Raw genomic sequence first — 72,089 nt, forward strand, 5'->3', positions numbered from 1 at the left:
AAGTTTAGAAAAGGAACTCAAAAGTATTAAATTTAAAAGTAAAGACCTTTTTTATTGATTTAAGCCCTAATTCATGATTTTCTCAAATTTTTATCTTATCCGCTAGTCTGCTAACATCTCCCAAAAGCAACGAATATTTAATTTTTTTTACAAATACAAAGAGAACTACATTTTTCTTCATAGCAGCAAATTCAAAGTTCAAATTGCAGGTTAATCATCCTTTTTGTTCCTCCATATATAAAACTTTATTCTTTTAGACTCAAATTACTTGGGCTTGTAAGTAACGTATAATAGATTGTTTTGATTAGTTTTTTTGTGGGGATGGAGAACACACATATATATATATATATATATATATAGTTTTCTTCAATTTTAATGCAATTTTACCTGTTTATAAATATTAATTGTCATTATATTATTTTATAAAATATTAAAAATTAAATACTTATGGGGCTTACGCCCGGCTGAGGCATATGTAAAATGCCCCGCTTTACGCCCACGCCTTTTAAAACACTGCTCGTCACTTCTTTCAACCTAAGGTTAGGTTTGTTACTTATTGAGTACATGGGATCGTTTGTACTCATACTACACTTCTGCACCTTGCGTGTAAATGTTGGTTGTTGACGTTGCTGAGAGCTACGGGAGCTGGATTTGAACATGTACCCACGTTCCGGTTGTAGCTGCCTCTTGTTCATGGTAGCCTTAGATTTATAAAGATCTGTCTATATACATTTCGAACAGATATTGTATTTATTTCATACCAGCTTTGTATATTCTAATCTTAAAAGCTCATGATTTGTACTACTAGTCATTGGGGAATGTATAAGATTTAGATACTTGCTTTTACTTAATTGTCTTGTTAAATTTCATTGAAATTGGATAGTTGATAACTGGTTTACCTAGCGGGTTGGGTTAGGTGCCATCACGACTAGTTGGATTTTGGGTTGTGACAACCAATATGGCATATAACTATACCAACATGGTATATAACTTTACTGGTTAATTTTCGGCAACTGTATAACTATACTACTATTACATAACACACGTGCATAAAGAGAAAAATAAAAAATAGTGTATCACATATTAATATAATAAAGTATTTCAAGATATTGTACTATACTATTATTATTAAAAGAAAATCAATTAGTGTACCAATTAAATACAGCTAATACAATCAAAAACTGATTCAACTAGTATATGATACCAATATAGTATATAACTATACTAATGGGGTATATAGTTGTACGGGGTCGTTCCAACAACTGCATATAACTATAAAAAATATTACAGAATACACAAAATCTATGTCCATAAGTACAAGAAAATCTAACACAGCAAAACATGATCATATAAATCATTTCAGAATATAATTCACTTAAAAATGCAGCTAAAACAACCAAAAAGTATTCCAACTACCATATGATACTAATATGACATATAATTATACCAATAGGGTATAAGTTCTACTAATTAATTCCAAAAAACTATATATGACTATACTACTATTACATAATACACATGCATAAAGAGAAAATCAAAAAATAGTGTACCACATATTAATATAAGAATATACTTCAAGATATTGTATTATAATACTATTATATAAAACAAACGCATAAAGAAAAAATCAAAATGATTACATAATACACATGCATAAAGGAAAATTAAATAAATTCAAGATACTGTACTATTCAACTATTACTAAAGAAAAATAAAATAGTGTACCAATTAAATGTAGCTAATACAACCAAAAAATATTCCAACTAACTTATAATACCAGTATAGTATATAGTTATACCAACAGGGTATACAATTGTACAGAAAGAGTTTAATTTTTTTTAATTCAATTATTAAACTGAAATAATATCAGTTGTCACATAATCTAATTAACTCAATGAGAACTTATGCAATGAATAAAACCTCCATGGAATTCCATTAATGTTAATAAATATTATTGTTTATATATTGAAAATGTGGACAACAATTGGACAAAAATTTAGGACAATCCTTTTGAAATTGTGGTATGCACGGCAACCGGGAGTTTCTCCGATCAACTTATTCCTCGTGTCCATTTTTCTCATTGCGAATATCCTATTTTATTTTTATTTTTATTTTTCAAATAATTATTAATATATGTTTCTACGGTCATACATATTATAGACGGAAAGATAGTCAAAAGTAATGTGATTCAGTCACAAGGATCAGTGGAAAGCCAATATATGCTCTTAAGACACGGAAGGAACATTTTCCAGAGAATTGCTTAAGCTATATATTCAGCCTATTCTTTCTCATTATCATATTTTCTGCTAGTTTCAACTCTTATGCATCTAATGATTCGGCTTATCAACATACATTATCTTCGGTACATCCGTTTCTGTTTCCTCTTTTATACAGTGAGAGTTTTTTTGTCAAAAAATATACAAGTGATCATCCTCTCGCAGAGCAGCCAAATCCTCCACTTGAGAGCCATCCGCCATGACAATAGTGGTTCCTCTTTTCCCAAACTTTGTTTCTGCACCCACCAAATAACATGGTTAGACAGGATTCTGAATACTTGTCTTCAAAAAGGTCATAAGTTTCATATAAGAGGACGACGAAATTTTTGAAGAGATGAATTCTACAATCTTTCAAAATCAATTTAATCATCACCTGCTATACTTAGGAGATCTTCAACTGAATCAGGTAGATGGATTAGTTTTCCTGCATTTCCTCCTTCATTTGGTCTACGATTATCTGGATGATATCCGTGAATTATAACTCTCGTAGGAAGTGTCGTTGACAGGACAGGAGTTGTTGTAGGTATGACTGCATGCAAAATGAGGGTTTAGAATCCTTTAAAGTTAGTTGAATCACTGAGAATAAAAGTAGTAGTCACAGTCACACACATTCAGGGAAGAAATGAAACAGAAAGGAAGGAACATTAAGAGTATAACAGATTATAATCAACACTGGTAAATTTTGATATGAACTGCACACTCTAAGTGAAGTGCGAGCTTACTGTTTTCTTGTTGAGCTTGTTCTGTTTGATCTTGTGTCCCGGCTTCAATAACTGTGGCTTCCTGCAATTGAATGAGGCAACAGAAAAGGGACTTTAGAGGTTTTCATATGTCGGACAGTATAACATTAGTTTGCTCTGTATGTTAACTAAGAGGTCATTTCGGTGATTGCAAATCATGAAATCTTTTCTGGACAAAATTTTTTCCTGTTTCTGGACATTAAGAAAGAAAAAGCTCTTAGTTACCTCGCTATATAAGTCATCAAGAAATTCTGATATGAGCGGCATTTCTGCTAGCTCCTCCATTTTCAATCCCTTCAGATGCTGATAATATAATGCCACAAATTAAGATCAGCAATAAGGGTGACATAATTAAGTATAAATAGAGATATAACTAGTTACATGGAATTAAGAGCTGAATGCTGATTCCGTTAAACTGTCATATAATAGGAAAATGCCAGTGTTTTTTGATGACTGAGACTCAATCAAAAATAGAGTTAGGTACAGGGAAAATGGATAAATTAACGCTACCAAAGCATGCACCTGAACGAAATTGGCGAGAATTATCTTTCCATCTTCTTTAAGGGGCTGCACAAGTTGCTTGAAATGATGATGACTAATCCGAACAACCTGAGAAAGCCTCTTACTTCTCACTGTGAAAGGTTGAGGGATATTAAATATCACACCTATGTCTCCAAACATTTCTTGAGACCCCAACTTTGATAGAAACTGTCAGTAGCAAGATTTGAACTTCTTATCAGAAGAATTAATAGCCATATATATATCCCAATTACTTGTGCTTTGCATTAAGATTTTACTGATATGATAAATATCATCTCAATTATTTGATGGTTGGTATATAATGTAAATAGAGATAACAGAGATTCCTATGGTTAGCATCAGCTTTAATACACATTTGACCTGAAAGTTCCATGTTTCTGCTGAGTTGTCAGATTAATATACATCATGTGTTGCAGTTCAACTAGATTTTAGCATTGTTGGTTTTTTATTAATTAGCACCATTGAACAATGAGAAGATGAGATAGGTTACCTGTTCTGTTCCATTCTTGTATGTAATAACATCCTGCAGCGGTCAGTAAGTTAGTTACGTGCTCTCTGGTATACAACGAGCAAATTAAAACTTGACTGGAATGAATTGCACATACCACAGCCCCAGATACAACTATGTAGAAATCTGTCGGTATCTCATTTTGAATGACAATGTCCACTTTCGGTGGGAAATATTCTGCTTTTATCTCTGAGACCTGTATTATTAAAAGTGAAAGAACATAGCTTAATTAGTTCTATGGATTGCTGCAGTAGTTGAAGTTTAAAACAAGAACAACAACATGATTGCTCTTTGTTTCCTGGTAATTCTTCAACATTTCATTAGATTATGCAGGTATCAACAATTCAGTTTTACATATGCCTATAATATAATTAGCTGCAGGGAGGTTAGGGATGAAAACATTACCAACTGGATTATAAAATCTTCGGAGACTCCTTTGAAAAGGTAGGTATTTTCTAAAGTTGTACGAAAGAGATGCTTTGAAATGCTAGATCTTATAGCCTTGGGCAAGTCCTCTAATACTTGTTCTTGCTGTAGTTCTGCTGTCTTGAATTTCAGTGTCAAATGTGCCAGCATTTGCTCTTTTAGTCCTTCAGGAAGTCTATTCTTGCTTGAATAACTCAGGATCTTATTGATCGCATCCCTCTGCAGACAGTTCACAAGTAACTAGGCTAAATCTTGAAAAGAGGTGAGAAAATTAATGCAGGAAAATGGTAATTACCATGGCAAAAGTTCGAACAGCGGTATGGACAATAAGGTTAGTCATGTTGCCGATTAAGTAGGCAGTAAGTCCAATGTTGAAAAGCATGTAAAAGATGGTGAAGATCTTCTCTTCAGTATTCACAGCATAGAGATCGCCATAGCCAACTGTTGCGAGGGTGGTAATAGACCAATACATGGAGTAGGTGTATCCTTGCCAGATACTTTTTGTTTTGAAATCAGGAATATTTTTCCCAATCCAGGTATCCTCTGAATTATGATAACGTGTTGCCAGCCAGAAATAGAAACACCCTGCTGAATGCACTGCAAATAATGTTACCTGTCGTTGAATACAACCATAAGAAGATCAATGCCATTTCAAGATGACATATATTGATGCCTATATATTATGGTCAGGTAAAAAGTAATGTAATATATAGCTAAGATGACAAGTATTTACACAAATAAGTTTACAGTATCTTGTCCAGAAGTAGCTGAATCGAGTGTCCTTCTCCAGCCTGGAAGGAATTAAGGGGAAGCGTTTAGCTGATTATATAATGTCTAACTTTAAAGGAAGTGACGATATTTATGGAACATATATAGAATTGCATGAGAATTGATCCATGTTTAGGAATTATAAGTTATATACCTTGAGAAGAATTCACTAACACGACGCAGTCGCCAGAGTCTAAGCAAGTTGAGAAAGCCAAAGACTGGTCCTCGGTTCATTTTTCCAGTGACGATCCGGTTTATGGTTTGAAATGGTAGAGTTGAAGCTACATCCATTGGAAACCATAGATGTGATATGTACCTTTTCAAACAGAAGAGAAATCCAACAACATCAATTCCCTACTCAAGTAACTTCAGACTTTCACTACACCAATAGTAAGGGGCTTTTTCGCATTAATTGCTACTCTCTCCATCCCAATTTAATATCACTGTTCGACGAGTTTTTACTTGACTGTATTATTTTCATATCCCTTTTAAATATTTTGAATTGTTCATTATTGTAACTTATAGAAGTAGTACATATATATATATAGTTTGGAAACTATGTTAAATTTTATTTCAAAAATCTTAAAGATTTCATGTCAGAATTCACGGACAAAATTAAAATGTTTGACTCTCAAAATCGAAATGGTGCTATATAAATTGGGACAAGGGAATACCTATTAAGGGTCTTGTGTACACTAGTACGTACCAACATCTTCTGATTTATTAGTGAAGGCTCATCGTGTGCTACTAACTTGTGAACATGAAGGTAAAATAAAGCTTCCATTTCCCAAGCAGTTATTTATATTTTAACAGGAAGTACCATTAGAAATAAAATGTCAGCACTTGAAAACTCATTTTCATCTTGATCTCTTTTTCAAATATTGAACCAAATGAGCGTATAGGGTTACCTGAAAGCAATTTTGTTGTGTTCTTCGACAAGCAAGTAAGTAGATTTGTCCAAGTATGCAACGAAGAAAGTGAGAATAATGTCAATAGCAAAGAAGGCGTCAACCACTAAATCAACAGGCAAAAGTGCTCCAGTTGCTGCCTTGTTGAATGCCAGTTCAAAGGGAGATGACCATGCTGAGTACACCACCAGTACCACCAGAAATGTTTGCCATAATCTGCATTTGCCATTACGTTAAAAAAAAAAAAGAGTACTGAAAGTAAATGATCCTTGCGTATATTAATTTACTTTAATTTAACCTATTTTTCATTTAGTTGGTTCAAAAGAAAATGATATCTTCCTTAAATAAATTCAAGACGTACCAAGTCCAACAAGTCAAACTAGCATATAAAGGTCCAGATTTATAAGTAATATTTATAATTTGATGTAAGAGCTTTAGAATATTTATACACCTTCTAACCATTTCTTTTGTCCAGTTAAATAGTTCTATTTTGATTTAGCATTGAGGTTAAAATAGAAGTTGAAAACATAAGCTTAATTAGTGTTTGTTGCCTGCGTTGAAGGAACATATATGGTCATAATTTGACTTTTATATATATATTTGATAATGAGAATAAATAAAGAGAAAGTTGTACAGAAGTTGACAGTAAAAGTGAATGTTGTAAAAGTATTTTATACCTTATATAATAATCAAAAGAAAGAAATTAATTGAAGACATGTTAAAAAGAAAAGAAGACAATATTTAATTCAATAAGAGTATTTGTTCAACATATATTTAAACAAAAATATAATACAATATAATAGCTTGTCAAATTCTCCTTATTTTTCTTAAGCTCCCTATATATATAGCTTAACTTGGTCAACGTCAAAAGGAATGATAATTTAATCTGGAAGTAAAAGTAAATATTCTAAATTTCAATTTATGTAGCAGTATTTGATCTAAAACTTTTGAAATTTGTGATCTAAAACAAGCCATAAATATTTGTGTGGCTATAAATTATTTTATTACAAGTAAAAGAAAATTTTAAAATTAAATTATTTACAAGTATAGAAGTATGACAATTTTCTTGAACACACCAAAAAGGAAAATATAACATTTAAATTAAATCTAATTTATACGACCTTTTCCGGTTGTGCATATGGTCGGTAGAGATCTGACAAGTGTATTTACTCCCAAAAATAAGAAGGGCCTTTGAAATTGGAATTGTTTCATTTGATTATCTCTACTTGCGAAAATGGTACTACCTTCGCTTCACAATAAGTAATTTTTTTTGTTATTTTTTACACAAATTAAGAAATTTATCTTTAAACATTAATTAGAAATAAAATTGATCGTATTAACCTTTATTATCTCTTCACATAAATACTCCTAACACATACTCCAATAATATTTACTCCAAGGATAATATAGGAAAAAAATAATTAATTAATTTTTAAAATTTAAAAAAATTATTTATTTTGAACCACAAAAAAAAAGTCAACCGAAGAGAGTGACTTTAATATGAAGTAAGTTTTGTCTCTTCAACAGTAAGTGTCAAAAGTCTCCACGAGATCTAATTAATGAGAGTGGGTTTTAATCAACATAAAAGTGAAAGTACTCAGCCTTCATTAAAGGCCCTTAAATTTAGGCTACCCATATTATCACGAAAGTTAGATTGGTTCTAAAGCTAAAAGGTGTAATAGTATCACTCGATCTAATTCTCTAACTAACACATGCAGAACTCAACAATGGTGTCAACTGTCAACACCTCCCGGCCTGCGGATTTCGGATTTCAACCTTATGAATTCAATTATATTTTTAGTACAAATTTTGATTTAGAATTAGTTATATGTACGTATTTAATATATTTGTAATATATATATGTATAAGGTTTGTTTTGTTACCTTTTGTTATTTGGATTCCAACAAAATGAGCCAGTAGTTACATGCAAAGAAACTTAAATAAACAGCTAACTAGAAAAAGGAAATTAAAGAGAAGAAATGTTGAAGGAAATGGACATACCTGTATCTACGATCATAAGGAGCAATAACAAATCTTTTAAGCTTAACAGAGCCTTCACCCATCACAGTTCCAAAAGCTGGCAATATGCTGCTGGAAACTGAGGCTATGTTTCGTATTTCACCGCTGGAATGCCGCCGGAACAACAACGGCATCGGAGACCTCGTCTCCGATAACGGCACCGGCGACCTCGTCGTGTCCGAGTATGACATATTTTTATTTTTTTTGCTGAGATTGAAGGGAAAAATTGAGAGGTTTTTTAATAATTGGGTGGAGTTTTTCTGGAGACTTTGTTTGTTTTTCTTCTTTTCTGATTTCAAATTTGCATATATACTATGAACATTTAAGGGAAGGGAAGGTAGTGTTGAGCATTAACGTATAGAGTATTACTTTTAGTGGAGATAATAATTTAGTTTTTTATAGTAAGGGATAGAGACAAAGAGAGAGAAAAGTGTTGACTTATATATGTAACTAAATAAACCTTATCTTTGATCTATAATTGAAGTACTAAACCGGAAAAGTTGACAAGTCCAAAAAAAAGTAGAATTATATAAAAGAATTAGAATAGAGAAATCCTCATACTTACGCAAAATTTAACTTTATATAATGAATATTTTGAACATGAAGATCGCAGTGTACTATCTTATATCGCAAAAAACAAGGGATGAAGCATGGGCAGAGTTAGGGATCGGAATGAGTTTATTTGAATTCTTTTTGCTAAAATATTATACTGCAATATAGCCATATACAAGGTTAAAACTATTTTTTTTTTACGTAAACATATTGCATCCTCAATCATTAACGTTTTGGTGTGTTTATTTTTATATATTTTAAAATTTTCCTTAATGAAAATTTTGGGTGTATCTCTAGTATGTAGTGTCACTGGCAAAAGATGACACTTCGTGCATGCATCCGAACTCTTCATTATTAGGGTCTAGTCGTTGACTTCATGTGATCTGGCTTTCTAAAATCAGCACTGACTTATATATAGAATTAGTTGTTTGGAATCATGTGGAATGAAATTAATGCACCCCTTCAGAATTGTTTAATCGGATGTCACCGAAAGCCACCTTCAGACCATTTGACCTCACAGCAGTTGCAAACATCTCTATCCGTAACGTAAAGTGATGCAGGATCGGTTGTCAACTTTATCTTTTAAGGACCTGCAATGCCTTTTTAGCAAAATAGCCTAAAGATTATATGCTAGTGAGTTTGCACTAAGGGTAAAAGGTCAATTTTGCCCTCGAATATAAACTACTATTAGAAACGGGGCAATTTTGTCATTCGTTTCGCTTTTTGGAACAAAAATACCCGCACCGCAATCAAGTAGCTTAGAAATGATCTCATTAACCAAGTAGCTAAAAAAATGTCATCCCATTTACAAGTAGCTCAAAATTGCCCTCCTCGCTAACAATTGCTCCAATTAGACCGGCAAAAAATTAAAAGGAATAGTGAATTTCGAAGCAGGCTGGTTAAAATTCTAACTTTGGCTGTGAGATATGACATTAATTCTTTAATTCGTTTGGTACATGAGATAAGAATAATAATTTCGGGATAAATTTTGGGTTTAACTTTATTTTAAAATAGTGTGATTAGTTATCCTATATAGAAGGTGGGATAACTAATCCCATGAGATATCCCACCATTGTACCAAATGGAACGGCGGGGACACTACCTCCTTGACTTTTGAATGAAAGTGGTAACCTCCTTGAGTAGCATTTCCCAGTGAGCTTTTAAATATTTAAACAACTATCCTTTTTTCTGCTTATCATATAGAGGTTCAATAAACAAAGCATATGAACCACTACTTCAGAATGATAGATCATAGTCTACTTCAGAAGGCGAAGATTTTGTATAAGTGTTGACTATGGTTAAGCATAGCAAACTGATTCTATTAGTGTTAAGTTAAGAGTAGAGTTAGTTGTTATGAGTTAAAGAGTTAGTTTAAGTTAGTTAATGAGTCAGTTAACATTGTAGAGATATATAAATACTGTGTACAGTGCATTGACAATAATAAATCAATTTCTTTTTCTCAGTTTCACAGGTTCTGCTACTGCATTTCTCTTAGCCTCTCTCCTAAAACACCCAGCTATTCGTCTGTGACTGAGCTCTAACCGACATTGCCATGGCTGCTAACAATAAGTAACAAACAACAGAATTTCCTGCAATGGTTTAAAGAAAATATGTTCTGGATGCATCAATTTATTTACTAAACCAATTTCTTTAAACTCTAGTGGTAGTCTTAATGAAAAACTGATGCACAAGGAAAGCATTTAATTTTATGCAAAAAAGAAAGAAAGATGGAAACTGATTAATTTAATCTCATTCTAAATATTTGTTCTACACTTGTGAAGAAAAATGTTACTGTTTGTCAAGATCCAGGGAATTCATGAGTCAAAATTTGAGAAGTTTTAGGACTAAAATATCCTCATGGTTCGCAGTTTTGTAGAGAATCAAAAGCTTCCAAATGTTTAGGTAACCTCAATAAATAACATGCTATACACTTGTGAATAGAACTATTAATGTTTGTCAAGATTTAGGAGTTCACGAGTTTAGTAATGAGAATGATTTTAAGATTAAATAATCCTAGTGATTCGTGCTTTACCACTGCATCATTTAAAGAATCAAAAGCTTCCAAATGTTTATGTCACGTCTGTTTACCCTCAAAATCAGATAACAATAAAATTTATATGTGATTTTAAGGATACGTGATCTAACTTGATACAAAATGATAAATCAGATTGAAATTGAAATAAACAACGGGAAAGTAAATACAAACCACACAAGTTGAACAGTCTAAGCCTTAGAAGGTTAGCTACCCTCTAGCCAAAAGTACTTTTAGAGATATCAGAACAGAATGACAAGAGAATAATAAGAACTAAAATTAACAATATATTGCTTTGGAATGCGTGTTACCATGTGTTTCACAAGTAATCAGATCCCATTTATATAATAGAGGAGTCCTACTTTAGGTACAATTCTATAAAAGGTAAAAATCTCCTGGTTTGCTGATTTGCCGGTTCCTTATTGATACGTGTCGAGATTCCCGTCGTGATATCCGACCGGTTATGGATATTTCGGCCATTCGTTATTTTGGTCTTCTGTTGATTATACCGGCTATGTTTCCTCGAGCTTATTCGGGGTCAGGGTCGATTTAGGGATCATGGACTCAATGTTCTCGAGGATGAATATTCTGACCTCGTGTTCTGGTTCGATTAGACTCGGGGTTGATCTTCAACCCCTCACGTTTCGAGCCCGATTTGTCATGCAATGGTCGAGCTCGATTTTGACCGTATACAGATAGTCTCTTTTTTCGGAGAGTAAACGATGAGAAATGATATATGCTTCCGATTCTCACCTTGGTACTCCGCGTCAGAAACGACAAAATGAACGAAACGTCTCGTCAATCATGTCTTAATGGCATTAAATGCTCGTCAGTTGCTGGTCGTCCACTCCTGGATTTAAACTGTAATTTGAAAATTATAAATACCCTCTTCTTCATTTATTCAAACGTTGCATCCAAATCTTCTCTACTCTTGTTCCTTAGAAATCTCTACATTTTCTAGCATTTGTATCCTGATTTTTTGAGATCTTTGTAAGAACTTCCGCTTGTCTTCATTCCAGACCATCAAGTGTATCTTTTTAACTTCCTATTTTTCATCTATTTCCCTTCATTTTAAAAGAAAATAGCAAAAACTTTAAAAATAGTTCCCAAAAAAGAAACTACTTCTACATCGTGGTCGGACGGTGAGGAACCAGCGACGGAACATCCTCTTAGCACGTTCATTACTGGCGAGTGCTCGATGACCGCCGATTTTAAGATTGAGAAGCCTTCACCCATACCTGGCAGGTGCGAGAAGGTCTCAAGGTACATCTGCTCGATCACAGAAGAAATTCTCCCCTCGGTTAAAAAGGATTGCAACTGGGTCGTCGGAAAAGACGTGGTGGTTCCCGGGCCCGATGAATATATCACTACCCACGTCGAGGGATACTTAAGTGTTTACACTTATCCCTTTACGCTGAGTCCGTTGGATCCGGTAATCATCCAGTTATGCAAAAGGTACGTGGTGTGCCTCAGTCGGATCCACCCCTCATTCTGGATGATCGTCATTCTTCTCCGGTTCTTTGTGAGCAAGATTGACGGATGCTCATTCACCGTTGACTATCTTATGCGCCTATATAGTCCCCGATTCTTACAGGGGAACTGATTAAACTTCCGCGCCGGGATAGTAAAGCCCCGTTCCCGAGCATCGATGAAGATCGAGATCGAGGTTAGCTAGGCCGATTTGTCCGAGTGAGGACCTCAGACCTGATCCTAGTCGGGTACATGCCGTTTCTCGAGAAGTGGAACACAAAACGTAAGTAAAGCTTCGTTTTTCCCAAATTTTCATTTTTTACTCTTATTTCCTTCCTTCTTATCGGTGTTTGGTGGCGATGCAGCTGTTGCTTGAGTCTTGGATGTAGTCCCGCATCTCAATGAGTGGGTCAAGGGCATTGTATTGCTGAAACCGTATTTTGAGCACGTATGGCGTGAGCTTTCGAAGGGCCGGTGGGAGGCCCGTTCTCACTGTGAGATTCCTTTCTTGAGTGGACAACACTTAGGTTTCCTTCGTGTTGTTATGTTATAGTGCCCTTACTCATTTTTTTAGCAGGTCTTTCCAAGGATGTCGCAATGAGGCCTCTATCCAGTGACGAGGATTGCCCCGATGAGTCCCTTGCTCCGAGACAGGGTGGGTAGAAGAAGAGAAAAAGGGCTCTGAGTTCTTCGAACTCAGAGAAGAAAAAATCGAGGAAGAGGCTGGTGCGAAAATCCAAAGAAAGCACCAATGCCCGAGAGCTTCCATCGGACTCTCTCCATCGGCTGAGGGATGAATTCGAAGAAGAAGAAGCTTCTGAACTGGTGGCATGCATGCGAGGCGACACCGAACTGCCTTAAATCTGGGGGGACCGATGAAGAGGCAGTGGTCGAGGCCTTTGAACTAGGGAGGGGCGAGGCCATTTTGCCCCAAGTTAGGGAGCCCGACAAAGAAACCACGGCCGGTGCTTCTCGGGCAAAGGACAATGCCCTGAAGGACGTACCTGGAGTGATAGATCTCTCCAAGTTGCCTTCATTTACTGATTCCATGATCAACAAGGCCCAGACGCTGAGAGGGCGCCCCAACGAGGGGCCCCAAGGGGTGGCAGACCCTTTTCACAACTCTTTTGATGGTTTAGACTCTACCTCCTCGGAGGACATCATCGAGTCGAGTGACTTACCGGTGCCAAGGAAGAGTCTATCTTCGGGAACCAACGGGCCTTATTCAAGTCCGAAATTAGTCAACCGTTTCCCAGCTCCGGGTGTGAATCCTGACCGGAAGCGGTCGATTATCATGTCTATTCCGGAGGATGCACAGGTCCTCTCTATCATGTCTATTCAAAGATCTAAGAGAACTCTTGTGACCCAAGGGAACTAGACGTAGGTACCACACCGGTATTGAACCAGTATAAAACCTGATGTGCCTTCTTTACCTTTCTATTCATTCAGCTCATTCCTACTGAAATTATTCACTGTGCAAAGTCTAGTCGACTAAACTTACACTTAGTTAACCAAGATTTTTAAATAGGTTACAATTCACTTTCCCCTCTTGTACTTTTAATTGGTATCAGAACTAGGCTCATAATCTTTGCTTAACAGCTAGTGAGGAAAATATCATGGGATCAAATACAGTCATTGGAGTGCTATTTTAAGAAGCAACTTCTCAGGTATGACCCCCGTATTTCAATGGCCAACACTTTTCTCACTGGAAAGTACGTATGGAAACATACACTATGTCATATGACATTAAAGTTTGGCGCGTGATCAAAAAAAAAAATCTTCCAATTCCACCAAAGAAAGATGAAAATGGTCAAGTCATATTATCACTACTAGAAACATAGCGTTTTCCCATGGAAAAATTGTTAGTGGCAATTCCCACCGATATTCAATGGGAAAAGTGAAATATATTTCCACGAAAAAACAATAACGCTTCCCATTAACTATTCGTGGGAACGTTTTTGTGCAAAAATTCACGTAATTTAGTTCCCTCTGATTCGGTGGGAAAAGTCATTAAAAATAATTATATAAAACTAAAAAACTTTCCCAGGGAAAACAATAGGAAAAAAAAAACAAATATTCCCAATGATTCTGTGTGAACGAAAAATTTTGAATTTTTGTGATTTATGAAAAAAATTTCCCACGGAAGTAGTGGGAAAGTTTTATTCTTGTTCACATAACCTTTTAGTTTTCTCTTAGTCTATTTCGTTCTTTCTCCCTCTGTCTCTCCACTCCAACGACTAATTTTTCACCTCACTCCATTTTCAGGTAAGTCTTTCTCTGTCACCCACTCCTTTTTCGATTTTGATTTTTCGAAACTTGGGGATTTTTTGCTATTTCAAACCCTAGATTTGAAAAAATTGTTGTTGTTCTCTTGTGCATGTATAGTCTAATTAAACCTAAGTCTTTATTTGTTTCGTCTTAGAAACAATAAATTTGTTAAAAGACAATATTGAGTTGGTTTTTTCTTGTTAGTTTGGTATATTTTTCAGATCTGTTTTTTTTTTTGGAGAAATTCAAAAATAGCCAGATTTACAAGTGGTAATTGAAAAATAACCACAGTTTCAAAAGTAATTAAAATTTGGCCATTTTTTATGTATAGATAAATCTCAACGAAGACACTATTCAAAATCCAAAAAATATTTCAGCATAATATATTTGAGTTCCAGTATGATATACCGGTCCAACATAATATGTTAGAAGTCCATACACATGTGCTCCAATCTCCAGTATATTATGCTGAAACTTTTCGCGTGTTGGAGTTCCAGCATAATATGTTTGAAGTTCATACACATGTGCACCAATTTCGAGTATATTATATTAGACCACTCCGTGTTGCAGCAAAATAGTGGCTATTTTTTAATGACTTTGCAAACGCTGGCTATTTTTTAATTATCAGTCCGAAAACTAGCTAACCCGTGTTATTTTTACTTTTTTTTTATATGGATCGGTTCTATGTATTTATAGGATTTCTTCACAAACATGGAGAAATTAGAAAGATTTCTAAGTTGCCCATGTCAAAAGTAGCCGATTTGTCTCGCACCAGCCCAAACATTTTAGCCCAGACCATTAATTCCCTAACCCTAACCCTAACAGGCTCACTCTAAAAAAAGACGGAGGGGAGGAGATCCAAGGAGGACACACGCAGATTGAATCCCCATCTGGATATAGAGGCTAATCGACACACAATATAGATTCACCCTCCTTCATAATCTAAAAAGATCCCACTCATGCACGTTCATTGAGGGAAAACAAAGTTCCAAAATCAAAAACTCAACAAATGTGTCTGAGATCTAGAGCTACAAAAAAATCCTTTAGGTATTGAGTTTTAGAGCAATTTTCATAGAGAAAGAGGAAAGATACACTATGAATTGAAATTCTATTTGGTTCTACGCTCTCATCTTCAATTTATGGGTTCTCTAAGAGTTGTTTTGGAGCTAAACTTGAGGATAATCGAAGGCTATATCTGAACTCATACCCTGTTGTCTGAACTCATACCCTGTTGTTTCTTTCAGTTTTTATTTAGCTGTGTTGGCCTTGTTTCCTGCCGATCCAGGTATTGGTTCAAATTGTGCATTGTCATGAAATTGTTCTAGCATTATAAAATCTGCCTCAATTTCTTCATCTATATGAGGTGAATTCATAAGTAATTGTCTGTATTGTTTGGACATTGTTCAAGTTCCCTGGATTTTGAATTTGACATGAGAACACAAGGAATTCAGTATGTTCAAAAGCATGTAATTATCAATTAGTGAATGTAAAATATGCTTTAATCAAGATCTGTGTGCGTAGATTGTGGTTCCTGATTGTTTGAATCGAAACAAATGGTTATATGATAGCTGGGTGTAATTTCATCACCTGATTTGTGACTGTTAATGTTGCCTTGAGTATGTTCGCAATTTTGCCTCGTTTTCTTTAGCTAGATTTGACCACCAGTTAGTTAAATTTATTTGCCAAAGGGTAAATTGTTGAAGTATGTGATTCTGAGCAATTTATCAATATTAAGATTTCATAGAAGATACAGAATGCAATAGTCAATGGGAAAGTATTTACTGATGTAATGGACTAATTCTGCAAGTGTGAGATTCAATTGTGAGGTGATATGGCTACACATGTAATATACTAGTTCCCATGATGTAAGATTACTAAAGATTTCTGCTATGCAAGGTGACAGAAGTTTAAATTAATGTAATTGTTTTGTTGAAATGTTTACTTTGTAATAAATTTTTCATTTTCCTGTTTGCACTGTTAATCAGGAAGGTTACAATTACATTTATCACCATGTTAATGAGGACTTGACCCATATAATTTGAATAACTGAAAAGGAAAAGTTGAAATGAAATAACTAATGCACCACTGGTAATATACTTTGAAATCGGTTAGCAATTTTAGAATTATGTTAGCAACTTTAGATTATGATTCGAGTTGCTATATCCTCATACCTCTTCAAATTAATTCAACTAGAGTCTTAGCACTACAGTAGAGATGGTGTAGTAATTTTTTCCTATTAGAAGTACTGATACATTGTCTATATGCGAGCAAGTTTCATACATTATATATTTTTGAAACATATTAAAATGATTAAGTCCAGCCAGACTGCTAAGCTTTTTATTATTACGTGTGTTTCACTTTAAAGTTTGAGAAATAAAGATACTGGCATAAATTTTCTTTAATAAAGTTTACTTTTATAATATTTGTATTATTTTTACAGGATAATGTCAAACGAAGCTTGGAGGAGTTCATTCAAAATCACTCGATTGATGATAACTATGGATTACTTGTCACTAGTGATGTTAAAAGTCTCAAGTCTCAGATAAACTCCCTCTTAGCATCTGGTGCATTTCATGTGCCCCGTTCTCCAACATCTGATGATAACTAAGGATTAGTTTCTTTTATTAGTTTGTCTTGAATGGTAGTTGGATGTTGAATATTGAATGTTGGATTTTTTGAGTTTTTGTTCTACTTTCTGTTTAGTTGGATATTGTTTATGAAATGGATTGAATTTTAGGTGTTGTTTATTAAATGAATTGGATTGCATGTTAAATTTGGTATTTGAATGCTTTATTGTATTTAGTCTTGTATTATTGGTTGTACTTTTTGTTTGGCAGGTGGTGTAGTTTTAAAAACAAATTTAGCCATGAAAATATTTTTCAGATTTCCCACAGACTCCGTGGGAATTTTGTGCATATTGTTTCCAGATTTTTGATATTTCCCACTGATTTTCGTGGGAATGTTCATATGTTTATTTCCAGGTTAAGAATATTTCCCATTGCTTCCATGTGTAAAATAAAAAAATATCTAAATTATTTTTAATACATCCCACAGATTTGGTGGGAAACTTAAGAAAATTAAATTATTTTATTATCTTACTTTTCCCACGACGTTTGTGGGAAAATATACTATGTGACCCCACCAAGTTCTCGTGAAGCCCTCAATGGGAAACTCTCTAGGAATTACCCACGAATGTTCTGGGAAACTATTTTTCTACCAGTCATATTCCCACTGAGCGTCTCCCATGGAAATGTCGTGGGAATATTTAAATTTCACACAGATTTTCCATCGATTCTTTCGCGGGAAAGTCTGTATTTCTAGTAGTGTATCAACTGATCCACTTGACTTAGATGACTACACTGAAAAACAATCAGTCGTCATAACAGTGAATGCTAAAGCAAAAAATCTGTTGTACAATGCTATCAGTGGAGAAGAATATGAAAAGATATCAAGTTGTAAAATTGCAAAGAAAATGTGGGATAAATTAGATGTCACATATGAAGGAACCAACAAAGTGAATAAGGATCTATCTTCTAGTTCGAGACTATGAATTATTTCAAATGAATAATGGAGAATTAGTAGAGGAAATGTTCTCTAGGTTCAGAAATATTCTTGGAGATTTAAAGTCATTTGGTAGACCAATAAAAAGAGGAGAACGGGTCAGAAAAATTCTAAGAAGTCTTCCCACGATTTGGCAACCCAAAGTCATTGCTCTGGAATGTCAGGATCTTGACAAAATATCCTATGATGAACTTAGAGGTGATCTAATTACTTTTGAGAAAACTCACTTAGATAGGCAGATTCAAAAAGAAAAGAAGACGACAGTTGTATTTAAAGCAACTATGGTTGAACCAAAAAATGAAGAGGAAGAGGAAGGAGGAGAACAAAATGAAAACATAGCTATGCTCTCTCAAGTTGTAACAAGTATGATGAGGAAAAACAGAAATAACAGGAAAGGTAAATCAAACTTCAGAAAAGGAAGGATGAATAATAATAATGATAAAAATGATGAAAGATTCTATGAATGTGGAAAGCATGGACACATTCAAGATGAATGCCCTAGATTGAAGAAGAAACTCAGCAGAAACTTTCAAAGGAAGAAATCCTTTGGAGCTTGGAGTGATGAAGAAGAATCTGATCATGAAGAAATCGCCAACATGTGATTTATGGACATCGATGGAGATAGCGATGAAAATGCAGGAGAACTTGGTCTCATGGCAGAAGAAGGTACAAGTGAGGTACATCATCCTACATATCCTAACTATCATGAACTTCAAGAATTTATTGACATTGCTCTAGTAGATCTTGAGAAAGTTATGAATGAAATTCGAAAATTCCAAAGAGAAAAGAAAGATTGGGCATTGAAGTTAGAAGTATGTGAAATTGAAAGAGACATGCTTCAAGATGAACATAATGAACTTCAACTGAATAAATTACGAAAATCCACCAGTCATAGCTCTGTTAGATCAAATCAGTTTGTTTCTCATAATCCTCCACCTAGAACTAGAAATCCTTCTTCATGTACTCATTGTGGTAAAAATAGGCACATCTCTAACCATTGCAGTTTTAGAATCAGAGGAGAAAATGCCCCTGAAAACTCTAGTAATCCCTCATGTTTTTACTGTGGAAAACTTGGTCATACTTCTAACCATTGCAGGTTCAAGAACAACAGGAGATGGGTCTGGCGACCCAAGCCCTCCAGTCAAGATAATACTCAGAATACTAACCATTCAGGACCCAAGTAAACTTGGGTACCTAAAAATAAGTAATTTTATTTTTTTTGCAAGAACAATGCAAGAAGAATAGAAAAGGGAAATGGTATCTTGAAAGCACATGTTCCAGACATATGACTGGTGACAAATAATTGTTCAAGACGGTCACCAAATTAGATGGAGGAACTGTTACGTTCGGAGAAAAATCAAAAGAAAATGTAATTGGAGTTGGAAGAGCTTCTCTCAGCTTAACATATGATGTAGACGAAGCATACCTGGTTGATGAACTTGGTTACAATCTTCTCAGTATCATTCAACTATGTGACAATGACTATGAGGTTCGTTTTAAAAAACATGGTTGGTTTATTGAAGACGAATCAGGTAAAGTTATTCTTTCTGGTAATAGAGATAAGAATGTCTATACTATCAGTAATGTAGAAAGTCTTGGTAATCAAATTTGTCTAGTAGCATGCATACTATTCTAGCATGCATACTATTATTTCTAGTAGCATGCATACTATTATTTCTAATCAAAATCTTGGCCATTCTAGCATGCATACTATTCAAAAACTTTCTAAACGTGATCTTGTCATTAGTCTTCCAAAACTAAAATTTTCAAAATATCATATTTGTGATGCATGTCAATTAGGAAAACAAACTCGTTCATCTTTCAAAATCAATTATTTCTACTACTAAACCTCTTCAACTCTTGCATATGGATTTGTTTGGTCAAACTAGAACTGTTAGTATTTGTGGTAGAAAATATGCTTTTGTTATCGTAGATGATTTTCTCGTTTCACTTGGGTTATTTTTTCGAGTTATAAAGATGAAGCTCTAAGAAATTTTGAAGTCTTCTGTAAGAAGGTTCAACGTGAAAAGGGATACTACATTTCCACTATCAGAAGTGACCATGGACGAGAGTTTGAAAGCAGAGCATTTGAAAACTTCTGCAACGATCAAGGAATATCTCACAACTTCTCTTCGCCAAGATCACCTCAACAAAATGGAGTGGTAGAACGTAAAAATAGAACTTTGCAGGACATGGCAAGAACCATGATTGTGGAAAACTCTCTATCTCACCACTTCTGGGCAGAAGCTGTGAGCACAACATGTCATATTATTAACAAATGTCTGATTCGACCCATTCTTAAAAAGACTCCATATGAGCTATGGAATGGTAAGAAACCCAACATCAGTTACTTCCACCCATTTGGATACAAATGTTTCATCCAAAATAATGGAAAAGATAACTTGGGTAAGTTTGATCCAAAAAGCGACAAAGGTATATTTCTTGGATATTCTCCCTCAAGTAGAGCACATAGAGTTTACAATAAAAGAACTTTATGCATTGAAGAATTAATTCATGTTGCTTTTGTGGATACTAACCCTCGCTCAAGGAACGAAAAACTTCCTGAAGATGAGGAAATCTTTATTGTCCCAAAGTCTGTTGTTGCAGGAAAAGACAGTCACAATGAGTCGACCGGTCAGCAGAATCAGTCAACTGAGGAGCACATTGAAATCCAGGAATCTTCTTCTACTGAACAGTCAACCACTGTGGAAAAGGAGTCAATCACAAACGTTCCAAATGAATGGAAAAGTAAACCTGGATATCCCCACAAATTTATTATTGGAAATCCATAGGAGGGTATCAGTACCAGAAGATCTCAGAAGCTCAACTCTCAGATGGCCTTAATATCACAACTTGAGCCAAAGAATGTGAAAGAAGCCCATAAAGACAACTACTTGATCAAAGCTATGAAAGATGAACTTGATCAATTTGAAAGAAATAAAGTGTGGTATTTGGTTCCAAAACCATCAAATGTTTCCATTGTAGGAACTAAATGGGTCTTCAGAAATAAGTTGAATAAATCTGGTCAAGTGGTACGTAGCAAGCACGAATTGTTGCTCAAGGTTACTCTCAGCAAGTGGGAGTCGACTACGATAAAACATTTGCACTTGTAGCAAGATTAGAGTCTATTCGAATACTACTTACTTTTGCTGCTCATAAAGGATTCAAACTATTTCAAATGGATGTAAAAAGTGTCTTCCTGAACGGATACATCTCTAAAGAAGTATATGTGAAACAACCTCCTGGCTCTGTAAGTAACAACTTCCCAAATCATGTATTCAAGTTGTTTAAAGTTCTATACGGACTCAAGAAAGCCCCCCGAGCTTGGTATGAAAGATTAAGTTCTTTCCTTCTAAATCAAGGTTTCAAACGAGGTAATATCGACACAACCCTGTTCATTAAGCACTTAAATTCAGGTAATCTTATTACTCAAATTTATGTTGACGATATTATTTTTGAAAGCCTTAACTCTGTACTATGTGAAGAATTCACTCACATTATGAAAGGAGAATTCGAAATGAGCATGATGGGAGAGTTAACTTTCTTTCTTGAACTGTAAATCGAACAATCTCCCAAAGGGATTTATATCAACCAAACCAAGTACACCACGGAACTTATAAAAAAGTTTGGTATGGAGAATGCAAAGTCCATTGGAACTCCAATGAGTCCAACAACTACTCTTGAAGAAGAAAATAATGGAAAAGTATTGATAAAATAATCTATAGAGGAATGATTAGATCTTTATTATATCTCACTGCTAGTCGATTAGATATAATGTTCAGTGTTTGTAAATGTGCAAGGTTTTAGTCGGCTCCAAAAGAATCCCATCTTACTACAGTTAAACGCATTATTAGATATCCTATTGGGACTACTGAATTAGGACTATGGTATGCTCACTCTAACAATTTTTATTTTAAAAGGTTTTTCAGATGCAGATTTTGCACGTGATAGGATTGACAGGAAAAGTACTAGTGGAATATGCCAATTATTGGGAAATGCACTAATTTTCTAGCATAACAAGAAACAAAATTGTGTTCCCTTGTCAACTACTGAAGTAGAATATTTAGTTGTTGAAAGTTGTACACGAGTTCTTTGGATCATGCATCAACTTCTTGATTATGAATTATCTCTTACCTCTACTCCTATATTCTGTGATAATACTAGTCCTATATGTTTGTTAAAAAATTATGTGCATCATTCTAGGAAAAAGTATATAGAAATCAAGCATCATTTTATCCGTGATCATGTTGCAAATAATTTATTGATGGTATTTTCACAAAATCTCTTTTGGAAGAAAGATTTTGTCTACTGCATAAAAAGATTGCCATTATGCCTATTTTGTAAAAATTCTTTCGTATCTATATAAAATATTTTACTTCCTTACTTAAGTTTTTCTTAATTAATGAGTGTATTAATTTTGATGTGAGTGTCATTATTACACTTCCATTTATGCCGCCGAAGCAACTCCTCAGAAGTGTCACTTCCTTCTGAACCTGGCTTTTCCTTTCACCGATGCAACCCTTCAACCTTCCAAAAGTCTAGATAAGTACCTTATTATCCTTCTCATTCTTTATCTCTTCTCACAAGATTTCCTCTACCATGGAAAAAATAAACATCTCATCTTCCACTGCCACAAGACGAAGTAGACGATTTCAGAAAATCCATAACCCCGAAGAAACGGTAGACCTGGAATCATCCCTCGGCTCAGACTTCCTCAAAACCGATAATGAAAGCAGTGAATCATCATAGGATCTACCTATTAGCCGGAAAAAGGCAGGAAAAAGGCCTATGGAACAAACTTCCAAAAAGTATGCATGCAAGAAGGGGAAAGTGGAAAGCACAGATTTTGGGCCAGAGGACAAACTAAACTTCTATGGACCAAGTGAGAAATCAAGGTTTGAGTCCTATATGTCCAAATCTATGGCTTATGGATGCTATGTAAGTCTCTCTCTTATGAAAAAAATGCATTGTGATGTGATTGCTATTTTTGACTTTCAACGTCTTTCTCCTCAATTTGATACTATTGGAAATTTTATGTATGAAGAGCCTATGAGGATGTTTTATGCCAATCTGTTTGTTAATGACAAAGATGACTTGGAGTCCATGGTTTTAGACACTCGGATTGTTCTTGATTCCTATCAAGTTGAGAAGATATTTTCTGCTAAGTTTCATGGTTATGATATTTTTGTGTAAAACTCCTGGCCTAAAGACTTTGAAGTTTCTTTAGAAGAGGCAAAAGCTTTCCTATCGGATAACCTTCCTGACATTGGTCCTAAAAATTTCAAATTTGAACACCGAATTTTAGCCCACATGATAGTCACCACCTTACTTCCTAAAACTGGGTCCCTCGGCACTTTATCTACTAGAGACATTTTTGTTCTTTATTGTCTCGTGAACAATAAAAGGCTTGACTGGTTTGCGTGAATTTGTCAGTATATGCTTGAAAGTATTAGGGATATATCCTCTTCTGCTACTTGTTTACCCTATGGTTTGCTCATATCACATATTCTTGAAGTCATGAATATTGATTTGGCACCTTTCTCACCCAAACACATTACTAGTACCTATGATAAGACATCCTTTGCTATGATGGGTTACACCTTAAGTGACAATGGATGGATCAGGCATGCCAAAGTTGAAAGTGCTCCAGTACAGGTTGAAGCACCTACTGAACCAACAGAGACTCAGTCGACTACCACTAACAACCAACAACAGATTCAGCAAAATCTAGATGGGGAAAAAATCCTGCTCATTGCAATGAAAGAACAGGTGGACAAGATCAGGGAAGTCACCAAAGAAACAGGTACAGATGTGGCCAAGCTCAGGATGGACATGGGAGCTACGATGAGGCAAGGAATCAGGGCATTCAACTGCATGATAGAAAAGATTTTCAAAATCACCAAAGAAGTTGAAACCTCCTATGACTTTTTCTGCACCAAAGTGATTAATACCCTGAATTATTTTCTGGGGAGAAACTAAGGCACTGTATGTGTTAAAAATAATTTTTTTCTTGCTTTTATTTTATGACCTATTTTTTGAGTTGGTCTGTAAGAACCATCACTCTAAGCCTCTACTGAAGGCATAACCTCTGCTACTCTAACTACTCTGTCTATTATCTACTTTATTTTGTATTTTTTTTCCTTTTTAATTGATGTCAAAGGGGGAGAAACCTGATAAGTAAACCGGAGCAACAACTCAAGGGGAGCAGCGATGAGTAAATCAAAGTAACAACTCAGGGGGAGCACGCATCTTAAGCTATGCAAGGAAAGTATACTCTGTTTACTCTTTTTTGATTGACATTATCAAAAAGGGGGAGATTGTTACACCTAAGTTTCAATGATGACAATAGTGCAAAACTAATTGTATTCATTTGATTGCAAGAAATTAGGAAGTAACACTACTTCAAAGGAAGTCCTTTTGGTAAGGACACCGGAAAGGAAACGAGATCCAAGGCAATAAGAACGATGCTAAATCAAAGGAAGTGAAAGCAATCAAAAAGGAAACAAAATCAAGTCCAGGCGCTAAAGAAATTCAAGGCTAAATCAAAGGACATCGAGGCTTTCAAGAAGGAAACATATCAAGTGCAGCTGCTAAAGAATATCAGGCCATTTTTCAAGGACTAAATTAGAATCTGAAGATTGATCAACCAAATCAAAACCACAAATCACTCCGTGGAATATGGATATGAAAGGGGAAGGACGTAAACGAATACAGTCCATCTCATGTGCAGGATTCGGAGGCACCCCTTGGGTCAAATCTCTTAGAGGATTATGTGCCTCAATCAAAGATCAATCTGCAACGGCTATTCAAACTCTCCTATAAGAAGACTAGCAAACTCAAGAAGATGATTTACGCAACTACATAATCTGTTTCTAAACCTTTCTAGTTCTTAGTACAAACATTGTATTCTTGAGTCTACAAGTGTCACAAAAGATAGGAAGAGTTAGAATACAAAACAAGAGTTGTGTCAACAATGCAAAAATTACTGTTTCTATACATCGTTGATGGTGAACATACTAAAACCATCACTACTGTAAACATTTATCAAAGATCTAAGAGAACTCTTGTGACCGAAGGGAACTGGATGTAGGTATCACACCGGTACTGAACCAGTATAAAAACTGTTGTGCCTTCTTTACCTTTTTGTTCATTCAGTTTATTCCTACTGAAATTATTCACTGTGAAAAGTCTAGTCGACTAAATTTACACTTAGTCAACAAAGATTTTTAAATAGGTTACAATTCAAACCCACCCACCCACCCCCGTTCTTGTATTTTCGGATCACAAAGTGTCTGATCGGCGTACTAATCTAACATTTGAGGTTCACATAAAATTCAAGACAGAAAGGAAGCCGCAAAACTTTATCAGCTGAACTTTCCAGTAGCGAGTTGGAAAAAAAATTAAATGTCTACAAGTAGAGTTTTTTCAACTTCCTGCTTGCAAACATCACAGCTTAATACTACATGGTTTCGCACTCGGATCAAATCTTTCTCTTGTGAAGTATTCTCTATGTATTCTGCCAAGTAATAGTTCACATGCTTTGTTTATTGATCCTTTAAACAAAAAGAGAGGGAGAAAAAAGCGCCATAAATCACTCAAGGGGTTATCGGTCCCACAAAAGTTTACGGGGTATTGCTTCCCAATCATTAAAGATTAAGGGGGTTTAGTGAAATTTACTCTAAACTATTACTTTAATGAAAATACTATACAGAAGTGCCATAAATCACTCTTCTCTAAAAAAAAAAGTAGTAATCATAGAAAACTATTTGATCTCATCAAATAATTAATTATAGTGTCAAACAAGTAGGAACCTGGAATATAGTGAATAGAGGGCGTAATACATTTCCAACCAAGTCTGAAAGTACAATTACAATTACTCAAAGCTGAAAGCCTGCTTACATTATTAAAGGATAAAAGGATAAAAATGTACAAAGAGCAGAAGTCATAGTATTATTCACTCTATTTGTTCATTATGCGAGCATATGTTAGTATAATTCACTGTATGATTCACAATTATAATTCATAAGTCATGCCGACCCTTAGCAGCCTACTCTGAGGAATTGCCATAACTTTCTCCCCTTGCCTGAAGTTCTTGCGCAAGAAATTATAAGCATTGTTGACGAAAAATTTCTTCACAAATGAAGAATCTTGTTTAGCCATCACTTCTGCTTCTCCCAAGAGATAGAACACCCCTTGCTCCTTAGCTTGTGTCACAAACTGCATCTCTTCTTCTTCCGAACTAGGGGACACCATTTGTATTCGAATCGAATCTAATTGTTCGTGCAGATCGTCCTCCATGTGGATCCTGGACGTGTTTTTTGATTGTATTTGGTCAGATAATACTGTTTCAACTTCTCTGTCTGCACCTTGATGATCATGCACTCCAAGAATATAACGTTCTTGTTGTATGAACTGGTTTAATTGTTCCACCAATTGGTTTTCAAAGTCCTCTGTATTCCCAAGTTGATCTTTGTACCCTAACCTAACAACACATCGGAACACCTTGTATTCTCTAGGCTCAACTTGTCGAAACAAGAAACGTTCCTGTAATGCTACTTTACTGATAGGGATGGATTTTATTGACACCAGAACTATGATAGAATGGACTGATGGAATATTGGAGACGAAGTGAGGAAATATAGGGGGAATCCCCTGTACTAGTTCAGAGTAGAGTAATCCTATCCCGGGTACTCTTTTGATGTCTGGACTCTTGGCCAAGTCCCTAACGTAGTCACTGGACACCTTGTTATTGAGCTCGAATTGGTATCGAAGTTTTTGAACATAGTGCCAAGTTCCCATCATGAGCACGAGCACGACTGAAAAAGCCAAGGGTAGATAACCACCTTGCACGAATTTTGTCAGCTGGGCGGATAGGTATGTAGATTCAATGGACAAGTATACCAAGTAGAATAGTGTAATCCACCAGATGCTGATTTTCCATATAACAAGCATTATTAATGTCACCATATGTGTGGTAATGATCTCAGCAATAACCACAGCTATACCATAAGCATGTCCCAATTTTTCTGTGGTTTTGAAGCTGAGAGTAACAAGAACACAAGCAACCATGAGGAAGTAATTGAGTTCAGGGATATAAACCTGACCCTCATATTTGGCAGATGTGTGCATTACTTTCACCCTTGGGAAACAACCTAGACTTTGGGCCTGAGCCACAATAGAAAAGGCTCCTGATATCATTGCTTGACTTGCAATAATGGCCGCAGCAACTGCAACTACAAATGTTGGCCAGTATAGTGGATCTGTAAGAAGCAGCACCATCAAATCAATTATGTATGGTGTTTGATTTATATCCATTACTTCAAAACATATGTTGGGAACTTGCCTGGAACGGAGTCATAAAAAGTATTCTCAACATTTTCAGGGAATTTTGAGAGATAAGCAGCTTGTCCGCTGTAAGCAGAGAGCAAAGCTGGAAATACGAGGCAACTGAAGCTTATCTGCCATACATATATACACATGGTGAGTTCATTTTTATTGCTCATAAAATTATAAGAAGATGAAAAAAAAAAAATGAAGACTTGACTTACTTGAACAGACCGCACACTGAAGTGACCCAAATCAGCAAACATAGCTTCGGATCCTGTATGGTTTCATAAAACAATCTTTCATAAGAACACAGACGAGAAGTAGTGAAAGTGAGGAGATGATAGAGAGGGGAGACAAAAGGGTGATAATCTATCAAGTTTAACTTTTATAAACTGAGTGAATAAATAATATACACAATCAGGCTGTTAAAAAAGTGACTAATGGGTTCTATTTATAATAAATGTAGACTTGTAATACGAAAGTGTGATAAGTAACATGTTATAATCAATTAAACTATATATTGAAAAAGCGGGGAAGGCAAGAAGGAAGGAATTGAGCTTGAAAGCTTTCACATATTGATGCCGAGACTAGATTCATAACTAGACTTGGGTAAAGCTAGGTATTCAGTGCCCTTTGTATAGGGTTACAATGCTGCGCACCCCTAAACTACAAGCTATCTTTGAAGCTCCTGCAACATCGGAATGTGAAAAATCCCTCTACAAATCTTTCTATTACAATATAAGAGAAGCTCTTCGTTCTTTCTTCGCATGCTTGAGCGGATCCCCTTTTAAGGTTGTCAAATTTTCTTTAATTCCTGATGACTATAATATGAATAACAGGGGTCTAACGATCAAGAAAACAGATGCGTCTCAATAAAATTCTAACCTGTAATACAGAGGAAAACTCCACCAAGAGAGATCCATCCTTTTCTACCATTTCTTTTGAAGTAGTCGACAATGTATTTGGGATTAAAGGCACGTAAGACGCTCACATCATACTTGAACAGGTTGTAGAGACCGATGCCACTTATGAATAAAAACCAAACGCAAATGGCTGGAGCAAATGAATATCCCACCTTGTCTGTACCAAAACGTTGAACACAAAAGAGGGCTACCAGAATTGCAATGGAAATACCCACAACCGCATCTACAGGTATATCATTAAAAAGGATTAAGAGAAAACGAATTCATTATCATCCTTTTAATTTTTGTAGGACTATATATAATCACCTTCGCCTAAAGGCTTTATCCCACTTACGGCCGAGAGAACTGCATGCAAATAAACACCATATTAGACAAGAATTTAACTTATATATGTTGATATACTGTATTTGAAAATATATTCAAAAATAAAAAGATATAAAACCGGAAAAGTAGAAAGAACAGAATTATTCTGAGCCCACTGACTTCACAGTGTTTTCATAAGTAATTTAATCCCCTCCTAGTATAGTACCCGAGATTTAGAATTATTTTCTTCCAGGATAGAACGGATTACCCTCACTGGTGTAGCGGTACTTCAAACCCCAGTGACAACGAACGCAAAGAACAATAGTAAATCACACTTACTGCTTTTTTTTCTTTTAAAATAATGCAGAAAGAAGAAGGATAAATCAGAATTTCGTAAGGAAAATCTGAAGGAGAGTTCATGTATTTATAGCCAAAATACGTTGGGTTATACGGAAGAGTTATAACTCTTCATGTAAAAATGGTTGTTTCATAAAACGACCATTTATGCAAACCGCCAAATTCAAATTATAACGGGAAAATTAAAACGGAGGAAAATTGAATTACTAAAGTCGAGCGACGACAACGGCGCGAGGCTTGTCTTCTTCTTAACTCTTCAAGAGCTAGAAAAGAGCAATTGTATATATGCCCATCAAAAATCTTTTCATCGTCCAATATGACAATGTCCCTTTGTTAGGAAGGGAAAAATCAAAATTTTATTTTTCCCTCCATTTCTCATTCACCCTCAAAGTGCTAAGAAGCTTAAACCCAACAATATATATTGATAGTACTGTTAATAATTTTTATACATGCAATGTATCTAACATAGAATTTAGAAATTCTTACACTTTTAGATCATCCAAAACATATTCACTAATAACCTCCATAAAAAGGTGAAATCTGAAATCTTGAAAATAAGGCACTTTATTACCTGCTATAACAGGTAAATATGATTGATAGTGTAAAAATTATTTGCATTATCGGTGACTGTTAGTTAAACTCTTTAACATATCATAGCACTTACAGCTTATTATAGGCAGTTACTTATAGGTATCTCTTTAAATATTTACTGTCAGTGGACAACACCTGCCTATAAAAAAGTTTGAAATGATAATCTAGGAGTAAAAAGGAGAGTATAAATTTGATATTTAGAGACCTGAGATGCAAGGTGTGAGAACTCCATCTCCAATAACCATAGAAGTTCCGAGGATGGCGACGAAGACAAGTAAAAACTTTGCAAATTTACTGTTCTCCAACTTATGTCTGATTTTTTGAGCCCTTCTAAATTGATTGGATGGTATGTCCAAATTGTAATGGGAAAGCTCTCTGTCCTCTGGCTCCTGGTTTGGGATAAGACTCACTTTTGCATATCGACACATTAAGGAATACAGCGCAAATGCTCCCCCTGCATGCGAACAAAAGAAGCAAATAAAACACGTATACTTAAAACAAGAAATTAACTAATCTCTCTGTTTCATTTATAAAATCATATTTTCTCCCTTCAAATTTCAAGAGTTAAACTTCTTAATTTTAACCGTGAATTCGGATATAACCTCTTTTTTAAAACAGAATTTATATACTTAGAAAGTACTGCATAAAAAGTACTAGAAATCATAATGATTAATAAGTCAAAATATTTGAAAGGCGTATGAAAAAGTCATAGTCAAAGAATAACTCGCTTGACTCTAGAAATTCAAACTCTATCATTCTTTTTGGAAAAGATGGTGTATTTGATAAGACACAAAGTTATATTTAAAGTACATTAGGATTTGAGAAGTTAAACGTATCATAACGTTGCTATAATTATAGAGCATGTCATTGAGAGTAAATAAAAATCTTAAGAAAAAACATTCTAAGAAAAATATCATTCTTTATGAAGTAAATTAAAATTAAAAAAAAAAGTATTATGCAAAATGAAATAGATGAAGTTAGCTGTGTTCACGGTTCAATTTGGATTGGTTTTTACTTAAAAGAAAATCTAACCAACTATGTCTGTTTCTAATATACCAGAACCAAATCAAACTAATCAAGTAGTTTTTTCATTGATTCGGTTTTTATTAGTTTTTGTCTATTTTTTTAGTTTGATTGATTTGTTGGATAGTGGTGCGATCTCTTGGGAAGAGTTTGCTTCGGAGGTCAAGACGTTCCCAACGTATTAAGAGCTCCTTACCTTAGACAAGCTGGTCATCAAGATTAGAAGAATCAATTTATTGCAAAGATACTCTATTGATATAACTTTAAGAAGAAAATAGAAAGGGAACACAGATATAATTAAAATAGAAACTTTTAGGAAATTAACAACATATTTGAGGAATAAAGAATATTATTACTGACCATATAAAGAATTGGGGGATTAGCTAAAGAGTGAATGCTGGCAGCTGATGGAGGTGGGCGATTCTACAATGAGGCTTTTAATAAAGGGAATCTTACATAAATGTCTCAAATAAGTCTCAACTTATCAATTTCTAGTTATTAATAATAAATTTATCAAAATTAGTCAAACACATATAAATTTCTCTCCAAAAATCACATGCAAAGAGTTCCTTCCATATTTTAAAGCGTGATTAGCAAAATTAGATGCAAGACGGAAATAAAATTTTATGGATGAGGTAGCAAATAAGGTGATGAAATATATATATATATATATATATATATATATATATATATATATATATATAAAATTCCAAAAATCTAAGCAAAAAAAGATATTTTTCAATGGGTAGGTTGAAATTCATTGAAAACATATAGATGAGTCAATATACAAATTTTGAGGAAGATTGTCGATATATAAATTTTGAAGAAGATTGAAGGTGATTTGGACTAATTTGGTATAAAAATTCGTAGTTAAAATCGAGCTCATTTTTTTTTTCTGCGACACATGTATCACGTATGTATCTAACTACATGGATGTACATGTGATACACATTTGATACATATATGATATATATGTGATACACAAATGATACACAATATTGTTTTTCATGTTCATCTTCTACTTCGAATTTTTAATTCAAACCACCTCAAAACTCCACAAAATCATCCCAAAACTGAGATTCAAGCTCCTTAAGATGTACTTAATCTATTCTAATAACACTCACTCAAAAGAAAGCAAAAATTTGACCTTTTTTTTTTGTCACAAATAGTTAATTGGCTAATATTGGTACTATTTGACTAATATTAATAATATTTTATGAATTGACCAATTTTTATAATTAGCTACTTATAAATGGACATAACCGGTAGTTTTCCTTTAATAAAATGGAAAATGGGCTTCACTTGTCGAAGGTTTCTAATGTGAAAAGATTAAAATTTTCAAAAGTATACATATATATAACTTATAACAAGGTATCCATATATATCTCTAGATGAAGTAATGGAAAGTAGCAAGGGACATGTTATAACTTACCATCGCCATTGTCATTGGCCCACAAGACAATGAAAACATACTTAGTCATAGGTACGAGGATAATGGTATAAATGATGAGGGACAAGACCCCGAGAATGTCATCCTTGTGTCCAATATTATCAGTGAAAGTACTTGCATAAACGTAAAGAGGGGAAGTCCCTATATCTCCGTAGATAACTCCTACCGACTGAAATGCTAAACTCAATATTGTCTTCCAATCAGCCTGCAAATATGAATTACAGTCATTTCATGCATGCATTATCATCAATGACCATAACCAAGTTGTAATACAATCCTGGGATAAGAATTAACCTTACATACAGACAAAAAAATAAATTGACACATCCATTAATGTCATTTACAAGGTAACTTATTATTGGAAAACAAAATTCTAACTTGAATAGACTTACGGATTAATTAGAATAGCTTATGTTGAAGTCTTGAAGATACAATTAAATAAAAGAAAGTGTTCTCTCTGACAACTTAACTTTTTAAATTAAATGGTTACACAATTTAATATGGCATCAGAGCAGGCATAGGTACTTAGTTCAAGTCTTATGGTCACCTATTATCAAAAAGAATTTTTATGTGTTTGACCCATAAAAGAGAATAAGGTCTAAACATGAGGAGGCGTGTTGAAAATATAATATAGAAAAAATAAAATTATATTCTTTCTAACAACTTATACTTTTAGATGAGATGGTCATATAATTTTAACAACTTTGATACTATCCTTTGTAACAACTCCTTAGATCCAAAATCTTGTACAATATTTTTCAGGTTACTTATCCATGTTCAATGTAAAAGTTACTTGCAATTACTGTTTTAGTTACCTAATTATAATATTCTTATTATTTCTTTAACTTTTATACATTGGCAATCAAAATATTTTTTTATATTATTAGTTCGCCTAAAGGATAGATACTTCTCACAATAAGTAGAGTAAGTAACTTGAAAAAAAATAAGGTTACCAACTATAATATGTTAAATTATAGTATAAATATTTTGTACATTATCTATATATTATATAGCATATCCAAGACTTTAAGAAGATAAGTGCACTATTACGAAATGTTAGATCTAAGATTTTAATTTGACAAATACAACCTTTAGGTTTAGGTTATTACCATTAAATTTGAAGTGCTAAAATTTTAAACAATAAACCAGACAAAGAAAGAAAAACAGTACTACTTGATTAAAACACAATAAAGGTACACTAGATATTGGGGGAGGACCCGGTTTCTTTTAAGGTAAATACATATACAAGAATTCTATCGAAATTTATGAAGTTTAGTAACCCCTCAATATAACACATAAGTCCTTTATGCTAGTCTGCTAGATATGCTCATTTCCAATAGGTGGGCCGAAGTCTAGAAAAAGAAAGTAAAATAAAAATGTGGGATTTGAACCTCAGACCTCACCTATAGAGATACATTTAGTAACCATACTACTCACTCCGTCTCATATTATCTGTCATGATTCTCTTGTACACGTCCCTTAAGAAAAATTAATTAGGATGAGATTTTGACTACTTTACTCTTATTTGTGTCTTAATATTTAATCTTTCTTCATTGGTATTTGATCAAAGTTATTCATAATTGGGGTGTTTGATAATTATTATTAAGGGTAAAAAGGAGAAAAGATAATCAATTTTGTCTTGAATTTCTAAAGTAACAAATTATTTGAGACAACTATTTTTAATAACCAGATTGATAATATGAGATAGAGGGAGTACCATATAATTTATTATTGGGTACACACACACATGTTATATACAAGGTCAAAGGAAGAGATCATGAGTGCATGCGAACCCATGCCCTCAGAGGCGGATCTAGTATTTGAACTTTATGGGTTCAAATTAAATTCAGAATTCTATCACATCGCATCTAATATACTGGGTTCAAAATTTATTTTTGCACTTATTTAACTAAATTTTTAACACATATAAAGAGCCTAAGCTAAAGTTATTGGGTTCAGAACTTCTTTGGTCCGCCCTTGCATGCCCTCCACATAAATTTGCCACACTGTATATGAGTTAAATCTATTTCTTACACTAATTATGTATATAAGTTATTAAACTCCATACATAATATATTTACTATACTGAAAATATATATAACCTAAACTCTATACTACTATAATAAAATGTGAAGTATGTACCTTAGAGGCGTGTCTTGCCGGAGAGTCTGAAACTTTTCCAGCTTCCAAGTTGAGTGAGTCTACACGGTGTAACTTCGCCCATGAGACTTTCCGATCCTTGAACTGACCGTTTTCTGCAGCCTCTTCTCTATCTGAGCTTGCCATTTAGATTCACTCGGGCTTTCACTTCTCTTTCCTTTATATATAGTCCCTCAATACATTGAATATTAGCCCGATTCCCATCCTCTTTAATACAGTATTTTGTACTTGCAGCAATTATTATAATATATTTAATACAGCTCATAATTTGTTTATATAGCTCGTTTGGAGTAAATATAGGCTAGGTTTTGTTGTCACCATCCCAAGTCTTTGTAAAGACTTTTTCGATCATTCCTATGTATGTAGTACATACATGCAAATAAAGCTTCCACTGGAATTTCAAGGGATTCCACAAAAATGTAAGAATTGACACACTATGATTCAAATTTATGTCCTAGAATAATTCTTAAATCTTACTATGTCAAGACGACTCAAAAGCTTCCATTTTATTTAAAAAGAATTATTTAATTTATGCAATATATTTTTCAAACAAAAGTGATTCAATTGAGCTACTCCGCTAAACCTGGCTTCTAATATTTTCGACACAAAAACAAGTCTTATATATGCAGAACGTCGCGTATATACTGCATATGTATCTTGAAAATGGATTTATTGCTTTCATTATATCACTGTACAAAGAAAAACAATTTGTTGCATTCCTAACGTCACCATACAATGAAAAAATAAAATAAAAATTTATTAATTAAGAAGGTCGAACAAATAATAAAATAAAATATTAAAAATTTTAAAAATTAATACTTATTACAATTCTATTCGACGTGAAATGCACTTTTGAAGGATAAAATATCAAATTTTGAACTCATTATCTTAAAAATACTATTCTCCGTTTATTTTTAGTTGTCAAATATTTTAAAAATAAATTTTTATTTTTACTTGTTATTTTTTGCATATCAAGAGAAAAATTATTTATTTTTTCTATTTTATCCTCAGTATTAATAACTCATTCCAAATCATTTTTCAAATCTATTAAGACTATACACTAATTATTATGGCTATCATTATAAATTTTGGACTTTATTTTTTATTTCGGCGTGCAAAATCAATCGTGTACAAGTAAAAGTGAAACGAGAGAATATTAAAGTTTAGGGTAAGTGACCGTGAATCAGACAAGTTTAAATGGTTGATCAATCCTGCTCCCTTCTAACCTTCCCTTTCTTTATACGCATCTTTTTTAATCATTTCAGCATGTACCTTAAAGGCTTAACACATGTATGGGGTATCATTATTGTGGTTTTATATGTCTGACCATTGAATTCTTCAAGGAAATCGATTGTTATATGTGGTAGCAGTGAAATCAACTAATTTATTGTCTCTCTCGATCTTGCTGTTTTAAAATATTGCAATAACTAAACACCAGTGACTTCTTCGGTCAAACATTACACGAGTAAAATAAGTTATTTTATGATTAATTATTTCGAAATTATATATTCTGAGTTATTTATTCAATTTTTTATTGGGATAAAAAATATTATAATTTCAGAATAATTAATCCTAAAATTAGTTATATCACGATTTTATCTCAACCAAATATGAGACATCTTAAATTTAAATTCGGGATTAATTATCACATATCGCTCGTATACCAAACCAGCCCTTAGAAAACGAGATTGTTCAGTGTTCACGTTAGCTAGATAGAGATATTTTCGGGAAAAGTTATGTCAATTTACCACAGCAAAGAGGACATTATAATGAAAGAAAATAAATAAATCTAACAAGTGCTTTGCCAAGAAACCAAAAGGATACAACAGTAGTCATATACTCCTGTTTTAAAAAGAATATATCTATTATTATTTGAGAAGATAAATTAAATTTTCTTTGATCATGTTCTTCGTAAATAATTTTTAAATATTTTAAATTATTAAATATTTTGACTTATATTATTTTTATATAACTTTTAAGTATGTAAATTTTATTTTAAAAATACTTAAAAGAACCTATATTCAAATTCACACTAAAAATTAGTCAATTTAGCACCTCCTAAAAGATTTAAACAAATTGAGGGAGTATCTAGTTAGTACCTTTTTCGAAACAGACAAGCGACCCAATATCTTAAGTTCATAGTGATTATACATATAGAGCAGGTGTTTACTAGTCCACTGGTTATCTGGTGTAACACATTTAGGTTGAATTAACACTTTTAAATTCACAGTGACAGCATGTGCATATATTTAAGTAGGGGTGTACATAATTTTATATATACCACATTATCGAACCAAAAATTTTGATATTCGATATGATAATTGATTTTAAATTTTAATATTTTACGATATTCAATGTTTAAAGAAAAATATCAAATACTGTACTGAATACATATTTATGTTCACAATAAAATTGTTAGATTATAGCATAAATATTATGCTTAAATTTTGAGAAGCTTGCTAGTGTGAAGTAACTATATAAACATTGACTACATATTTTCTTTTTGGTCTTTCTAATTAATCAAGTTAAAAAATTTATAGCATGTTCTGGGTGCATTAATGATTTTGTTTCCCTTTTGGTGAAAGAAAAATAGCAATTGGGTCATAAGCTACAAGTACATTCTTGTGATATTTGATTTTCTATTTGTTTACCCACAAAATCGGATAACAATTAAATTTATAAGTGATTTTAAGGATATGCGGATTAACTTGATACAAAGCGATGAACTAAGTTACTATTGAACAAACAAAGATAAAATAAATTCAGACCACACGACATGGATAGTTTCAACCTTAGTGAAATAGTCACTCTCGAGTCAGGCTCACCACGGCCGACACCAATGAAAAAGAGCAAGAGCTAGTGACAGAGAAAATAATAATATATCGCTTTTGAGTGCGTGTTACCACGTCCTTCATGAATTATCAGACCCGCTTTATATAGTAATGGAGTCCTACTTTAAGTACAACTCTATAAAAAGTAAAAACTCTTCTGATTTACTGATTGTCAGTTCCTTATCGATACGTACCGAGATCCCAGCCGTGATATCCGGTCGGTCACGGATATTTTGGCCTTTTGTTGGCTATGCTTGATTGTCCGACAATGTTTTTCGAAGTCGTTCGAGGCTAGGATCGATTCTTGAACCATGACCTTGACATTCTCGAGGGCAGACGTCATACCCCCGGATTCTAGCTCGGTGGGACCTTTGGCTCGATTTCGATCTTTTGCCACCATGTATCGAGTCTGGCTTATCTTGTCGGAGGCAGGGATGCACCATGACCTCGATTTTACCCGTATACAGATATTCCTCTCGTTTCTCGGAGAGTAAACGATGAGAAACGACATGAGCTTCCGATTCTTACTTCGACACATCGCGATAGAAATGACAAAACATCTGAAACGTCTTGTCAGTCAAGTCATAATGGCATTAAATGCATGTCATCCGCCGGCCGGCCGGCCCTGGACGTGAAACGTTACTGAACTATTATAAATACCCCCTCTTTTATTCATTTTTACTTTACATCAAACCTTCTACCCTCATACCCTCAGGATTTCAATACTCTTTAGCACTTTTACCCCTGTTACTCGAGGTCCTTTGCAAGAATTTTTACCCATCTTCTTCTCAAGCCAACAAGTCTAATTCTTCAACTTCCTTTCTTTCCTCATCTTTCCTAGATTTTCCTCCATTTTTACTTTCTAAAGGAATGGCAAAGACTTCCAAAATCGTTCCCCAGAAAGAAGTTCTTTGTACTTCGCGGTCGGGTACTGAGATCGAGGAGACCGCTTCGAGCGTGGCCGTTGATGAACTAGTACCCGAACCCCCCTTGAAAATGTTCATCCTCTGAGGATGCTCGGTCAACTACTATTTCATGATTGAAAAGCCTTCCTCCGTACAAGGTCGGTGTGAGGAGGTCTCGAGATACATCTGCTCGATTATCGAAGAGGTCCTCCCTACAGTCCGAAAAGACTGTAATTAGGCCGATAAATACATAGTGGTCCCCGACCCCGAAGAGGCCATTACCACCTATGTCTAGGGATATCTAAGTATTTACACTTATCCCTTTACATAGGGCCCGGTAGACCCAGTCATTTTAGATTTCTGCAAGAGGTACAACATGTGCCTAGGCCAGATTCATCCATAACTTTGGAGAATCGTGTTCCCCCTCCGGTTTTTTGTGAGAAAAATCGATTGGTTCTCATTCGCCATTGATTATCTACTCCGCTTATACAGTCCCCTAATCTTCCGGGGGGCTAATAAATCTTGTACGTCGGTCCAGTAAAGCCCCGTTCTCAAGTATCGATGAGGACTGGGATTGAGGCTGGCAAGGCCATGTTGTGCGAGTGAGAACTTCGGACTTGATTTCGGCTGAATGCAGGCCATTCCCCGAGAAGTGGAATACGTCACGTAAGTAGAACTTTCTTTAGAATGTTGATTTCATGTTTACTTCTCTTTTTCTTATCGGTATTCGTGGTGGTGCAGCCGTCGCTCGGGTCCCAAATGTTGTCCCTCGACTGAAGGAGTAGTTCGACGGTATCATTTCACAGATGCCCTACTCCGAGCGCTCATGGCGCAAACTCTCAAATGGCCGTTGGGAGGCCCGTTCCCATGGTGAGACTTCTTTCCCGAGTAGGTTGTGTTAGGCTTCCTCTTTTAACATTAAGCCTTTATTTCCTTTACTTTTTTTAAAGGCTTGCCTAAGGATATCTAGCTTAGGCCTCTAGTCGGTGGAGAGGACTTACCTGTTGAGTCTCCTGCTCCGGGATAGGCCGGTGAGAGGGAAAGGAGGAGGGCTTTGAGTTCCCTGAGCTCGGAGAAAAAGAAAACAAGGAGAAGGCTAGTGCACAAGCCAAAGGAAAACACCAGCTCCCGAGCACCTGCTTCAGACTTGCTCTATAGGTTGAGGGACGAGTCCGAAGGAGAAAAGCCTTTTATTTTTGTGGCCCACGAGCCGTCGCTCCTTGGAGAGTAGGGGGCCATTGAACCAGAGATTAGTGAGGCCGATCTGCCTCAATCCAGGGAGGTCGATGAAGAGGCCGGGGCTGAGGCTTCCCAGGATACGGACAGTGCCCCGAAGGAGGCATTTGGCGTGATAGGCATCACCGAGTTACCCTCGTTTACCGAGTCCATGTACAACGAGGCCCAAATGGTGAAAGAACGCCCCAACGAGGAGGCCCACGGAGCAGACAACTCTCTTCGCTGCTTTTTGATGGCGTGGATTCCACCGCCACAGAGGATGTCACCAGGTTAGGTGACTTAGAGGTATCGAGGAAAAGTCCATCCTCAGGGGAAAATGGGCCTAACTCGAGCCCGAGACTGATCAACTGATTTCCTGCCCCGAGTGCGGATCCTGGTCCGAAGCGATCCATTATCATCATCGTCCCGGAGGATGCCCAGGTTCTTTCTGCCCCCCCCGTAGGGGTGGCCAGTTACCTCCGGTGCCTGGTGACTGAAGAAGACCAAGCCAAAATGAATGAGGTAGACGCGCCATGCATGTTCAACGAAGCACAACAGGCGCTGAACCGGGTATCTCTACATATTTTCTGATGATTTCAATTTTCCCTTCGATATTTGAACTAACTTTTTGATAATTCTAACATCTTTTTTGTATTTGTAGGCCTCGGTGCTTCACCATGAAACCTTCCTCAGGTATCGGGATGAGCTGAACGAACTCGAAACCGAAGTCAAAGAGCTTGCTTAGAAGAGAGACACGTACAAACTTCTCAGCGAGCAACGCGAAGGAAAGGGTGAGAGCCTTCGAGCTGAGTTGGACGCGGCTCGGAAAAAACACGCCGACCTGGTTGAGCAGGTAAAAATCTTTGAAGTTAGTGATGATGAGCTAGACACGGTGACTAATGATCAGAACATGCAGGTCTAACAGAGGATTGATCGAATCGACCAACTCCGGGCCGAGATGGATGTAATCAAGGTCAAGGCCGAAGAGTGGAAAGGCATGATGGACTGCTTGGCCTCAGAAAAGGAGACTTCCCGGGCGCAATTGGCCTCGGCAGAGGCCCAACTTTGAGCGACGAGGGAGAAGGCTGAGGCACGGTCCCAAAACATTGAGGAGCTCCGGTCTCAGCTGAGCTCTGTTGTTGCCGATCAAGAGGCCCTTGCCAAGGAGCTTATAACGGCCAAGTCTGTGGCTGAAGTAACCAAAGACGATGTCAATGAGATGGTGGCCCAGTATAAAGCCGATGCCGAGGCAACCCATGACTGCCTGAAGGACATTGTCGAATACGTGAAGTGGCAGTCTCGAAAGGAGGCCCTCGAGGAGGTTCATGCTCAGGGTTTTGATTTATTGGCCGTGATAGAAAGTGCTAAGGGAATCGAGGCAGAGGCCAATAGGTTAGTGTATCCCAAGGACTATGAAGACTCTGAGTGTTCGTACGGATCCGAGCGGGGAGAAGACCCCGATGGTCCCGACGATGAGGCAGGCTCCGGCGGAGAACAGGCTGCTTAGGTGCCTTGTAGATTTTCCATTGTTTTTGCACCTTTGTACTTTTTATTGAGGCTTTTTGGAGACCAGCCAGGTTCAGAGAAGGCTCTTTTTCCCTTCGACAGTTTTTAAGCTTGTTTCCTTTCGCTCTTCTCTTTATGATTGTAAAGATATCGAATGTCTTATGTCGTGTTTGAAGGCTCGAACAGGCCTTGTTCCCGATATTATTTTTCTTAAATCTCGTGGGGGGCTCGGTATGACCAAAACCTTTTTCCAAAGTACTTTGAATATTTTAGATTACATTTTTTTGAGGGTAGCGTTTTGAACTGGTTTAGAAATTTTGAAGGCCTTATCTTTTAGTTATGGGTCTCAGACGTCTCCGAGTCGTTCTAAGACGGACGTAGCTTTTCTAGTTTGGGTGTTTCCCAGTGGGTTTCTTACCCCAAGTCATCCGGGCTTAACCGAGACAACCATCCCCGAATGGGGGTGGCCGTAGCCTTTAAAGTCTGGGCACTGCCTAATAAGCTTTGTGCCTCCGAGCTTCGTTATCCTGGGTCGTCTGAACCTGCCTTGGGTGGCAGTCCTTGAGTGAGGTGGCCCTTGGGCTCGATGTTTTTAGGGGACCAAATGTGATAAAGAAAAAATATTTAAGGGACGAAATATTTATCCGCAAGGTAGATATTTCCTTTCATTTCTGTGCGTAATATACAAAGTTACACATGTGTTCAAGCTTTGTGTCAGGGCTCTAGAGGTCTATGTGGGAACGATTCATTTGAACGTTTAGACTTTACAGTAAATCCTATCGATCGAATCTAGACTGCTCTGAGTTTGTATGATTCTTTTCCGGTGATCTCGATAATTTGATACGGACCTTCCAGTTCAGCCCTAGCTTCCCTTCATTCGGGTTTCAGGTGCTTAGTGTGACTTGCCTTACCACTAAGTCCCCGACATTGAAGTGTCAAAGGTTTGCTCTTCGATTGTAATACCTCTCGATCTGTTATTTTTGGGCGGCCAACCGGACGAGGGCGGCTTCGCGCCTTTCATCTAATAGTTCCATGCTTGTATTCATGGTCTCGTCATTTGACTCTTTGATTGTATATCGGAACCTGAGACTCGGTTCTCCGACTTCGACCGGTATTAGATCTTCGGCACCATAAACCAATGAGAATGGGGTGGCCCCGGTACTGGACTTCGAGGTCGTACGGTATGCCCATAAGACTTCGGGCAATGTTTCTTTCCACTTTCCTTTTGCGTCAGTCAATCTCATTTTGACGTTTTGGAGTATGGTAGTTCGTGGACCCCACTTACCCATTCCCACAAGGGTGATAGGGTGTTGACATGATCCTTTTGATCTTATGGTCTTCGAAAACATTGCTTACTTTGCTGTCAATGAACTGTTTCCCATTGTCGCCCACGATTTCGGTCAGCATTCTGAACCGACATATAATGTGGTTCCAAATGAAATTAATGACTTACTTCTCCTTGATTTTCTCAAACGTCTGGGATTCCACCCATTTAGAAAAAATAGTCAGTAATAAACAATATAAATTGAGCTTTACCAGGTGCACATGGAAGGGGGCCGACGATGGCCATCCCCCATTTCATGAACATCCAGGGTGACAATACCGAATGTAGTAGCTCCCCAGGATGATGAATCATCGGAGCATGCCTTTGACATTTGTCGCATCTTCGTACGAACGCCTTTGCATCCTTTTCTATGTCGATCCAGTAGTAGCCAATTCTGATTATTTTCCAAACTAATGATTCGGCGCCCGAATGATTTCCGCAGGTGCCTTTGTGGACTTCCCTTAGAATATACTCGGTGTTTCCTGGTCCTAGACATATTGCGAGTGGGCCATCGAACGTTCTCCGGAACAGGGTACCATCTTCGGATAAGCTGAGTCGTGCCTCCTTCGTACGTAGAGTCCTCGATTCCTTAGGGTGCGAGGGCAGTTTTACGGTCTTTAGATACTCTATATATTTGTTTCTCCAGTCCCAAGTTAGGCTTGTTGAGTTTATATTGGCGTGACCTTCTTCTACTACCGATCTCAAGAGTTTTACGACCGCCCCCGAGTTGAATTCATCGTCGTCGACCGACGATCCCAAGTTAGCAAGATCATCGGCCTCGCTGTTTTGATCCCGAGGTACATGTGGTAGAGTCCACTCCTTGAACCGATGTAATGTTACCTGTAGTTTATCCAAGTGTCTGTACATTTGTTCCTCTCTGACTTCGAATGCCCTATTAACTTGGTTCACTACAAGGAAGGAGTCGCACTTAGCTTCGATCACCTCTGCTCTTAAGCTTTTGGCCAGTTCGAGACCTGCAATCATGGCCTCATACTCGGCCTCATTGTTAGTTAATTTTACAGTCCTAATAGATTGTCTAACTACATTACCTATTGGTGGATTCAATACAATGCCAAGTCTGGACCCCTTTGCGTTCGAGGTGTCGTCCATAAAGAGGGTCCAAATTTCCGAAGAAGTCCCCGAGTTTAACAACAGCTCTCTTTTGGCCTCGGGTATTAGGGCCGACGTAAAGTCGGCCACAAAGTTTGCAAAATTTGAGATTTAATGGCGGTCCGGGGTCGATATTCGATATCTTACCCGCTGATCTCTTCGGTCCATTTGGCCAATCATCCTGAGAGCTCAGGTTTATGCATTACATTCCGTAATGGGTAAGTGGTTACGACATATATGGGGTGATATTGAAAGTACGATTTTAGCTTTCTAGAGGCGCTTAGCAAAGCGAGCGCCAATTTTTCTAGTTTAGGGTATCTAGTTTCGGCCTTGCCTAGAGTCCTGCTAACATAGTAAATTGGAAATTACGTACCTTTATCTTCCGGACTAGGACTCCACTTACCGCTATCTCCGATACTGCCAAGTACAGGTATAGTTGTTCGTCTGTCTTCAGTGTGTAAAACAACGGTGGGCTCGAGAGATATCATTTGAGCTCCTCCAAGGTTCGTTGGCACTCCAGGGTCCATGAGAAGTTATTCTTTTTCTTCAATAGTGTGAAGAACCGGTGGCTCTTGTCGGAGGACATCGAAATAAATCGTCCCAAGGCGGTAATGCGTCCGGTTAACCTTTCTACAGCCTTTACGTTGTCTACATTAGTGATATCTTCGATGGCCTTGATCTTATCGGGGTTAATCTCGATTCCCTGGTTGGACACCATGAATTCGGGGAACTTACCAAACCCGACTCTGAATGCACATTTCTCCGGGTTTAGCTTCATATTATATTTCTTCAATATGCTGAAGGTTTTCTGCAAATGTTTCAAATGGTCATCTGCTTGCAGGGACTTAACCAACATATCAATGTAAACCTCCATTGATTTTTCTATTTGTTCTTCGAACATCCGATTTCCTAGGCATTGGTAAATGGCATCGGCGTTGTTTAGTCCGAACGACATCATGTTATAGCAGTAGGTGTCGTACTTGGTGATGAAGAAAGTTTTTTCCTGATCACCCGGGTTCATCCGAATTTGGTTGTACCCGGAATAAGCGTCGAAGAAACTGAGGATCTCATGGCCAGACGTTGCATCGATCATGCGATCGATGTTTGGCAAAGGGAAAGAGTCCTTGGACCGCGCTTTATTCAAGTCTTTATAGTCTACACAAATTCTTAATTTGTTTCCCTTTTAAGGGACTACTACTATGTTTGCTAATCAGTCCAGGTATTTAACCTCCCGGATGGACCCTATTTTAAGGAGCTTAGATACCTCGTCCTTGATAAATGCATGCTTGACCTCGGACTGGGGTCTCCTCTTCTGCTTGATCGGGTGGAAAATTGGCTCCATGCTTAGCTTATGAGTGGTTATTTTCGGCGGGATCCTTGTCATATCAAGGTGGGACCAAGCGAAACAATCTAGGTTAGCTATAAGGAATTGAATGAGTTTTTTCCTAAGCTCGGGACTTAATCCCATGCCCAGGTATACCTTTCGATCGGGCAAGTGCTCGATCAGTACGACTTACTCTAGTTCCTCGACCGTTGATTTGGTAGCGTCAGAAGAGTTGGGATCTATGAAAGATATGGGAACCACGTAGTCGTCATCCTCACCAGTCTCTTGCTTCTATGATTGTGGCGGAGTCGGTGTCAGTAGTTGCTATAGAAAGTGTGGATATCGGGACCACCTTGTCGACCGCGAACATCTCTTTTGCGGTTGGTTTTTCTCCGTAAATTATTTTTATTCCTCATGGCATGAGAAACTTCAACACTTGGTGCAAAGTCGAGGGTACTGCTCTCATGTTGTGAATCCATGGTCTTCCGAAGAAAGAATTGTACCTCATGTCACCTTCGATTACATAGAACTTCGTTTCCTGAATGGTCCTGGTGGTGTTCATCGATAATGTTATCTCCCCTTTAGTGGTTTCACATACCATGTTGAATCCGTTTAGGACTCGGACTGCAGGCACGATCGGATCTTATAGACCGAGTTGTTCCACGACCCTCGATCTGATGATGTTGGCCGAGCTACCTGGATCAATTAACACAAGTTTAACTCGAGATTTATTTATGAGTACTGATATTACTAGTGCATGGTTGTGGGGCTGCATGATCCCCTCAGCATCTTCGTCATTGAAAGGCAAGGTTCCCTCCGGCACGTAATCCCGAGTCCATATTTCCCTTGTGATGGATACTTTGGTGCGCTTCAGCATCGGTCCCTGGGTAATGTCAACCCCACCGATGAGCATGTTAATGACGTGTTGAGGTTCCTCCTGCTCGATCTGTTTACTAGAATCGATGTTCCTGAAGTGGTTCTTGGCTCGATCGCTCAGGAACTCTCGGAGGTGTCCGTTGTTGAATAGTCGGGATACTTTCTCTCTTAATTGTCGACAATCTTTTGTTCTGTGGCCGTGAGTGCCATGATATTTTCACATTAGGTTAGGATCTCTTTGGGATGGATCGGACTGTAGAGTTTGAGGTCATTTGGTGTCTTTGATGCATCTAATGGCAGATACGGTGGCGACGATGTCGATGTTAAAGTTGTACTTCGATAGCCTTAGCGCTTCCTTAGGCCCGATGGGCATGTTGAAACATTTTTTACTCATAAGTTCCCAGTTGTTTTGACCTCGATCACCCCTTATATCACTTTTAACAGGGTTTCGCTCAGATCCACTACCTCATCGGTCTCCATTATATGGTTGATACCGATCTCTGTTCGATCTTGGTTCACGATCAACGTCTCTCCTGACTCTGTCGACGACTCTAACGAGATTAACGTGCCCAGAAGGGCCCCCAAGTTGATCGTCTTCGACCCTGATTTTTGATTGATACCGATTATGCACGTTGGCCCAAGTGATAGCCGGATACTCTACCAGATTTTGTTTCAACTGCTGTGAAGCCAACGAGCTTCGAGCATTGACTCCTTGGGTGAAGGCTTGAACAGCTCAATCATCCGCGACCGAAGTCAAGTCCATCCGTTCTATTTAAAATCGGGACACTAATTCCCTGAGCATCTCATTATCCCTCCGCTTCACTTTGAAAAGGTCTGACTTCCTGGTCTCAACCTTGATAGGCCCGGCGTGTGCTTTTACGAAAGAATCTGCAAGCATAGCAAACGAGTCAATAGAATTAGGAGGTAGGTTGTGATACCATATCATAGATCCCTTAGACAGAGTTTCCCCAAACTTTTTCAGCATGACATAATCGATCTCATCATCATCCAAGTCGTTCCCTTTGATGGCGCATGTGTAGGAGGTCACATGCTCATTTTGGTCAGTCGTTCTGTTGTACTTAGGAATCTCGGGCATGCGGAACTTCTTAGGGATCGGTTTCGGAGCTGCGCTCGAAGAAAAAGGTTTTTGAACAAACTTCATGGAATCTGAGCCTTTTAATATTGGTGGTGCTCCCGGGAATTGGTCGACGCTGGAATTGTAGGTTTTCACCTTTTTGTCATTGGCTTCGATTTTCTTCTTCCCCAATTCTATCCGTTTTTTCAGTTCCTCAAGCATCTTCATGATCTCGGGGTTGGTCCCCAATTAATTTTCATTTGGCCTCTCCATGATCGGTTCATTTCTGCGAGTGACTTTTTGGGATGGATCGGGCTCAACCCTTCTCGGCGCGCGTCTTCGGTTCTGCAACCGGGCTATCCCTGCCTGTTGAGCCTGTAATTTTTCAAAGATCACCTACAAATTGATCGCATCATTTTCACCGTTGTGCTTATTTTGGGAAATCGATCGGACTTCCCTACGCACGCTGTTCTCAGGATTGGTAGGCAAATTATTATTGATGGCCACATGCGAACTGGTGTCGATTGGGTCTGCGACCGAAACTCTCCGAGATCGACTAGAGGCACCTCGTTACCGGGTGCTACATTGTTGTTCTAGCCATGGTGGTTGTACTCGGCATCCATATTTAGAGGGGCAGACTGGGGGTTTGACATTTCAACTTTAACCTGGAATCGAAGACACTTCAAAGAACAAGTGTAAAATAGGGTGTGTTACGGGAATTTGTATCAAATTGCCGCTATTATCCTTAGTCCCGTAGTAGGCGCCAAACTGTTTACCCTCAAAATCGGATAATAATTAAATTTGTAAGTGGTTTTAAGGATACGCGGATTAACTTGATACAAAGCGATAAACTAAGTTACTATTGAACAAATAAATATAAAATAAATTCAAACCACACGAGTTGGATAGTTTCAGCCTTAGCGAAATAGTCACTCTCGAGTCGGTATCACCACGACCGACACCAATAAAAAAAGAAGAAGCAAGAGCTAGTGACAGATAAAATAATAATATATCGCTTTTGAGTGCGTGTTACCACGTCCTTCTTGAATTATCAGACCCCCTTTATATAGTAGGGGAGTTCTACTTTTAAGTACAACTCTATAAAATATAAAAACTTCTTCTGATTTATTGATTGTCGGTTCCTTATCGGTACGTGCCGAGATCCCAGCCGTGATATTCGGCCGATCATGGATATTTCGGCCTTCTGTTGGCTATGCTTGATTGTCCGACAATGTTCTTCAAAGTCGTTCGAGGCTAGGACCGATTCCGGAACGATGACCTCGACATTCTCGAGGGCAGACGTCATGCCTCCGGATTCTGGCTCGGTGGGACCTTTCGCTCGATTTTGGTCTCTTGCCATCATGTCTCGAACCTGGCTTATCTTGTCGGAGGCCGGAATACACCATGAGCTCGATTTCACTCGTATACACTATTTCTATCCTATATATTTGATAACGTTCATAACTTGTTGAGATGAGCTTAGTTTGTTTTGATGATTAACAAGCTTACAAAAGAACTAAGTCATCTAAAGTTTGTTGATTAAAACATGAAAACCGTTTTCTAGTGCAAGTTAGTTAAATAATTCCTGTTGATAATTGAAAAGATTATATTCGTGTGGGCTACAAGAAATATAGAGTAATTTGTGTTCAACATGAATTTATTACTTACGGGAATACTTGCATGGATAGAAAGACACATATATGAGTCTCTTAAGGAACTAAAATAGAATCCTTTTCGGATTTGTCTTTTAAGGTGACCAATTTATTTTAGGTCTTGAAGCGAAAATTGAGAAAGGATTTGGTCAACCTCACTCCTATATAAAGTATCATATTGATGCTAGTGAGGACTTACGCTACTTGCAGAGTTTCAAGAAATTACTCAAGGCAAATATAGCAATTCATAGCAAAAGGTGCTTTCAAGGATTCAAGTTGCTCAACTGAAAAATTTATTCCTACATACGAAGCTTTAGAGTTGAGTCAATTGTTCTAAATTGTAACCCATATTACTTATTGAGAAGTGTAATTATAGGTGAATAATTCTTGAGAGTTTATTTCGCTTTCTAGGCTAGAGTTTATAGCCTGAAAAAAGCAGCTACAATTGAGTTTGATTGTAGGGGGGTGTTTAGGTACTAGAGTCGGTTCTTTTGGCTATTGATGAGTCGTAACCTAAAGCAACTCTTTCAAGTTAGTGAAGTTTTAAAGCAAATCCTTCATGAATATGTCGTAATTTTTACTTCTTTGAACAAAAAGATTTTTCACGTAAAAATTATTGTGTTGTTTAATTTCTGCACTTTATATTCTATTTGTGTCTAAAATTCTCAGGTTAAAGAACCAATTCTTTTAACAAGCGAAAATCAGGAGTAACGCAATTCATCCGTTTTGTGTCTTGATGCATCCAAAAATAACATATTTTATATTGTCATACTGAAGAAATGGATCCATCCAAACCTTAAAAGAAACAAAGAAAGTTTATCATTATAATAATTGATCCCACAAAAAAATATGAACAAATTATTATAATAATTTTATCACTAATTTTCTTATATCAAGTATATTCTCAAATTGATCCCACAAAAAAATAAAAATAAAAATAAAAATAAAAAGAGAATTAGTTCAGCAATTGGACCGATCAAAGCATGATGTCACAAACTCACAATAAGGCATCCGAAATTTGTGCAGCGGGATCTCTTTCTTTATTAAGCGTAGCTAAATTAGATTAACATTTATCATAATAAAGTTATGTAACCAATGATATGGAGTATATGCGTAATAATTTATTATTTTTTACTTGTTGACATGATATATACATACACGTACACTAAAAAGTAGTATTAGCAATAATAACGTCAAAAACAATACCAATAATAATGAATGAGTATTCTCCTTCGTGTATACAGACAACGACATTTTTTAAAATCATCTAAAAGCTGCGGTAAATGAGATCCTGGCGTTGCTCTTCTTCGTTATCCAAATAATGACATTAACCTACTCTTTCCAAAAGTCTCCCCTTCTGAAAGAAATTTCCTCATCGTTACATTGATCATATTATATGTTGAAAGGTGAAACGATTAAGGCACTAGGCGGCTGCCGGCTATGGCTAGGGGTGGTAAAAAGTGCCACCACTCCATCCAAAATACTGAAAACATTTCTAATTAGTCCTCTAATCAAGGTATCAGTTGTTAATCAACAACCCAATTAATTAATCAAGTGTATCAATGTTTGGCTTAATTCAGCATATATATATATATAATTAGAAGGAAAGAAGATTTTAAAAAGGACAAGAAAAGGACATAACCTTAATTTAGCCAGCGCCACGGTTAGGAAGTCCCCTGGCAAGACAAGAAGTTCCAATCTACTCTCCCATCACAGCATCTTAGCAATAGGTATATGCCTCTTTTGTCTTTTCCTTTTTTCCCGACATTTTGTCTTTTCTTGAAGTTGGCCAAATTAATATATTAATAAGATTTTATAATAATTGGAAAATGCTTTATATAGTATTGATAGACTTTTCATCATTCGCACTTTAGGCATAAGTTGGAAAGTTACAAAACTACTTTAAGACTTGTATAGCAAAAAATGACTGAAAAACTGATTGATTACCTTTTGTCAATAATATTTTGTGCTTGCATAAATTTTTATAATTTCTAGTATAGCTCATAATTCTTTTGTATTACTCATAATTGAGTACTATGTAGCGTGACAGCTACTGAAAAGATGAATTTTAAGGAAATAAAATGACAGAAAAAATTAAAGATTGTTATAAGAAAAATTAAATTATGGTGGATGTCTACTCTTCCTCCATGATCTTCTCAAATGGTTAATGACATATTCAATGACATATTTCTATGCTTAATGACATATTCAATGACATATTTTTCTTCACTTTTCATGCCTATATAAAGGCCTTGTAATAGATAGGAAAATACACACAATGGAAGAAGAAAATCTCTTCCTTCTCTCTATCTCCATTTCTTGTTTATGTTTTACTAAATTGCTTTTATTTCATAACAACATGTCTTGTTCATGTTTTACTAAGTTGCTTTTATTTTATAACACGTTATCAGCACGATACTCTAACCAACTGAGATTATCTGCTTTAATCAGATTTTATCTTCTTCCTACCAGAGTTAGTCAATTTTCCTTTTCGATACATATGTTGAAGCAAAGTTGGTCTAGCAATTAGTTTATGGAATCAGCCACTATGAACAACTTACTTCTAAACCTCTAGCCTAACTAGAGAAGGTATTCAATTCTTAATAATTGAACTGTTACAAGTAAATGAGATGATGTGAAATTCATAAAACTACATGTATACTTCATATCTTATTCTTTATATTTGAGTTTATTCTTTGTGTGATATTCAATATTGGACTTGTAAGAATTCTCAATGTGATAAAAAAAAAAAAATACTTTGATGGCAATTCACTTTCTTAGCAAGTAAATCTTCAGTCTTGATCTAAGTGCTCGGAATTCATCTGTTGTGTAATATTGGAGTAGCAGTATTTTAGTAGTGTTCAAAGTTATATGGCTATGAAAGCCTTTATTGTTATTTTATTTAAGATACTAGAAAGGACATGTTATAGTAAGACTTGCGGCAAAACTTAAATTTCATACCTATTAATTATGATTAGCCTATTTGTCAAGTTCTTCATAACTGAAAATATATTCTTTATCTTGATTAATATTTATTAAAAGAATATGAAATAGAGATTTAACAAGAAAAAACTCAGAGAGGCTAAAGAAGCTAGCCAACAAAGATCTATCAGGTGAATACTTAGAGAATGCTATTCATTCTAGCTGACACTAATTACTTAGCTGATTTGAAAGTCTATTGCTGAGAATTATATTCAAATGACATTATGAAGAGTTTAACTCAAGAGGTAAGCATTTTCTCTGTATTTGAAATTATTTTATCCTTTGCTATTGATGATATCAACTTCAATGAGTTCAAGTCGCAATGCACCATGAGGGTAAGACATCAGGATCAAGTCCTGATGCTCCATGATGATAAGAGTTGGGTTTGAGTCTCAATTCATTGTGGCGTAACATACCTTTATATTGGTAAGACATTGGGTTTGAGTCTCACTATACCATATTGATGATATAATGATGACTAAAGAAAAATAATATATTTTTCATGAAAAAGCATGAAGATTGTCCCATTTAATTTGCTCCATTCTTGAAGTGAATTTGGTAGCGGGACACAATAAGTCTAAATAAAGACAAGTGGTTGAACAATGAACGTGAGCGTTCCAAAGATCAAAATATTAATAATCATCACTGTGATTATAAAAGGAGAACAATAAGGGTTCTCAAAATAGTCCTTCAAAATGTGAAGGTAATGTTTACCATCAAATCAGTATGAAAAATAATAAAGCACGCCGCTGATTATGATCCATTCATTGAATAGAATGTGACTTGTGATAGGCATTGAGAATGCATACCCATTCCTAAAGGTGAATGTTGCAATATGTGATAAACGTAATGAATAAAGACATGCAATGCATGATTGGATGAATACCACACAACTCACCTCTAAGGGAGGTTTGAGTGAAACAACGAGAATAAATATTATTGTGTGATTACATGAATATATCATTGGTCGCGTACATATGATACGCCAAAAAATATATATATATATATATATATTTTGTTGTGCCTTATAAAAGGTTATTAAAAGCAAAATTAAAGCAAGAAATAATTTTGATTATGATGATTTTGACCACGATAATTTATTATGATATATTTTCTCCATGAATGAGACATTTACCATATGAATGGTGTGACAAAAGATCTTGTAGTACAAAAGTTGTTAAGATCTTCAGAGAAACTAATTTGTTACTACCCGAATGAATGAAATTGTTCATAACATTAATATTGTAGTAAGTCTCAAAAGAAATATTTTGATTTACAAATATATTAGCCAAAGTGGTTGACATATTGAGACTATAAATGAAAAGAAGATTGAATATCTTTATATTACTATAATCATACCAGGTAAATATGAAAGGTTAGCTGACTTTTCTTTTATTTGTTCTACACAAGTATAAGCATGATGATGCAATCACAAGCCACAAGTAAACTAGAGGTTTACTAAAATAAATATTAGTTGGCATGACCGGTTGACCATCTCGGTTCAATTATGATGCGAAAAAAAAAAAAAAATTAATTGAGAATTACATTGGCATATATTTAAGAAATATAAGATTCTTCAAGAATTCTCCTGTGCTGCTTATTCTCATGATATACCAGTTAAGGTTAGGGATTGAATCCCTTGATTTCTGGAATGAATAAAAGGTGATAAATATATGGGCCCAGTCACCTTCCATGTGGACCGTTTACTATTATATGATTTTAATAGATGCATCTATTTTATGGTCACATGTGCATTTGTTATCAACTTATAGTTTGGCTTTTGCAAGATTGATTGCTCAAAATTATTAGAGCACAGTTCCAGAATATAAATTATGATAATTTATCTTGATCATACTGGTTTAAATCCAAGTTGGTTTAGCAGAAATTGTATGCCTCCAATTATATCTAAACCATTGGTTATGAGAATAAAATTGCCAAAATAAAATTTGGTATTTGATGTATTATTTAATATACAACAGCACTTGTAAGCATCTAGCCAAGTTATGATAAGTTCTCCCTATCACAATCGGTTCAGGGTCAGGAACCAAATAATTTCCATCTAGAAATATGAATGTGCTATATGATTTAATTGTTCCACCACAGTGCACAAAGATGAATCCCCAAATAAGGCTAGGGATATGTGTTGGTGATCCCAACAATAGGGGGAGAAAATGGGCAGCTGAAAAAGTAATGCATGTAATGAATTATTATGAGTACATCTAGATCCTCGTACGAGAAAATGTGAACTTGAAATTCAAGTGATAATTCATTTGCAAAATATTGCCAGGCGTATTTGCTGACCCAAAACTAAATGTCATATTCAGCTGCTAATGCTCCAAATAAAATAAAGTTCACAATGAATAGAGTCTATGGCATGCATGAAGCATAATAGACTAATCGGTTCCAAAGATAAAACTCCTTGAAGAAGGAGAGGAGCAAATGTTCAAGATGGTCATAATAAGGAGGCAAGTGCTCTAGAAGAGCACCACGACATAACACTTCATAAGACCTCATGGGAGAGGCTCAGGTACCTGAAGATAATAAGATAAAGAGATCTCAATAAGTTATGTCTTTATTGAATAATAGTAGAACCGATATAAAATGATCGTCGACGATATTGTTAATATAATGTAGCGCTCAATATTATTAATATTGACGAGGATCTTGAGTTCAAATCTGTCATGAAATTTGGACAGATAAATAATTGGCCAAATGAAAAATACGCAATGAAAATTGATTTCACATGAAAAATATGAAGTTGGACGGATAATCCCAACACCTGAAAGTATAAAGCCAGTTGAGGTATAAATGTGTCCTTGTGCGAAATAAAAAGAAGGTCAAGTCGATAGACATAAAGACGACTTGTGTCACAAGAAAATTTGCAAATATCCTGGCATTGATTATATAGAGACATGTTCTCCTGTGGTGGATGTCGCCATTTCAGGTTTTAATCTCGCAATACAAGAAAAACGTAATATGTGTATAGTGGAAATCATTGAAAGATTTATATTGTTCTGAAGCATATTAAGGTTTCCAAGTAATTTATTAAATAAAGCTTCAAAAATCATTATACGGATTGAAACAATTAGGGCACATGTGGTATAATCACCTGAGTGAGTACCTGTTGAAAGAAGGGTACAAGAATGATTCAATTTGTCCTTGTGTCTTTATAAAAAGATCTGGATCTAAATTTGTTATAATCACCGTGTATATTGATGATTTAAATATCATTGGAACTCCTAGGGAGCTTCCTAAAGCAGTAGACTATTTAAAGAAGGAATTTGAAATGAAAGATCTTGGAAAGACAAAATTTTGTCTTGGTCTACAAATTAAGTATATGAAAGATAAAATTTTTATCCATCAATCAGCATATACTAAAATGATTTTAAAGCGATTATATATAAAGCACATCCATTCCGACATCATGAAAATAATAAAGAGCTTCTTGGTCCCGAAGTACCATATCTTAGTGCAATTGGTGCACTAATGTATCTTTTTAACATTACAAGGTCTGACATAACTTTTCCAGTTAATGTCTTAACAAGATATAGCTCTGCTCCTACAAGTAGACATTTGAATGGAATCAAACACATATTGCGGTATCTAAAAGGGACTACCGATATGAGATTATTTTATGACAATGATTTCAGTCTCGATCTTGTTGGTTATGCCGATGCTGGGTATTTATATGACCCACACAAGACTCGATCTCAAACATGCTATGTGTTTACATATGGAGGCACTGTCATATCTTGACGATCGACTAATCAATCAATCGTGGCTACTTCATCTAATCATATTGAGATAATTGCTATTCATGAAGCAAGTCGAGAATGTATATGGTTGAGGTCTATAATACACCTTATTCGAGACAAATATGGTTTGAAGTGTGACAAACTACCCACAATTTTGTATGAAGACAATGCAACATGCATAGCCCAATTGAAGGGGGGATTCATAAAGGGGATAGGACAAAGCAAATTTCACCAAAGTTATTTTCCACACATGATCTCCAAAAGAATAGTGATATCAATGTGCAACAGATCCATTTAAGTGATAATATGGCTTATCTGTTCACCAAATCTCTACTGACGTCAACCTTCAAGAAACTAGTGTACAAGATTGGGATGCGAATGCTCAAGGATGTGAATTGATGCTCTCATGAGGGGGAGTTAATACGCGTTGTACTCTTTTTTCCTTACAAGGTTTTGTCCCACTGGGTTTTCCTTGCAAGGTTTTTAACGAGGCAACCAAAAGGCGTATTTCTAAACATGTGTACTCTTTTTCCTTCATTAAGATTTTTTTCCCATAGGGTTTTTCCCTAATAAGGTTTTAACGAGGCACATTATCTATGGACATCCAAGGGGGAGTGTTATAAGAAAAATTAAATTATGGTGGATGTCTACTCTTCCTCCATGATCTTCTCAAATGGTTAATGACATATTCAATGACATATTTCTATGCTTAATGACATATTCAATGACATATTTTTCTTCACTTTTCATGCCTATATAAAGGCCTTGTAATAGATAGGAAAATACACACAATGGAAGAAAAAAATCTCTTCCTTCTCTCTATCTCCATTTCTTGTTTATGTTTTACTAAATTGCTTTTATTTCATAACAACATGTCTTGTTCATGTTTTACTAAGTTGCTTTTATTTTATAACAAAGATAGATTTTTTATTCCAAAGATGCCTTTTAACATTGATTTTAAAGAATCTATATAGGCATAGCTACTATCACCACCTGTGACTAATGTACTGGACCAATAAAAATAGGACATACTATGTACTATTCTAACGTTACAAATGCTAAAGACAGTATACGTGTCGTTATAAGGAAAACAACAACTTTAGGGAATTTAAAAAACTACTAACGTAAGAGGACTCAAATGAAAATAACAAAACTATATTTCAGATCTTCCAAATAGGCCCAGTACCAAATGGACCCCTTTCCTTCACGTCTTCTTTAGCCCAGCGGACTAGATCCGCTACACCCCACTCTCCTTCGAGAACCTTGTTAATAAAGGTCGAAAATCTGGAAATTGCGAGGTTAAGAATGAGTAATCTTCCCAAGTTGCATCTTCTAGAGCTAAAGTAGCCCATTGTACCAAAACTTGAGTCACCGTCTGATTTTCTCTTTTAACTATTCGCCGATCAATAACTGCTAAAGGTTCAACAACCAATTGACCATATGGAGTGCTTAAAGGAAGATTTTTTGTTAGAAAAACTTTGGGTCCTAGCTTCTTCTTGAGTTGGGACACGTGAAACACAGGGTGGATACGTGTGTTGTCTGGAAGTTGAAGCTCATAAGCCACCAGGTTGATCTTTTTGATTACAGGGTAGGGGCCAAAGAACTTTGAAGCTAATTTCAAATTCTTCCGCACAGCTAATGATGATTGCCTATAAGGTTGTAATTTGATAAAGACTACATCCCCAATCTAAAATTCTCTTTCACTTCTTTTGCTGTCCGCGTATTATTTCTTATGCGTTTGTGCTTTAATGAGATTTTCCTTCAATTGCTTGCTCATTATTTGCGTTTCCTTCAGAAATTGGTCCACTATTTCTACCATGGATTGAGCAATTAACTCAAATGTAGGTTGTGGAGGTTCATATCTATAGAGGGCTTGAAATGGTGTCATCCGAATAGCGACGGATTGAAAATTGGTGTTATGCCAAAAGTTAGATAAAGAAAGCCACTTGCTCTATTCTTTTGGTTTTTGGCCTGTCATGCACCTTAGGTAAGATTCCAAACAACAGTTTAGCCTCTCATTCTGTCCGTCCGTTTGGGGATGATAGGCTGAACTCAGTTTTAGTTGCACTTGCATATTCTTGAACAACTCTTGCCAAAAAAAGCTCACAAATATGGGGTCTCTGTCCGAGACAATTGAGCAGGGAATTCCATGTAGTTTGCACACATAATCTATGAACACTTGAGCTATTTGGGAGGCATTGTATGGGTGGCTTAAAGCTATAAAATGAGCATACTTAGTAAAATGGTCGACTACCACCAGACTTCTTTCCCTTGTGACTTTGGTAAACCCTCAATAAAGTCCATTGAAATATGTTCCCAAGCCTTCTTGAGAATTGGCAAAGGATGCAACAAACCCGGATATGCCACACTTTCTTCCTTGATTCTTTGACATATTTCACACTCTCTAATAATAGACTTAACATCATTGATCATTTTGGGCCAATAAAAAATTGACTTGTCTTTTATAAGTTTCATGAATACCTGAATGCCTTCCCTGTGCGGATGAATACATATCATTGACTAATTTGAACCTTAAGTTTTGTTGATTGCCTATCCACACTTTGCCTTGAAACCTCAGTAGACCCATTTGCAAAGAAACATCTGGGACAACATTTGGGTCAATGCTGATTTTAGTGATTAACTCATAGGCTTCATCATCCCCACATAGCTATCTAACACTTCTTGAGTCCATTTTGATTGTGTTATAGTTAGGCCCAAACAATCGGCAATCTGACCATTCACTTTGGTCTCCTAACCTCTTTGATATAACGCATCTGCTACAATATTTTCTTTCTATTATCTGTAATGTATTTCGTAGCTTAACCCATTAGTTTTGTCACTCGTTTGTGTTGTAATGGTGTTGTGATGCATCGATCTCTCAGGAATTTTAGGCTAAAGTGATCGGTCCTAATTACAAAGTGGTTGGGTTGAAGGTAATGTCTCCATTTTTCTACAGCTAGCAAAAGTGCTATCAGTTCCTTCTCATATGTTGACAAACCAAGGTGCTTTGGACTTAAAGCTTGACTCATAAATGCAATGGGCCAATTATGTTGTGATGAGACTGGTCTGACACCTAGCCCACTAGCATCCACTTCAATCACGATTGGAACATTGAAGTCTGGCAGCGCCAAAGCTGGAGCTTGGGTCATAGCTAACTTTAAAGCCTCAAAAGCTTTATCTACTCCTTCGTTCCAAACGAATCATCTTTTCTTTAATAGTAACGTCAATGACTTACTGATAATTGAGTAATTTTTAATGAACCTTCAGTAGTATCTTGTTAATCCAAAGAAATCCATGCAAACTCTTAATGGAACACCTAGCATCCACTTCAATCACGAATGGAACATTGAAGTCTGGCAGCGCCAAAGCTGGAGCTTGAGTCATAGCTAACTTTAAAGCCTCAAAAGCTTTATCTACTCCTTCGTTCCAAACGAATCATCTTTTCTTTAATAGTAACGTCAATGGCTTACTGATAATTGCGTAATTTTTAATGAACCTTCAGTAGTATCCTGTTAATCCAAGAAATCCATGCAAACTCTTAATGCACACAGGTTTGGGCCAGTTTATCATGGCGATCTTAGCCATATATGTGGTCACACCTTCTCAATTAATGACATGACCCAAATACTCAACCTTGGGTTGAGCGAAGCTGTATTTTGACCGTTTGACAAACAACTGATTTGCTTACAACACTTTAAACATAATCAGTAGGTGGTCCAAGTGTTCTTCCAACGACGAGCTATATACGAGGATGTCATAAAAAAAAGCACAAATTTTCTTATATACTATTGATAGACTTTCCATCATTCACGCTTTAGGCATAAGTTGCAAAGTTACAAAACTACTTTAAGACCTGTATAGTTAAAAATAACTGAAAAGATGATTGATTACCTTTTGCCAATAATATTTTGTGCTTGCATAAATTTTTATAATTTCTAGTATAGCTCATAATTCTTTTGTATTACTCATAATTGAGTACTATGCAGTGTGACAACTACTGAAAAGATGAATTTTAAGGAAATAAAATGACAGAAAAATTAAAGATAGATTTTTTATTCCAAAGATGCTATTTTACACTGATTTTAAAGAATCTATATAGCTACTATCACCAGCTGTGACTAATGTACTGGACCAATGAAAATAGGACATACTAGGTACTATTCTAATGTTACAAATGGTAAATATAGTACACGTGTCGTTATAAGGAAAACAACAACTTTAGGGAATTTAAAAGACTACTAACCTAAGAGGACTCAAATGAAAATAACAAAACTATATTTCAGATCTTCTAAATAGGCCCATTACAAATGGACCCCTTTCCTTCACGTCTTCTTTAGCCCAGCGGACTAGATCCGCTACATCCCACTCTCCTTCGAGAACCTTGTAAATCAAGGTTGAAAATCTGAAATTGCGAGGTTAAGAATGAGTAATCTTCCCAAGTTGCATCTTCTAGAACTAAATTAGCCCATTGTACCAAAACATGGGCCACCGCCTGATTTTCTCTTTTAACTATTCTCCGATCAATAACTACTAAAGGTTTAACAACCAATTGACCATATGGAGTGCTTAAAGGAGGATTTTTTGTTGGAAAATTTTTGGGTCCTAGCTTCTTCTTGAGTTAGGACACGTGATACACAGGATGGATACGTGAGTTGTCTGGAAGTTGAAGCTCATAAACCATCAGGCTTATCTTTTTTATTATAGGGTAGGGGTCAAAGAACTTTGAAGCTAACTTCAAATTCTTCCGCACAACTACAGATGATTGCCTGTAAGGTTGTAATTTGATAAAGACTACATCCCCAATCTAAAATTCCCTTACACTTCTTTTGTTGTCCGCGTATTATATCATATGCGTTTATGCTTTAATGAGATTTTTCTTCAATTGCTTGCTCATTATTTGCCTTTCCTTCATAAATTGGACCACTATTTCTACCTTGGATTGAACAATTAACTCAAATATAGGCTGTGGAGGTTCATATCCATAGAGGGATTGAAATGGTGTCATCCGAATAACGACGGATTGAAAATTGGTGTTATGCCAAAACTTCGATAAAGAAAGCCACTTGCTATATTCTTTTTGTTTTTGGCCTGTCATGCACCTTAGGTAAGATTCCAAATAACGGTTTAGCCTCTCAGTATGTCCGTCCGTTTGGGGATGATAGGCTGAACTCAGCTTTAATTGCACCTGCATATTCTTGAATAACTCTTGCCAAAACAAGCTCACAAATATGGGGTCTCTGTCCGAGACAATTGAGAAGGGAATTCCATGTAGTTTGTACACATAATCTAAGAACACTTGAGCTATTTGGGAGGCATTGTATGGGTGGCTTAAAGCTATAAAATGAGCATACTTAGTGAAATAGTCGACTACCACCAGACTTCTTTCCCTTGTGACTTCGGTCAACCTTCAATAAAGTCCATTAAAATATATTCCCAAGCCCTCTTGAGAATTGTCAAAGGACGCAACAAACCCGGATATGCTACACTTTCGTCCTTGATTCTTTGACATATTTCGCACTCTCTAATAACAGACTTAACATCATTGATCATCTTGGGCCAATAAAAAATTGACTTATGTCTTTGATAGGTTTCATGAATACCTGAATGCCCTCCCTGTGCGGATGAATACATATCATTGACTAATTTGAACCTTAAGTTTTGTTGATTGCCTATCCACACTTTGCCTTGAAACCTCAGTAGACCCATTTGCAAAGAAACATCTGGGACAACATTTGGGTCAATGCTGATTTTAGTGATTAACTCATAGGCTTCATCATCCCCCACATAGATATCTAACACTTCTTGCGCCCATTTCGATTGTGTTATAGTTAGGCCCAAACAATCGGCAATCTGACCATTCACTTTGGTCTCCTCACCTCTTCGAGATAACGCATCTGCTACAATATTTTATTTCCCTTGCCTGTAATGTATTTCGTAGCTTAACCCCATCAGTTTTGTCACTCCTTTGTGTTGTAATTGTGTGGTGATGCGTTGATCTCTCAGGAATTTTAGGCTAAAGTGATCAGTCCTAATTACAAAGTGGTTGGGTTGAAGGTAAGGTCTCCATTTTTCAACAGCTAGCAAAAGTGCTATCAGTTCCTTCTCATATGTTGACAAACCAAGGTGCTTTGGACTTAAAGCTTGACTCATAAACGCAATGGGCCTATTATGTTGTGATAGGACTGGTCTGACACCTAGCCCACTAGCATCCACTTCAACCACGAATGGAACATTGAAGTCTGGCAGTGCCAAAGCTGGAGCTTGGGTCATAGCTAACTTTAAAGCCTCTAAAGCTTTATCTACTCCTTCGTTCCAAACGAATCATCTTTTCTTTAATAGTAACGTCAATGTCTTACTGATAATTGCGTAATTTTTAATGAACCTTCTGTAGTATCCTGTTAATCCGAGAAATCCACGCAAACTCTTAATGCACACAAGTTTGGACCAGTTTACCATGGCGATCTTAGCCATATATGTACTCACACCTTCTCAATTAATGACATGATCCATATAATCAACCTTTGGTTGAGTGAAGCTGTATTTTGACCATTTGGAAAACAACTGATTTTCTTACAACACTTTAAACATAATCAGTAGATGGTCCAAGTGTTCTTCCAATGACGAGCTATATACGAGGATGTCATCAAAAAAGACAAGTACAAATTTCCTTAAGTACGGGCCGAAAATGCTTTGCATTAGTGCTTGAAAAGTTGGTAGTGCGTTTGTGAGCCCAAAAGGCATCACAATGAATTCCTACAACCCATGATGTATTTTAAAATCCGTCTTGTGTTCATGACCTTCCTCCATCCGTATTTGATGGTATCTCGACCTTAAATCCAATTTTGAGAAACATTGAGCCATATTGAGCTCATCAAGGAGGTATTTCACCACCGTGATTGGGTATTTATTCTTGATGGTCATATCATTTAATCTTCGGTAGTGTACACATAGCCTCCATGAAAGATCTTTTTTCTTGACTAAAATCACTGGTGAAGCAAAAGGTGAAGTGCTGGGGGTCATTGTTTTTGCTTCCAGCATCTCCTTGATGATCCTCTCTATGATATTTTTCTGCTCGTGTGAATACCTATAAGGTCTTTGGTTGACTGGCCTTGAGTCAGGAATTAACTCTATTACATGGTCATAAGGACGAGTTGGTGGTAATGAAATTGGTCCCTTAAATATGAATGCAAATTGGTTCAAAATCTCTTGCACTTGGGCTGGAGTACTTTAAGAATCATCCCATCCTGATTTCATATGGAAAGTCTGGGCCACCCAATTGCATCCTCCATTTCGCAAAAGCCCAGATATCAGTAGTGCATCACTTTGGCCCAACCCAGAAGAGTCTTGATAACCAATAAGAGTCACCATCCTGCTTCTCCTCATAAAAGTAACACTGTGGGGCCTAGTGGCTGTGACTAATGTACTGGACCAATGAAAATAGGACATACTAGGTATTATTCTAACATTACAAATGCTAAAGACAGTACACGTGTCGTTATAAGGAAAACAACAACTTTAGGGAATTTAAAAGACTACTAACCTAAGAGGACTCAAATGAAAATAACAAAACTATATTTCAAATCTTCCAAATAGGCCCAGTACCAAATGGACCCTTTTCCTTCGCGTCTTCTATAGCCCAGCGGACAAGATCCGCTACATACTATAAGTTTGTCGTTCCTTCCAAGCATTTGTGGAGACCAGAGGCGGATGAAAAGGTAGAGGTTATGGGTTCAGTTGAGCCATAACCTCTGTATTGGTGTTAAGAAATTTACTGTATAAAAATATTAAATTTGTAACCAAGTAACCCAATTTTTTAGTGACTTCAGTGGTAGAATCTATAAAGTTCAAATCTTGAATCCGCCTCTGGTGAAGATATCTTCGATCATCCCTATTCTGTACATACTTTTACGTGGCGCCTTCCTAAAATTCCTTAGAAGGGCGACGTAAGGCTAAGCAACCGATGTCAGTGCGGTTGCTATGCGCCAACTGAGGTCCCCTGTGTACGCTAGACTAGATTGTCAGTGTCGTACGGGAAAACTAATGTAGTGAGCAATTGATCAGCGGAAAATGAGCAATTGATGATGAAAGATGATGATTATATTGATGATGATGAAATCTATTACAAGATGCAATGCGGTGTCGGGGAGGAGAGATACCAGTACAGAGAAATGATTGTTTGGTTGAATGTTTGAATGCATTGGTCCCCCTTAATAATGTTTTTTAAAAAATAAACTAAAGTTACATGAGTTTTGACCTATGAATGTTGTAGAAGCACACTGAAAATGAATGAAGTAAAACTACTCTATAATTACAATGAAAATGACTTAGTCTTCTACAAGGTGGAAGCTAGTCCGATGGCAGCAACTTTGTCTTGAGCATCAGGGTCTGCGCGCGCATTGTTGTTGGCGCGCACGACACTATTTGGATCTTCTAGCGGCTGGACGCTGGTTCTTGGCAATAGATCTGTGCACAGGGCACTGCTTGTGCGTGCGCTGCTGTTGGCAACATGATGGTTTGTGCACGCGACACTGTTGGCACTCGCCAGCCGCTGGGCGCTCGCACTGATTATCGGTGGGGCGACAAAGGCGCATGCACGCTTGTCACTTGGCGCTGCCGAGACTACGAAGCCGACCGTGGTGCTAGGCATTGGGAGGCTTTCCAGGACGCCACGGGGCGCGTCCAAGGGGTCATGGGTCGATGATGGAAATCAGCCCATGACATTCTCCCCCACTTGAGTTGGAGACGTCCTTGGAGCCTTACCTGCAAGATGATGATGATTGGTCAGGCTCTTGATAGTTGGGAGATCTGCTCCCCTTGGTATTGTGAGGTGGCTTTCTGAATGATCTTCCATGTATTTCTGAAATGCTATGAGGCGACTGACATGGAAGACTGGATGGATTTTCCACCAGGCTGGTGTGTTCAGTTGGTATGTGGATTTTCCGATGCGCCTTTCAATGGAAAAGGCCCGATGTATCTTTGCAATAGGCGAGGATCTTGGGTCCTCTTTGCAAACAAATTCCGCCTCGGGTTTCTTACCATCACTTTGTCCCTTGCTTGATGTTGGGCAAAGCCAAGGTTTTGTTCGGCATACCTCGTTGCCCTCTCTTGGGCTTTGACAAGATAGCTCTGCACTATCTTCAAAGTTTGCTCCCATTCTGTCGAGAAGCTGGCAGCTCAAGGAGATGTTGGCATGTTTGGTGCATTCACTATCTGTGGGAGTAGCGGTTGCTGTCCGGTAAAAATGTCAAAAGTGCTTTTGTTTGTATGGGCACACTTTTATGAATTGAAACACACCTGAGTAGCATCCAGAAGCTTCACCCAATTTGTTTGTGACCCGGTTGAAAATTGGTAGAGATATTCCTCCAGCATGTCATTGAACCGGTCTGGCTGGCCATCTGCTTGTTGATGGAAGTTTGAGTTATGACTCAATTTGGATCTGAGGCACCTGAATAGATGGGTCCAAAACTTGCTAGTGAAGCGTGAGTCGCAGTCACTAATGATGTTGTTGGGCATGCCCCAATATTTGACAATATGAGAGAAGAAGAGTCGAGATTTATCTTCTGCCGATATGTTCTGTGGGGCTGCGATGAAGATAGCATATTTGGAGAATCGGTCTACTACCACCATGATGGTTGCATGATTTTCGACCTTGGGTAATCTTGTGATGAAATTCAAGGAAATGCTTTCCCAAGGTCTTTGTGGGACATGTAGCAGCTCCAAGAGTCCCGTTTGTGCTGAGTGATCCGATTTGTCATTTTGGCATGCTTGACAAGTTTTCACACACTGAGGGGCACCATGAGTTATTAGACGTCGATGATCTGATGTCTGATTGAGGATGTTGAGGGCAGCCGGAACCATAGGTTCTTGTATTTTGACTTCCTTCTTTGCTTGCATGGCCGAGATGTTTTCAGTGGCCATCTTTATGGGTATGCATGGTATGGTGCGGGGTTTGGCCCCATTGTCTCCCATCATTAGGAGCATGTTTGCATATGGCACCGGGATGGTGTTTGTTTTCCTGAGGAATTCCAATCCCACTATCAGTTCGAAGTCATCAATGATATCTATGCGTAGGTCGAATATTACCTTGTATGGGCCAAGCTTCATTGGCACTTATTTGGCTATTCCACTCACTCGCTGAGATGGAGAGTTGATAGCCTTGACACGACCCTTGTATTTTTGCACTGCTAGACCGAGGCATTGCACCTGAGTTGAGGCCAGGTAGTTGTGGGTAGCACTTGTGTCTATCAATGCCCGAATAGGTATGCCGTTTACTTTCATGTCAACGAACATTAAGGTCCTCTTTTGTGTTGTGGGAGGCCTCTCATCCGCCTTTCCTTTCCCTTTCTTGCCGATTAGGCATGTGTTCTTCTTGGGGTTACCAGTACTGATTCCTGCCAAGGTATCATGAATGGAGCCAACAAATGCGTTGAAGGCACCTACTTGTTCTGGGCCGTCTGAGTCGTTAGAATCTGACTCATCTTCAATAGTCTGTTGAACATTGATTTGTGTATTGGGACATTGATTGTTCCAATGTTCCCCGCTGCAATGACAGCATTCTGAAGGGGGCTTTCTCCCCTGATTGTTGTTGATTGATGCAATACTGTTGCTACTTGAGGAAGGAGTCTTAGATTTGGATGCACCTCGATCTCCTCCGTTTCTGTTAGGACCACCATTGCTAGGTTGGCTCCCGTTGTATCCCCCTCGGATAGGCAGCTGGGGCCTATCCTTATGAGTTTCTAACTGATAATCCCCAAGGCACTCTGCAGCTTGAATGGCCTTGGGTAGGGTATCCACCATTTGTCTTTGCATCTCCATACGAGCATGAGGTTTCAAACCTTCTATGAATGCGAACAATTTGTCTTTGTTCCCCATATCCCGTATGTTTAGCATGAGTGCGGAGAATTCACGCACGTAGTCCCGCACCGACCTGGTGTGGTGGAGTTCACGCAACTTTCTCCGTGCATTGTATTCTACATTTTCGGGGAAGAACTGCAGGCGTATAGCTGCCTTCAGTTCTGCCCATGTGTTGAGAGTATCTTCACCGACCCTGATGGCTTCGTATTTGACTCGCCACCAGAGTTTTGCATCGCCTTGAAGATACATGGCAATAGTTGCTACCTTTTTGGATTCTTCCAACTGTCCTACGACATCGAAGTATTGTTCGATGTCGAAGATGATTTTTTCCACTTATTTAGCATCCCAAGCTCTGTTGTATGGCTTTGGCTCTGGAACTTTGACTTAGTCTTCTACAAGGAGGAAGCTAGTCCAATGGCAACAACTTTGTCTTGAGTATCAGGGTCTGCACGCGCATTGCTATTGGCGCGCGCGACACTATTTGGATCTGCTAGCGGCTGGGCACTGGTGCTTGGCATTAGATCTGCACGCGGGGCACTGTCTGTGCGTGCGACGCTATTGGCAACATGATGGTTTGTGCACGCGGCATTGTCAGTGCACGCGACACTATTGTCACTCGCCAGCCGCTGGGTGCTGGCACTGATTATCGGTGGGGTGACAGAGGCGCATGTGCGCATGTCACTTGGCGCTGCCGAGACCACGGGACCGACCGTGGTGCTAGGCATTGGGAAGCTTGCCAGGACACCACGGGTCGCGTCCAAGGGGTCATGGGTCGATGATGGAAGGCAGCCAAACGTTGGGAGGCTTGCCAAGCATTTGTGGAGACCAGGGGCAAATGCAAAGGTAGAGGTTATGGGTTCAGTTGAGCCATAACCTCTGTATTTGTGTTAAGAAATTTACTGTATAAAAATATTAAATTTTTAACCAAGTAACCCAATATTTCAGTGAGTTCAGTGGTAGAATCCATAAAGTTCAAATCTTGAATCTACCTTCTGGTGGAGATATCTTCGATCATCCCTATTCTGTACATACGCATGCATGTACTATGTTCGAGGCATGCCGAACCTCCCTCCCCCACTCCTTCCCGAGGCACATGGAGCATTATATTGAACCATGTGTTTTCAATGCGGAACATAAAAGTATATATCTAAAAAATTATTAAAGTTTCAAATATTTCTTGGGAAAATTTGCTTATAATAATAAAAATATTTTATTTAGATTTTAATAATTTTAGACTGTAGAATAAAAATGAGCCCAATTATAAGTGTGATAATTAGATATTAGGTTGTGCACATTATGTGCTTGATACATTTAGTGAGACATTGAATGTAGGCTTAGGCGCCCAATGAGCTCCATAATTAACGGGAGACTCATTAGGGTTTAATATTTGCAACTAGGTCCTCCTCTAACCTATATATAAGGCAAGAGAGTGACTAATGGAAAGGAAAACTTAGTCAGTTTAGAGTTTGATATGGCTCAAACAGATACCACGTTCAATTCTACTAATCTTATTTTGTACATCTTATTATCATGTGTAGTCTAGGAATTTTATTATGTTAATTATCTAACAGTATTAAGTTCTAAACCCATATTTTTTATAGTACATTGTTTAGTGCCAAGAACGTTAAATTTGCAGCCAAAAAGGTTTAAATCAAGAATCTGCATCATTATGTGCTTGATACATTTAGTGAGACATTGAGTGTAGGCTTAGGCACCCAATGAGCTCCATAACGGGAGACTCATTAGGGTTTCAATATTTGCAACTAAGTCCTCCTCTAACCTATATATAAGGCCAGAGAATGACTAATGGAAAGGAAAACCTAGTCTGTTTAGAGTCTGATATGGCTCAAACAGATACCACTTTCAATTCTACTAATCTTATTTTGTAAATCTTATTATCATGTGCAGTCTAGGAATTTTATTATGTTAATTATCTAACAGTACTAAGTTCTAAACCCATATTTTTTATAGTACATTGTTTAGTGCCAAGAACGTTAAATTTGCAGCCAAAAAGGTTTAAATCAGGAATCCACATCATTATGTGCTTGATACACTTAGTGAGACATTGAGTGTAGGCTTAGGCGCCCAATGAGCTCCATAACGGGAGACTCATTAGGGTTTCAATATTTGCAACTAGGTCCTCCTCTAACCTATATATAAGGCTAAAGAGTGACTAATGGAAAGAAAAACCTAGTCTGTTTAGAGTCTGATATGGCTCAAACAGATACCACGTTCAATTCTACTAATCTTATTTTGTACATCTTATTATCATGTGCAGCCTAAGAATTTTATTATGTTAATTATCTAACGGTACTAAGTTCTAAACCCATATTTTTTATAGTACATTGTTTAGTGCCAAGAACGTTAAATTTGCCGCCAAAAAGGTTTAAATAAGGAATCCGCATATGCTTCCTTCGATTCTTTTCTTTCATTACACGCATCTTTCTTAATCATTTCATGTATTATATGCACATAATGGAGTAGCATTATTGTTCTTTTTTTAATTATAAGTCTGACCATAGAATTCTTCAGGGAAATAGATCGTTATTGTTTCAAATATCATGGTAGCAGTGAAGTCAATCTTAAAATTTTGTCTCTCTCGCTTTCGCTAGTTTAAAATATTGCCACTAAAGCTGACGATTTTTTTTAATTTAGCATATATGATTTTGTTAGTCAACAAGAAAAACGCAAGAGTTGATATTAGCACGATAGAAATTAAGAGTTGGAATTAAATTTATTGCGTAGGACAGCAGCAAAAAGTAAACAAGAGGACGATCTGAGGCAGAGTTAGGATATTAGGCGTGGGTTAGGACGAACTCAATCGTTTTTACTTAAACATTGTATTTATATTATAAAATTTATTAAATATGTATAAATATTTAATTGTTAATCAAGTAACTAAGATGAGCTATGAGTTCTCATATTCAAAATTCATAAACTTCAAATCCTGCCTCTAAGAAATCCCATATTCATACATACAAGCGAAAATAAACGAATAGCCTAAGTAGCGGAATTAAAATTTCAACTGTATGTGTTCTAAATTTTAGAACAGGTGCTAATGATTGGGTTCTAAATGTAATATTTGTATATATTTAATACAAAACTTAACAAAATATATTGTTTGAGGAAAAATTATCGAGTGGCCGAACCCCTAGCTCAACTTCAACCTCCACCCCTGAGTGTAAGATGAGATTGCACTCAACAATAACAGCAACCTAGTAAAATCCCACAAGTGCAGTTTGAAATTACAGTCCAAAAAACATAAACAAAAATAAGCTTCTTTACCCTTAAAAGTGAGTAACAATTAAATTTGTACGCGGTTTAAAGGATACATGATCTAATTTAATACGAATGATCTAAGAACAACTAATAATTAAATTAAATTAAATAGAGAACGAACGATCAAACCAATCGTGATGGAATAATCAAGCCTGACTTTAAGTTGAACATTGAAAACTGGCCCCGATCGATCCCTCGATGTGAGCTCGATAGCAATTAAAAGAGGAGAATGATTGAAGAATACTTCTGATAAGAGCTAGAATACAAAAATGAACTTTTATTGTTTTAATATGCGTGTCAACAGTGGTCTCTAATGAATAAATTCTCCATTTATATAGTAGGAGAATTTCAATCCTAGTACAAGTCTAAATAAGATAAAAATCTTCTTTTTTCGATAAATGCCGATCCGCAGTTGATATCAGACGAAATTTGCACTGTAATATCTGGTTGAGGGCGGGTATTACGACTCCCTGCTCGTCGTGCCCAACCATTTCTCTTTTTTCTTGATCTCAAAACTTCACTTGGTCCCAATCCGATGTTTAGTCGTGCCCGATCCGAGATGCGCTGTTTGTCCCCCCGAGCTCTGGAACGAGGGACCCTTCGGCTTCGCTCGAGGTTGCGCCAGATCATGCTTCCCTCTCGTTCCTCTATTGGGGAATCAAGGGTAACATGATCCCCGATTCTACCCATACACAGATAGTCTTTCACTTTTCGGAGAGCAAATTTATCGAAGGGGCGAAAAGTGATTAATTGACCCCGGTTCCTTCTTCCGTACGCTACAATCGGGTCAACAGGTAAGTGAAACATCCCATCAGTCGCATCGTTCTGACTTCAGACACGTGTCATCTACCATTGATCGCCCTCGAATCCGAAACATCACGAATTAATTACTTCTTCTCTATAACCCCTTCATATCTTCATACATTGTTCTTCATATCCCCATACCTTGATCCTCCCATCTTCAAATCTTCATACGTGCCTTCATACATTAATATTTTCCAGACCTCGATGGCAAAGATTTTGAAATTCGTGCCCCAACAGACCGTCCCTTCAACTTCTAACTCGACCACGGATGATGAGGTAGCCATATGACGAGCTCTGGGCGTATTTAATTTTTTTGCTCGTATTATGTCAAATTATAGTAAAGTTTAAGATATCTCCCCACAGAGATTGGAACCACCTTGGCTACAGATTTGTATTGCCTTTGTCACTATTTAAGAAAATCAAATTGGTAAAGAGAGAGAGAGAGAGAGTTGTTGAAACAATAGTAAAATAAAAGCAATAAGTATTATATATTTATAATAAAAAATAGAGGTTGGTATATTGTGATTCAGAAAGATAAATGTATTATAATAAAATTAAAATTTTACTACTTATTTTTCTGTAACGACCCGGCCGGTCGTTTTGAGAGTTATAGCCCCGATCCCCCATTTACCATTTTCCCCGTACCTTTTTATGCTTATGCGACTTGCCGGGAGGTCTTGTTTTTGGTTTCAGAGTGTTTTGGGACACTTAGTCCCTAAAACGGAAGCTTAAGTCTTAGAATTTTTACTCTAGTCGGAACTGTATGAAGACGACTCCGTTAGCTCCGTTGGGTGATTTTGGACTTAGGGGCGTATCCGGATTGTGTTTTGGAGGTATGTAACTCATTTAGGCTTGAAATGGCGAAAGTCGAATTTTTGGAGATTTTGACCAGACGTGGACTTTTTGATATCGGGGTCGAAATCCGATTCCGGAAGTTGGAGTAGGTCCGTAATTTTGAATATGATTTGTGTGAAATATTTGGGGTCAATCAGACATAGTTTGATAGGTCTCATCATCGGTTGTACAAATTTGAAGTTTCAAGTTCATTGAGTTTGAATTGGAGGGTGATTCGTGTTTTTAGCCTTGCTTGATGTGATTTGAGGACTCGACTAAGTCCGTATGGTGATTTAGGACTAGTGGGTATGTTCGGTTGAGGTCCCTGGGGCCTCGAGTTGATTTCAGATAGTTAACGGATCAAATTTGATTTTGGAAGAATAGCTAAAGCTACTGCACCTGGTGTAATCGCACCTGCGCAACATTGACCACAGATGCGAGCCTGCATAAGCGAGCAAATGGATGCAAGTGTGGTTTGGAAGTAAGAGGCAAAAGGTCGCAGGTGCGGAGGTATAACCGCATCTGCGCATTCGCAGATGAGGAAGATGGAGCGCAGAAGCGGAAGGGCCCAGGGCTCGAGGGATCGCAGAAGCGGAGGAAATCCGCAGGAGCGGGCGCGCAGGTGCGTCCTATTGTTCGCAGATGCGGACCCAGTCCCTTTAAGTCATTTCCGCACCTGCGACTATGGGCGGTGCCGCATGAGCGGTGTCGCAGGAGCGGCATCGCAGATGCGACTATGGGCCCGCAGGTGCGATATCTCTGAACAGAACACTTAAATGCAAGGGTTCGCGATGTTTGCTCATTTTAAACATTTTGAGCTCGAGTTTGGCAATTTCTCGAGAGCATTTTCGTGGAATTTCTTGAGGTAAGTCCCTTGTGCTTATTTTTTATCAATAATCTTGCTTCCCCATTTATTTTTCCACCTAGTTAGTGTGTATTTTTTCACCTAATTATTGGGTCGTGACATTCTCTGTTTAGTAAAATGATTGCTTATATCTAATTCAAACAAATCCCATAAAAGTAACCAATTAATGACACCTCTTTCGATTAGTGTAGTCAATCGATTAACAGTGAAACAAATACCTTGTTTAAATAATGACTACTTATTTCTAAGACATCACTCCACATAACAACAATATATAAATAGCACTTATCGCGCTTAATGTTATTAATTTATTGACTGTTAGTGACATTAAACAATAATTGACTAATAACACCTCTTTCGATTAGTGTAGTTAACCAATTAAAGTAATGACTTCAAACACGAGTTATGTTAGTTGAGTGCACCAAGTGAGAAAACGCATCTTCGATTAGCCTTTTCTAAATCAATAAACTTTTTAAAATCTTTCCCTTCTCCTGAATAAAAAACAAAATAACAAGATAAAGATTTCAGTAAGTGATATAATTATATCAAATAATATAAATAATCAATGTCAAATACCTATGTGTATAATGATGATAAAGAGAAAATCTCAACATAAGAAGATAATAAAATTAAGATAATTATTATAACACTTTTATAGCTTCATCTAGTATCCCAACCAAAGAAAATTTCTCCATT

General features: G+C 36.8%; 2 protein-coding genes and 1 long non-coding RNA gene across 3 annotated transcripts; 1 reads left to right on the top strand and 2 right to left on the bottom strand.

Moving 5' to 3' along the window:
- Window positions 1–2,201: 2,201 nt before the first annotated feature.
- LOC104103008 (potassium channel KAT3-like) lies at window positions 2,202–8,558 on the bottom strand. The gene is made up of 13 exons (XM_009610875.4): window positions 8,168–8,558; window positions 6,167–6,382; window positions 5,413–5,574; window positions 5,224–5,281; window positions 4,786–5,103; window positions 4,470–4,709; window positions 4,162–4,260; window positions 4,047–4,079; window positions 3,539–3,724; window positions 3,242–3,319; window positions 2,999–3,059; window positions 2,650–2,805; window positions 2,202–2,512 (listed from the first exon to the last, which is right to left on the bottom strand). The coding sequence occupies exons 1-13, from the start codon at window positions 8,374–8,376 to the stop codon at window positions 2,409–2,411; spliced, it is 1,920 nt and encodes a 639-aa protein (XP_009609170.1). The 5' UTR covers window positions 8,377–8,558; the 3' UTR covers window positions 2,202–2,408.
- Window positions 8,559–15,238: 6,680 nt separating this feature from the next.
- On the top strand, window positions 15,239–17,280 carry LOC104103007 (uncharacterized). The gene is made up of 2 exons (XR_687815.4): window positions 15,239–15,792; window positions 16,948–17,280. It is a non-coding gene; the product is annotated as an uncharacterized lncRNA (long non-coding RNA).
- An 8,607-nt stretch (window positions 17,281–25,887) lies between these two features.
- Window positions 25,888–34,378, bottom strand: LOC104103006 (potassium transporter 5-like). The gene is made up of 8 exons (XM_070188490.1): window positions 34,185–34,378; window positions 32,025–32,247; window positions 29,775–30,023; window positions 28,625–28,663; window positions 28,281–28,541; window positions 27,617–27,669; window positions 27,412–27,526; window positions 25,888–27,328 (listed from the first exon to the last, which is right to left on the bottom strand). Exons 1-8 carry the CDS (start codon window positions 34,326–34,328, stop codon window positions 26,082–26,084), a joined length of 2,331 nt encoding a protein of 776 aa, XP_070044591.1. The 5' UTR covers window positions 34,329–34,378; the 3' UTR covers window positions 25,888–26,081.
- Between the last annotated feature and the right edge of the window lie 37,711 nt (window positions 34,379–72,089).

The sequence above is a fragment of the Nicotiana tomentosiformis genome, chromosome 11 (assembly GCF_000390325.3).
Source record: "Nicotiana tomentosiformis chromosome 11, ASM39032v3, whole genome shotgun sequence".
Taxonomy (NCBI): domain Eukaryota; kingdom Viridiplantae; phylum Streptophyta; class Magnoliopsida; order Solanales; family Solanaceae; genus Nicotiana; species Nicotiana tomentosiformis.

Bases quoted from the DNA above. Each gene is read 5' to 3' on its own strand.
- LOC104103008 (XM_009610875.4), bottom strand. From the start codon at position 8,376: ATGTCATACTCGGACACGACGAGGTCGCCGGTGCCGTTATCGGAGACG. The intron at 6,383-8,167 runs GTATGTCCATTT...TGGCAAATGCAG, and splicing joins CCTTATGATCGTAGATACAG to ATTATGGCAAACATTTCTGG. The intron at 5,575-6,166 runs GTAACCCTATAC...CTGTTTGAAAAG, and splicing joins CACAACAAAATTGCTTTCAG to GTACATATCACATCTATGGT.
- LOC104103006 (XM_070188490.1), bottom strand. From the start codon at position 34,328: ATGGCAAGCTCAGATAGAGAAGAGGCTGCAGAAAACGGTCAGTTCAAG. The intron at 28,664-29,774 runs GTCTCTAAATAT...ATTTGCATGCAG, and splicing joins TCTCACACCTTGCATCTCAG to TTCTCTCGGCCGTAAGTGGG. The intron at 27,329-27,411 runs GCAAGTTCCCAA...TGCTTCTTACAG, and splicing joins TTTTTATGACTCCGTTCCAG to ATCCACTATACTGGCCAACA.